Source organism: Panthera tigris, chromosome B2 (genome assembly GCF_018350195.1).
Source record: "Panthera tigris isolate Pti1 chromosome B2, P.tigris_Pti1_mat1.1, whole genome shotgun sequence".
NCBI lineage: Eukaryota > Metazoa > Chordata > Mammalia > Carnivora > Felidae > Panthera > Panthera tigris.
The window spans coordinates 77,164,691-77,236,779 of NC_056664.1; the positions used below are offsets into that span (position 1 = coordinate 77,164,691).

Below are 72,089 nucleotides of genomic sequence, written 5' to 3' on the forward strand. Positions count from 1 at the left end.
TTTTCAAAATGTTTAATTTACACCTAAACAGGCTTTTTAGATTCGACTTCCAACAGTGCAAATAGAAATGAGCTAAATGATACCACAAATAAAGCAATCACACAAAACCAAAAATTAAGACGTTGTACAAGACTAATGGCATGAACCTTCAACAGAGAGAGTGGCAGCACAATAAATAGTATTAAATATTTAAAGCCATTTAAGACACATAAAAACCAGATGCAAAATGTGACCTTAGATTGAATCTGATTTTGACAAATCATTTTCAAGGGAATTTAGGGAAGAACAAATGGGGAAATATGAATATGGAATGGGTATCAGATGTTACTAACAGTTCACTGTTAATTTTACTAAATGTAATGGTATTATTTTAGCTGTGTAAGATGACAATCTTATTTTTTAGAGAAGCACACAGAAATATACAGGGGTAGAAGTTTATATTGTTGGTAATTTGTCTTTAAAAAAAAAAACCTTTCAGCTTAGAAAGTGTGAATTGTATGTGTCTATCACAATACAATCTACAATGTAGATTAAATTTAATCTACACTATAGTGGTGTTCAGTTGCCCAATTAATTGGGAATATGCTTTCCAGAGGTGGTCAGCTATGAAAATGAAATGGCCACACACCAGAAGTAGCTGAGGCAAATACTTTATTTTTTAAATCTCCATTTAACAATATAGCTTTTGTCAATTAGTATCATAGATGTTAGAAACAATTTTTTGTTGGTGAAATTAGTGGTGTTAGGGATATGTTGGTTTGGCTAAAATTATTGTAGAGGCACTCTCTGCCTTTATATGAACATGATACGAATAGCAATTTCAATAATCTAAACTCTTAGAAATGATACATTATACTTGTTCCCAAAATGCTACTGGGCTAGAAAGAAGGAAATTTCTCTACTTTTCATGCTCCATTAATTCACTTTTGAAGAACTATGCTTTTCTGAAATTCATAGATTTCACAAATTTTGATATTATATTGATAGAGAATTATCTTTATAATGAAGTTTAATTTCTTAACTGTAGATAAGTTCATCATATGTCTTGAAATAAATTTTGATGCTTTAAAATCTGTCCTCTGTTAGGCTGACATTTATTTCAAACAGTAAAGATTTTCATCACATGAAGCCTAATATCTTACAGGAACTAAATAGCTGAGTGGTTAATTATTTGTAATTATTTCTTTTCTTTAGGTTTATGTTTCTTTGTTATTTAAATCTCAGCTGATTTAAATTTATATGCTTATAAATTATTTTGTGAAATGTAATATTTTTCCAAAGAAAAGTCTTTCATTAAGTTTTTCCTTCTCATTATTTGAAAACAAATACGAACTTGCATGAAATAACTGTTTCTACTTGACTGCTTTCTCTATAGACTTTTTATGAAATGAAAAATTAACTTGATAACACCTAATGATTATTAATAATAATATAACTATAACAGAAATACCTTGACAATTGTTTTCTTCCATGCCTACATGAAAAGATGATTTACTTAAGCATATAATTGTTCCCTCTTAATTGGAACCATTTATGTCTAAAGATTTAGAAATTAATTGGAATGCTAAATTGATAGGATTCAATCCAGGAAAATAGTTCCTAACTTACCTTTAATAGACTTTGTATGTACAGGAGTTTTAAACCCTTTGAAGCTTGATTAAAAAAAAAACGCTGGCACTCTCCAAAAAAACATGCACATACACTCAAAACTTTGCATCCAAAATCAAAGGACTCAGACATTATCTGAAACTCATTCATGTAACTGAATAACTGAGGGTAATATTCCATAGAGTAGAGGAGTATAGAAAAGCAAATCTGATACAACTATTCCTCATATCCAGTACTATGTGAATGCCAGTAATAATCCTCTAGGAACATAAACAAATATATTTCCTTTTTTCTTCTTCCCATTTATGGGTTTAATAGAGATTAATAGAAACTAGCAGGTATAAAGACCTTATAAGATCATCTATTCCTACCTCTTTATTTTATCCAGGTAAATTAGACCTATAAGTAATTTTCTCAGGATGGTACCATTTGTTAATGGCAAAGTATGGCTTATCAACTCTGGTCTGTGAATCTTGGATCTTTGAAGTTCACAGACAAGAGTTTATAGGCCATGCTTTCTCCCCAGAAAAAGGAAGACCATATTCCCAAGGCCTGGTCCTGTGATGCTTCCTCTCTAACATTAGTGTTTGTGACTCTAGAATCACAACATTGTAAGTGTTAGAAATATTTGAAGTATATATCTATGATTTTATAAATTTCATGGAAACGTCCAACTGGAGGATTGCATATTTGAGGGCTAAGATTAGTAGTATCAAAATTTATCTTGCCACTGTAGAAATTAGCACCAGAATTAAATGGCTGGAACTTCTGGCAATGGAGTGAGGGTGTCTGCTTGCTAAACAAATCTAGTTCTGAGAGGCTGCACCATTGATATTTATAACCTTAATGAATTTACTATGACCCAGGCATGAAACTTCAAACTTGCAGGCTTGTAAACTGAATCTGTCAACATTCTTAGGGTAATACTGTTTCTCAGGGGCTGCCACAGATTAACCAAGTTTTCCAAGACTGAAACAAAGAACTAAAGAGCCAATTTGTTAAATTGATTCACCTTGAGGGCAAATCTACAAGAAAGTCAGATCCTGATCAGAAAGTTATTTCTGAACTTTGAGTCCAAATAAGGGAAGTTAGATGAACTCAGGGCAGCAGGCTAAGCGGCTCAAATTACCTATCTCATAGTAGGGATTTTGTTGCCTTTGGAAAACAGAATACTTAAATTTTATTCTCTCTCTAGAAGCTTTGCAATTTAAGTCTTAGGACTTTATTCCTTACTTTAGGTAAATTCCAAGCAAATTGGGGTCTTTCTCTTTGACACTGTGCTTAAAATTCAGCACAAAGGTAGATGTATAATCTGCCAACAGCAAGTTCTCCCAAACCCAGATTCTGGAGTGTTAATTCCACATCTTTATCCTTACCTCCACTCAACCCACCAGTGAGGGGCAGAAAACAAAAAGTGACTAACTGGAAGTAAGACTCAATTTGATTTCTAAGTGTCAAGAAGGTTGGGACTTTTAAAATTAATTTACTATTTTTTTTCTGAAAATGTCTTCATGCCTATACTATTTTTATGTATACTTTATTATGTCTACTTTACCATAAATATATAGATTATAGAGATTTATATAGGTCATTGAGTCAATTACTTCACCTTACAGATGATGAGAAGAAGATCTAATAAATTTCAGTGACTTGTCCAAAGACAAGGGGGTCCTGATCCTGGACTGGGAACCACATGAGCTTCATTACCTTGTTTTGTCTCTAAGACTCTGTCTATCTTTCTACTCTACACAGAGGGTCAAGCAGATGTCCTAGAAAGCTCTAATGCATGAGGATTTGGAGTTGTCCCAGGCCCACATACTTGGCCCCAACTCTCCAGGAGGAAGTCTGATAAGAAGATTGCTTTTATTGTTCAGCATGGTTCTTATTTTGGAGGGTCACGCAAGAATAGGCATCAAAATGGCCCTAGCATGATGATTTGGGTAACTCTCACTCACAGTAGACATAGGATGAGTTCAAAGTTGTGATCCATAAATTGTCTACTGCTGACCTTTTGGACTGAGCCATGTTTGTGGACTTATATTTTGACTATTACTTGTTCATTTTCCAACCACAGTGCTACCTCCTGTCTATAATACTGAAGGGTGGTAAGGGTAGCTGCAAGCATTCTTTACACCGTGCACCTCCTGCCATTGGCACCCAAGGCAGTCACTTCATCCCTTCTAGAGGCTGTATGCCATTAGTCAGTGAGTCCTTGGGGTAACTACTCCTATATTCTTTGAGGGCTTTCAAAACCATTGCTCTGCAAAGCCTATAGACCTTTCCAACTAATGTTCTTTTTAGCCACCAGTCAATATAGTGATGGCATTCTGAGACCAACATTGCAAATGAGATTGCTCTTCTCACTCTGTCCTTACCTATTCGCCCTACTGGTAGTGTTTGGAAGGTAGCAGTATGATCAGACACTGAAATATATCATAGTCCAGACATTTAGTTATTACAGCCTAAATAGTTCAAGAGACCAAAGAGTTGGAAGATGTGTTCTGTATTTGCACAATAAAATTCCAGATTGAAAAATTTACCATGAACTGGAACAAATTATTGTTCATTTTTTCTTGAAGTGGGAAGATATGAAATGAGTGAGGAATGGAAGATTTGATAATAAAGAACAAGATGTTTCCTGGATCTGAACGGAAAAATAAGGGACTTAGACACCATGAAGAATATTTATGTGCACTGACTGGACAATAAATAAACATCTAAGTACCTCTTATGTATTCATTTTTCTAAATATTTATTTATAAGTCACTGTACATTACATGTACTAATGAATTTTATAATAAATTTTATATCAAATGGCTTGTATAGCCAGAGGTCTCACAAAATGTATTTCTCCAGGGTCTCACACAATTTAGGGACAGACCTGCCTGGGATTCCTCTGTCTTAGCTAAAGGCTTTCAATTTTATGAAATATTACCTTTGATCTCACATCTTCCGGACTTCAGTTATAGCACTGATTATAACTTGCCATGGATAACACTTGGGTGTTTATAAGGTGGTATTTCAACAAGATGGAAAAATCTTTGTACACATAAACCATAGTTTATTTCACCTCTACAATCCCCAAGCACCAGTGTTTTTCACAAAGTCAAGACTGAGTGGAGACTTCTGCTCCCAGGAAGATGGAGCAGACATCTTTTCCCTATTACTGTCAGTGAGTACAAATAGAAACCCTAGGTATGTGTACAAAATAAACATAAGAACACTCTGAAAGGTGGAGAGAAGAAGGCAGATTGGCTAGGGACCTCAGGATCTTAGGAGTTACATGGTGATGAGTTCCCTGGGGTTTTCTTTTTGCCTCATATTATCCCAGACATGAAGCCAGAGAAGCTGGTAACCCAGAAATGCAGATCAAAAATCCCTAATAAAATGTTGTTCTCTCCAGCCCAAGGACCAGGCAAAGGGCAGCTTACCTACAGAGAAATCTTTTAAAGAATAACAACCTACTCTAGCTAAACACCACTGAATAAACTGTGGCTCCATCCCCACTCACACCAATAAAAGCCAAATGGGAAGCCTAGACTTCCACCTCTGCAAGACTATAACAGAGCTCCCAACATCCCCACCAGTGTGACGTCAGAGAAGTTCAAAAGAGATCCAGAACCTCCACAGCCTGCCTCTCAACAAAAACAAGATACCCTCATTTCCGCTGTGGTTGTATCAGAGGAGACCAAGCTGAGAATCAGGGCTTTCATACTGGCACACAGTAATAAAACCACACCTACTGCACTGTCAGTGGAGACCACGTGGGTATCTGAAACTCCCAAACCAACTCAGCAGTAAGGATGTACTTCTACTTCCATCTAGCAGCAATAAAGTAGCACCCCGTTTTCTCCCACCAGAGTAGTATCAGAAATTCGCAGTTTTGAAACAGGAGACTTCTTTAAGATCCAGACACTCACAATATTATATCCCAATAGTCCAGGTTTCAGTAAAAAAACAATCATAATTTCAAGAGCCAGGAAGATTTCAAACTGAATTAAAAAGGCAATTAGTAGATGTCAACACCAAATGACAGAGGTCTTAGAATTATCTGATAAAGATTTTATAGCAGCCATGATAAAATGCTCCAATGAGCAATTATAAATATGTGAAACAAATGAAAAAATAGAAAGCTTCAGTGAGGATCAAGAAAATTTCAATAAAAAAGAGAAGACAGCTACAAATCAATTATATTTCAGTATAGCTGGGGGGAAATAAAGAGGAGATATAAAGAAGAATCAAGTGAAAAATTTAAAACTCAAAAATAAAATAACTGAAATGAAAAGTACAGTGGAAGTACTCAAGAGCAAGTGTGCTCTGGAGAGCATAGAGGAAAGAATCAACGAACTGGAAATTGGAACAACAGAAATTACTTAATCAGAACAACAGAGGACAAAGAGACTGAAAAACAAAATGAATAAAGCCTCAGGCACCTATGGGACTATAATAGATCTAATATTTGTGTCTTTGGAGATCCAGAAATGGGGGGAAAAGAGAGTGGACTGAAAAATATACTTAAAGAAATAATTGCTGAAAACTTCTGAAAATTTGGTAACAGATACAAATATATAGATTCAAGAAGCTGAGAAAGTACCACACAGGATAAACTCAAAGAAACCAAATCCTACAAAATATATAATTAAATTTCTGAAAACCAAAGACAAAGAAAAAGTCTTGACAGCCAGAGGAAAACACCTTACCTTTAGGTAAAAAACAATTTGAGTAACAGCAGATTTCTTATCAGTGACCATGAAGACCAAAAGGAAGTGGTTCAATATTTTTCATATACTAAAAGAAAAGAGGTTATCTCAGAATCCTATAGACAGCAAAGTATTCCATGGGAATGAAGGAGAAATCAAGACATTCTCAAATAAGGGAAGGAGAATTTGTTATAAGCATCAACACAAAAGAATGGTAAAAGGGAGTTCTATATATAGAAAAGAAAAAAAAATAAGGAACCTTGGAAGATCAGGAAGAAAGAAAAATCAAGTAGCAAAAATACAGGTAAGTGAAATAGGCTTTTTAAAACTTTTCTTGAATTTTTAAAAATATGCTTTATAATTGAAACAAAATATAACACTATCTGATATAGTTTTCAGCGGGGAAGTCCTACACAGGTTTTGTTAGATTTGCCCAAATGGAGGGTTCCGGAAGATGGCGGCGTAGGAGGACGCGGGGCTCACAGCGCGTCCTGCCAATCACTTAGATTCCACCTACACCTGCCTAAAGAACCCAGAAAACCGCCAGAGGATTAGCAGAAGGGAGTCTCCGGAGTCAAGCGCAGACGAGAGGCCCACGGAAGAGGGTAGGAAGGGCGGCGAGGCGGTGCGCGCTCCACGGACTGGCGGGAGGGAGCCGGGGCGGAGGGGCGGCTCGCCGGCCAAGCAGAGCCCCCGAGTCTGGCTGGCAAAAGCGGAGGGGCCGGACGGACTGTTCCGACAGCAAGCGCGACTTAGCGTCTGGGAGGTCATAAGTTAACAGCTCTGCGCGGAAAGCAGGAAGGCTGGAGGACAAAGGGAGGGAGAGCTGCTGAGCCCCCGGATGGCAGAGCTCAGCTTGGCGGGGAACAAAGGCGCCAGCGCCATCTCCCCCGCCCATCCCCCAGCCAAAATCCCAAAGGGAACCAGTTCCTGCCAGGGAACTTGCTCGCTCCGCGCAAACACCCAACTCTGTGCTTCTGCGGAGCCAAACCTCCGGCAGCGGATCTGACTCCCTCCCGCTGCCACAGGGCTCCTCCTGAAGTGGATCACCTAAGGAGAAGCGAGCTAAGCCTGCCCCTCCAGCCCCCGTGCACCTTGCCTACCCACCCCAGCTAATACGCCAGATCCCCAGCAACACAAGCCTGGCAGTGTGCAAGTAGCCCAGACGGGACACGCCACCCCACAGTGAATCCCGCCCCTAGGAGAGGGGAAGAGAAGGCACACACCAGTCTGACTGTGGCCCCAGCAGTGGGCTGGGGGCAGACATCGGGTCGGACTGCGGCCCCGCCCACTAACTCCAGTTATACACCACAGCACAGGGGAAGTGCACTGCAGGTCCTCACCACGCCAGGGACTCTCCAAAATGACCAAATGGAAGAATTCCCCTCAGAAGAATCTCCAGGAAATAACAACAGCTAATGAACTGATCAAAAAGGATTTAAATAATATAACAGAAAGTGAATTTAGAATAATAGTCATAAAATTAATCGCTGGGCTTGAAAACAGTATACAGGACAGCAGAGAATCTCTTGCCACAAAGATCGAGGGACTAAGGAACAGTCACGAGGAGTTGAAAAACGCTTTAAACGAAATGCAAAACAAAATGGAAACCACGATGGCTCGGCTTGAAGAGGCAGAGGAGAGAATAGGTGAACTAGAAGATAAAGTTATGGAGAAAGAGGAAGCTGAAAGAAAGAGAGATAAAAAAATCCAGGAGTATGAGGGGAAAATTAGAGAACTAAGCGATACACTAAAAAAAAATAATATACGCATAATTGGTATCCCAGAGGAGGAAGAGAGAGGGAAAGGTGCTGAAGGGGTACTTGAACAAATTATAGCTGAGAACTTCCCTGAACTGGGGAAGGAAAAAGGCATTGAAATCCAAGAGGCACAGAGAACTCCCTTCAGACGTAACTTGAATCGATCTTCTGCACGACATATCATAGTGAAACTGGCAAAATACAAGGATAAAGAGAGAATTCTGAAAGCAGCAAGGGATAAACGTGCCCTCACATATAAAGGGAGACCTATAAGACTCGGGACTGATCTCTCCTTTGAAACTTGGCAGGCCAGAAAGGCTTGGCACGATATCTACAGTGTGCTAAACAGAAAAAATATGCAGCCGAGAATCCTTTATCCAGCAAGTCTGTCATTTAGAATAGAAGGAGAGATAAAGGTCTTCCCAAACAAACAAAAACTGAAGGAATTTGTCACCACGAAACCAGCCCTACAAGAGATCCTAAGGGGGATCCTGTGAGACAAAGTACCAGAGACATCACTACAAACATAAAACATACAGACATCACAATGACTCTAAACCCATATCTTTCTATAATAACACTGAATGTAAATGGATTAAATGCGCCAACTAAAAGACATAGGGTATCAGAATGGATAAAAAAACAAGACCCATCTATTTGCTGTCTACAAGAGACTCATTTTAGATCTGAGGACACCTTTAGATTGAGAGTGAGGGGATGGAGAACTATTTATCATGCTCCTGGAAGCCAAAAGAAAGCTGGAGTAGCCATACTTATATCAGACAAACTAGACTTTAAATTAAAGGCTGTAACAAGAGATGAAGAAGGGCATTATATAATAATCACAGGGTCTATCCACCAGGAAGAGCTATTATAAATGTCTATGCGCCAAATACCCGAGCCCCCAGATATATAAAACAATTACTCATAAACATAAGCAACCTTATTGATAAGAATGTGGTCATTGCAGGGGACTTTAACACCCCACTTACAGAAATGGATAGATCATCTAGACACACAGTCAATAAAGAAACAAGGGCCCTGAATGATACATTGGATCAGATGGACTTGACAGATATATTTAGAACTCTGCACCCCAAAGCAACAGAATATACTTTCTTCTCGAGTGCACATGGAACATTCTCCAAGATAGATCATATACTGGGTCACAAAACAGCCCTTCATAAGTTTACAAGAATTGAAATTATACCATGCATACTTTCAGACCACAATGCTATGAAGCTTGAAATCAACCACAGGAAAAAGTCTGGAAAACCTCCAAAAGCATGGAGGTTAAAGAACACCCTACTAACGAATGAGTGGGTCAACCAGGCAATTAGAGAAGAAATTAAAAAGTATATGGAAACAAACGAAAATGAAAATACAACAATCCAAGCACTTTGGGATGCAGCGAAGGCAGTCCTGAGAGGAAAATACATTGCAATCCAGGCCTATCTCAAGAAACAAGAAAAATCCCAAATACAAAATCTAACAGCACACCTAAAGGAAATAGAAGCAGAACAGCAAAGGCAGCCTAAACCCAGCAGAAGAAGAGAAATAATAAAGATCAGAGCAGAAATAAACAATATAGAATCTAAAAAAACTGTAGAGCAGATCAACGAAACCAAGAGTTGGTTTTTTGAAAAAAATAAACAAAATTGACAAACCTCTAGCCAGGCTTCTCAAAAAGAAAAGGGAGATGACCCAAATAGATAAAATCATGAATGAAAATGGAATGATTACAACCAATCCCTCAGAGATACAAACAATTATCAGGGAATACTATGAAAAATTATATGCCAGCAAATTGGACAACCTGGAAGAAATGGACAAATTCCTAAACACCCACACTCTTCCAAAACTCAATCAGGAGGAAATAGAAAGCTTGAACAGACCCATAACCAGCGAAGAAATTGAATCGGTTATCAAAAATCTCCCAACAAATAAGAGTCCAGGACCAGATGGCTTCCCAGGGGAGTTCTACCAGACATTTAAAGCAGAGATAATACCTATCCTTCTCAAGCTATTCCAAGAAATAGAAAGGGAAGGAAAACTTCCAGACTCATTCTATGAAGCCAGTATTACTTTGATTCCTAAACCAGACAGAGACCCAGTAAAAAAAGAGAACTACAGGCCAATATCCCTGATGAATATGGATGCAAAAATTCTCAATAAGATACTAGCAAATCGAATTCAACAGCATATAAAAAGAATTATTCACCATGATCAAGTGGGATTCATTCCTGGGATGCAGGGCTGGTTCAACATTCGCAAATCGATCAACGTGATACATCACATTAACAAAAAAAAAGAGAAGAACCATATGATCCTGTCAATCGATGCAGAAAAGGCCTTTGACAAAATCCAGCACCCTTTCTTAATAAAAACCCTTGAGAAAGTCGGGATAGAAGGAACATACTTAAAGATCATAAAGGCCATTTATGAAAAGCCCACAGCTAACATCATTCTCAACGGGGAAAAACTGAGAGCTTTTTCCCTGAGATCAGGAACACGACAGGGATGCCCACTGTCACAGCTGTTGTTTAATATAGTGCTGGAAGTTCTAGCATCAGCAATCAGACAACAAAAGGAAATCAAAGGCATCAAAATTGGCAAAGATGAAGTCAAGCTTTCGCTTTTTGCAGATGACATGATATTATACATGGAAAATCCGATAGACTCCACCAAAAGTCTGCTAGAACTGATACATGAATTCAGCAAAGTTGCAGGATACAAAATCAATGTGCAGAAATCAGTTGCATTCTTATACACTAACAATGAAGCAACAGAAAGACAAATGAAGAAACTGATCCCATTCACAATTGCACCAAGAAGCATAAAATACCTAGGAATAAATCTAACCAAAGATGTAAAAGATCTGTATGCTGAAAACTATAGAAAGCTTATGAAGGTAATTGAAGAAGATATAAAGAAATGGAAAGACATTCCCTGCTCATGGATTGGAAGAATAAATATTGTCAAAATGTCAATACTACCCAAAGCTATCTACACATTCAATGCAATCCCAATCAAAATTGCACCAGCATTCTTCTCGAAACTAGAACAAGCAATCCTAAAATTCATATGGAACCACAAAAGGCCCCGAATAGCCAAAGTAATTTTGAAGAACAAGACCAAAGCAGGAGGCATCACAATCCCAGACTTTAGCCTCTACTACAAAGCTGTCATCATCAAGACAGCATGGTATTGGCATAAAAACAGACACATAGACCAATGGAATAGAATAGAAACCCCAGAACTAGACCCACAAACGTATGGCCAACTCATCTTTGACAAAGCAGGAAAGAACATCCAATGGAAAAAAGACAGTCTCTTTAACAAATGGTGCTGGGAGAACTGGACAGCAACATGCAGAAGGTTGAAACTAGACCACTTTCTCACACCATTCACAAAAATAAACTCAAAATGGATAAAGGACCTGAATGTGAGACAGGAAACCATCAAAACCTTAGAGGAGAAAGCAGGAAAAGACCTCTCTGACCTCAGCCGTAGCAATCTCTTACTCGGCACATCCCCAAAGGCAAGGGAATTAAAAGCAAAAGTGAATTACTGGGACCTTATGAAGATAAAAAGCTTCTGCACAGCAAAGGAAACAACCAACAAAACTAAAAGGCAACCAACGGAATGGGAAAAGATATTTGCAAATGACACATCGGACAAAGGGCTAGTATCCAAAATCTATAAAGAGCTCACCAAACTCCACACCCGAAAAACAAATAACCCAGTGAAGAAATGGGCAGAAAACATGAATAGACACTTCTCTAAAGAAGACATCCGGATGGCCAACAGGCACATGAAAAGATGTTCAACGTCGCTCCTCATCAGGGAAATACAAATCAAAACCACACTCAGATACCACCTCACGCCAGTCAGAGTGGCCAAAATGAAGAAATCAGGAGACTATAGATGCTGGAGAGGATGTGGAGAAACAGGAACCCTCTTGCACTGTTGGTGGGAATGCAAATTGGTGCAGCCGCTCTGGAAAGCAGTGTGGAGGTTCCTCAGAAAATTAAAAATAGACCTACCCTATGACCCAGCAATAGCACTGCTAGGAATTTATCCAAGGGATACAGGAGTACTGATGCATAGGGGCACCTGTACCCCAATGTTTATAGCGGCACTCTCAACAATAGCCAAATTATGGAAAGAGCCTAAATGTCCATCAACTGATGAATGGATAAAGAAATTGTGGTTTATATACACAATGGAATACTACGTGGCAACGAGAAAAAATGAAATATGGCCTTTTGTAGCAACATGGATGGAACTGGAGAGTGTGATGCTAAGTGAAATAAGCCATACAGAGAAAGACAGATACCATATGTTTTCACTCTTATGTGGATCCTGAGAAACATAACAGAAACCCATGGGGGAGGGAAAAAAAAAAAAAAAAAAAAAAAGAGGTTAGAGTGGGAGAGAGCCAAAGCATAAGAGACTGTTAAAAACTGAGAACAAACTGAGGGTTGATGGGGGGTGGGAGGGAGGGCAGGGTGGGTGGTGGGTATTGAGGAGGGCACCTTTTGGGATGAGCACTGGGTGTTGTATGGAAACCAATTTGACAGTAAATTTCATATATTAAAAAAAAAAAAAAAATTCAAAAAAAAAAAAAAAAAAAAAAAAAAGATTTGCCCAAATGTTTCTTTTCTTACCTCTTGAGCAAATGTAAATGGTATTATATCTTCAATTTCAGTGATTATGTTTTCACTACTAGTATGTAGAAATGCTATTGATTTTTGCATATTGAGCCATATCCTACACCCTTCCTGAACTCACTTATTACTTATTAGCTCTAGGAGATTTTTTGTAAATTCCTTGGAGTTTTCTATGTAGACAGGCATATAGTCTTCAAATAGGAACAACTTTATTTCCTCCTTCATAATTTGTATGTCTTTTATTTCCTTTTCTTGTCTTTACTGTCTTAGGTTGATAGAGGACACAAATACCAATATCAGAAAGGAAAGCAAAGTCATCACTACTGATATCATTAAAAAACATTGAGAGGAAAAAAAATACATTAAGAAGATAATAAAGGAATACTGTGAACAACTGTATGTCCACAAATTTGATAACTCAGATGAAATGGCCTAATTGCTTAAGATATAAACTACCAAAATTACACAAGGAGAAATGGACAATCTGAATATGCCTATATCTAATAAAGAAAATGAATCAATAATCACTTTCCCAAAAATTAAGCACCAGGTTCTTTGATTTCATTGGTAAATTCTATAAAACATTTAAAGAGTAAGTGACATAAATTCTCTATAGTTTCCTACAGAAAATAGAAGCAAAGGTAACACTTCTGAACTCAATCTATGGAGCCAGTATTATCCCAACACCAAAACTTGTTAAATGTTACAAAAAAGCAAAGTACAGACCATTGTCTCTCATGAACAAGGATGGAAAATTTTCAAAATTGTAGCTAATGTAATCTAAAACACATAAAAAGAATTATACAGCACAATGAAGTGGTGTTTATTCCAAATATGCAAGCAAGTCTAGTTCAATATTTAAAAAATCAATTCATTTATTGCACCCCATCAAGAAGCTAAAAAAGCAAAATCATATGATCAAATAAATTGATGCAGAAAAGTATATGGTAAAATGCCACACTCATTCATGATTTTTAAAAAATGGCTGGAGAGGTGCGCCTGGGTGGCTCAGTCTGTTAAGCATCCAACTTCGGTTCAGGTCATGATCTCGCGGTTCGTCCATTCAAGCCCGCATCAGGCTCTGTGCTGACAGCTCAGAGCCTGGAGCCTGCTTTGAATTCTGTGTCTCCCTCTCTCTCTACTTCGTGCTCTGTCTCTCTCTCTTTCTCTCTTTCTCTCTCTAAAAAATAAATAAACAAAAAATTTTTTAAAAACTTAGGAAGGAGGAGATGGAATCCTTTAACTTTATAAAGAACATTCATAAAACCTATAGCTATACTACTTAATGGTATGAAATTGGACTCTTTCTTCCTGAGAGCATTAACAGGGCAAGGATGGCCCCTCTCACCTCTCCTATCCTACATCATACTGAAAGTCCTAGCTCAACATAATAAGACAAGAATGAAAAAATAGTATGTGTATATATATATACATATATATATGTATATATACACTTATATATATATATATGTATACATATATACACTTATATATATATACACTTATATATATATATATGTATACATATATATGTATATATATATACACATATAAATACTTATATGAAGAAATAAAAGTGCAGTTTTATTGACAGTTGAAGCAAAATATAATATTGTCTGATGTAGTATAAACTGTCAAAACTATTTGTAGTTCTTTATCTGCAGATGACATGTTTGTCTATATAGAAAATCAGATGAACCCTCCCCCTCTAAAAACAAAATGAAACTCTTAGAACTAATAAGTAATTATTTCAAGGTCACAGGGTACAAGGATAATATACAAAAATCAATTAATTTCTAATATACATCACAAAATTGAAATTTGAAATTAACAAGCCCATAAAACTGAAAAAGTGGGGAAAAGGAAACAATCCAATTAGACGTGAGCAAAAGATGAGAGAGCCATTTCATCAAAGACACAAAGATAACAAGCATGTAAAAAGATGTTCAATATCACTAACTATTAGGGAACTGTAAATTAAAACCACAATGAGATACTTCTACCTATCTATTAGAATGGTTAAAATAAAAAAATAGTGACTTTAGGGGTGCCTGGGTGGCTTAGTAGGTTGGGCATCGGACTTCGGCTCAGGTCATGATCTCACAGCTTGTGGGTTCGAGCCTCACATTGGGCTCTGTGCTGATGGCTCTGAGCCTGGAGCCTGCTTCAGATTCTGTCTCTGTCTCTCTCTCTCTCTGCCCTTCCCCTGCTCTCTCTCTCTCTCTCTCTCTCTCTCTCAAATATAAATAAACATTAAAAAATTTTAAAAAAACATAGTGACTTCAGTGCTAGTGAGGATGTGAAGAAATTGTATCATTCATACATTTCTGGTGGAAAGATAAAATGATACAGCTACTCTGGGAAATGGTTTGGCAATCTCTTTAAAAACTAAACATGCAACTATCCTATGCACCAGCAATTGCACTTCTGGGCATTTGTCCCAGAGAAATGAAGACTTATGTTCATGCAAAAATCTATGTACAAATGTTTATAGTAGGTTTATTTATAACAGCCAAAAACTGAAATAATTTAGATATTCTTCAATGGCTGAATGATTAAACAAATTATTTACAATAATACCATAGAATTCTACTTGGCAGTCAAAAGTAATGAACTATTGATATGTGCAATCACTCAGTGGAATCTCTAGAAAATTATGTTGACTGGGAGAAGCCAGTCCCAAAAGGTCACATCCTGTGTCATTCCATTTATGTAACATTCATGAGAAGATAAGACTATAGCAATGGAAAACAGATTAGTGTTTACTAGAAATAAGGAGGGAAGTGATTGTGGCTATAAAAGAGTGACATGAGGGATCTTGGTGGTGATGTAAATGTTTCTATCTTGATTGTATCAATGTCAATATCCTGGTTGTTAAATTGTACTATGGTTTTTCAAGATATTAGTATTGGTGGAATCTTGGTAAGGGTACACAGGACGTCTATTATTTTTTTACAACCACATTTGAATCTAAAATTGTTGCAGGGAGTATGCCAGAGTCGCAAAAGATAAGTCCACAAAGTGCAGTTAAGTGAAGGTCCTCATACTCTAGTCAGAATGAGGCCCCGACTCCAGAATGAAGCTTCTTTTTATCAGGATAATTGCTAAAGACTAAGTGCATAAAGTCAGCTAAGCAAGCGTGTGAATCAATCTAATGGTTTAGCTTTTCAAGGTTCAATTTCAAGTTAATTGGTCTCTATAACACTAGGAAGGGTCAGGTGTGAAGGAGGATCCAGCCCTGGACAATGTTAATGGCTCTGGGCGTTCCTTATGAGCCGCAGCCGTGTTCAGCTATGTAAACATGTCCTAAGGCTTTGCACCTTCTCCAGCCCTTCCCTTTTGAAGTCTTTTCCTTTGATGCTTCTCTCCAGCATCTCCCACATACAATTATCTCAAAATTAAAAGTTTAATTAAAACTTCAATGAAAGCTTATTCATTCAAACAAATTAAATCTAAAGAAAGAACTTACCTTTATTTTCCTTAGGCCACACACACGCACATACTCATGCACACATAATAAAATGAAAGTATGTTACAATTCATTTCCAACCAATTTATATCACCTGAGGAAATTCATTATATCTCATATGAACAACATCTGCTTAAAACTCTAACTCTGTACATCCAGGACCTAGGAAATAAGAAGAATTCAGATAACGGCTTAAAGATAAATTCAATAGACCCTATCTCTTCTTTCTATTCCTGTTCCTGATTTTTATCTTTGTAAACCTTTGTAAACTGTAAGTATGTTTGCTGTAAGATGAGACTTTTGACATTTTCCTTGTCTGATAATACACACAATAGTAAGAGAACATAGAATGCCCAAGAAGATAAATACACGTGGACTTAAAAGTGCTCTGGCCTAGAAAGATTACATTGACAATAATAAATGAATAAAACTGATTTCAATACATCAATGACATTTAGAAAGTTAATCAATCATGAAAAGTTTAACCTAGGAATACTGAAATTAAAAACTTTCATTTCTGGTCCTCCCATAAAAAAATAAAATAAATTTAAGATTGAGTGGCTTATTCTCATCACATATTCAATTCTAACCACTCTTCTATTTTTTTTCTCTTAAAATTATAAAATAAAATGCACTGATTTAACTTTGAGGCAGAATATAAATTTGAGACAGGAAAAAAATGCAAAATTCTGCAAAGTAATTTCATTAATTCACTCAATATTTAATGTGCACCTATTATGTTATAGGCATTTAAGATACACAGTGAACAAAACAGACTGCAGTCACTTCCCTCCATCCCTGCTCTCATGGAACTTAAATTCTAGCAGTAATCATTCTAGGGTAATTGTCCCTAATGTACACATAAATATGTGTAAGATTTTACACACACACACACACACCCACACACACATATATGAAGTATAATTAACATACAATGTTATATCAATTTTAGGTGTACAACACAAGAACAATTTTTATATTATTGATAGTTCTGTAATCATAGCAAGGCTGAATTGCTGTTGCTTTGGAAACCATAATTTCCCTAAGTCCTTTCTATTCTTGTTCACAATAGCTCAAAACTGCAAACATTCACGGACAGGTGAATGAATAAACAAGCTGTGCTATATTTATACAAAGAACTATCATCTAGATATGAAAAGAGAATGAAATGCTGAAGAGGCAACAAAAAGGATGAATTTCAAAAACATTATTCTGGGCAACAGATGCAACACACATCACATAATTCCATCACATGAAACGCTAGAAATGATGGGAAGTGCCTGCGTGGCTCAGTCAGTTAAGCGGCTCTTTATTTCAGCTCCAGGTCAGGATCTCATGGTTCCTAGGTTCAAGCCCCAAGTCAGGCTCCACTCCGACAGTGAGGAGCCTTCTTGGGATACGCTGTCTCTCCCTCTCTCTCTACCCCTCCCCACTCACACACACTCTCTGTATCCCTTTCTCAAAATAAATCAATAAACTTAAAATAAAAAAGAAACTCTAGAAAAGAATGATAAATCTACTCTATAATGACATAAAGCAGATCAGTGATTGCTCAGGGTACAACTTAAGGGAAATTGACAGGAGAAAGGGATGAAAGAAACAGTTTATATCTTGATTATGGTGTTGGCTACTTGGGGTATAAATTTGTCAGAACTCATCAAAATGTACTTAAAATGAATGCATTTTATAATATATAAATAAAGTAGATTACAGAATAAAAGAGAAATTAACAGACTATTATTAGAATTAAGAGAATAAATGGGAAATGCACATAATCATGAAATTAGATGCAGAAAAAGCATTTGACAAAATCAAAACTCACTCATGAGTTAAAAAAAAAATCTCCTACCAAATAGAAATAGAAATCTGTCTCAAAAACAAAGACACAAGAAAATCTCCTTCAATAAAGGTTGGAAGTTCCTGGGGCGCATGGGTGGTTTGGTGGGTTGAGCCTCCGACTTCAGCTCAGGTCATGATCTCACGGTTGGTGGATTCTGGCCCGCATCAGGCTCTGTGCTGACAGCTCAGAGCCTGGAGCCTGCCTCGGATTCTGTGTCTCCTTCTCTCTCTGCCCCTCCCTCACTTGTGCTCTCTGTCTCTTTCTCAGAAATAAACAAACATTAAAAAATAATAATAAATTTTAAAAAATTATGTTTTTATTTTTATTTTTATTTTTTACGATAATTTATTGTTAAACTGGTTTCCATACAACACCCAGTGTTCATCCCAACAGGTGTCCTCCTCAATGCCCATCACCCACTTTCCCCTCTCCCCCACCCCCATCAACCCTCAGTTTGTTCTCAGAATTTAAGAGTGTCTTATGGTTTGCCTCCTTCCCTCTCTGTAACTTTTTCCCCCTCCCCTTCCCCCCTGGTCTTCTGTTAAGTTTCTCAGGATCCACATATGAGCGAAAACTATAGAAAGTTTATGAAGGAAATTGAGGAAGATACAAGAAATGGAAAAACATTCCGTGCTCATGGATTGGAAGAATAAATATTGTTAAAATGTCAATACTACCCAAAGCAATCTACACATTCAATGCAATCCCAATTGAAACTGCACCAGCATTCTTCCCAAAGCTAGAACAAGCAATCCTAAAATTTGTATGGAACCACAAAAGACCCCAAATAGCCAAAGTAATATTGAAGAAGAAAACCAAAGCAAGAGGCATCACAATCCCAGACTTTAGCCTCTACTACAAAGCTGTAATCATCAAGACAGTATGGTATTGGCACAAAAACAGACACATAGACCAATGGAATAGAATAGAGACTCCAGAATTGGACCCACAAATGTATGGCCAACTAATCTTGGACAAAGCAGGAAAGAGTATCCAATGGAAAAAAGACAGTCTCTTTAATAAATGGTGCTAGGAAAACTGGACAGCAACATCAGAAGAATGAAACTAGACCACTTTCTTACGCCATTCACAAAAATAAACTCGAAATGGATGAAGGACCTGAATGTGAGACAGGAAACCATCAAAACCCTAGAGGAGAAAGGGGAAAAAAAACCTCTCTGACCTCAGCTGCAGCAATTTCTTACTTGACACATCTCCAAAGGCAAGGGAATTAAAAGCAAAAATGAACTACTGGGACCTCAAGATAAAAAGCTTCTGCACTGCAAAGGAAACAATCAACAAAACTAAAAGGCAACCAATGGAATGGGAAAAGATATTTGCAAATGACATCTCTGATAAAGGGCTAGTAAAATCTATAAAGAACTCACCAAACTCCACACCTGAAAAAGAAATAATCCAGTGAAGAAATGAGCAGAAGACATGAATAGACTCTTCTCTAAAGAAGACATCCAGACGGCCAAAAGACACATGAAAAGATGCTCAACGTCGCTCCTCATCAGGGAAATACAAATCAAAACCACACTGAGATACCACCTCACGCCGGTCAGAGTGGCTAAAATGAACAAATCAGGAGACTATAGATGCTGGAGAGGATGTGGAGAATCAGGAACACTCTTGCACTGTTGGTGGGAATGCAAACTGGTGCAGCCACTCTGGAAAACAGCGTGAAGGTTCCTCAAAAAATTAAAAATAGATCTACCCTATGACCCAGCAATAGCACTGCTAGAAATTTACCCAAGAGATATAGGAGTGTTGATGCATAGGGGCACTTGTACCCCAATGTTTATAGCAGCACTTTCAATAATAGCCAAATTATGGAAAGAGCCTAAATGTCCATCAACTGATGAATGGACAAAGGAGATGTGGTTTATATATACAATGGAATACTACTTGGCAATGAGAAAGAATGAAATACGGCCTTTTGTAGCAACGTGGATGGAACTAGAGGGTATTATGCTAAGTGAAATAAGTCAGTCAGAGAAAGACAGATACCATATGTTTTCACTCATATGTGGATCCTGAGAAACTTACAAACATTTTTTTAAAAACAGATTGGAAGTTCCCTTCCTGAGTTTGAGTATGAGATAATGTCCATTACCATTACTTCTTCTCAGTATTATACTGGAAGTTGTAGCCAATACAATAAGGCTAAACAAAGAAATAAAATTAATAAGTATTTAAAAATAATAAAACTATCATTATGCACATGTAACTTTATTGCTTATACTGAACATTCAAAAGAATCTATAGATAAGTGAAACTTAGCAATATCTTTGGGACAATGTATAAAAATTGTTTGCCTATATGTTTAGAACAAATATTTGGAAATGAAATTTTGAAAAATATACATTTACAAATGTTTTGTGCTAGTCTCAATCTATCAATAACCAATATTGTGGCTGGACCAGACTATGACTGCAAGATGTCCTTTGGCAATAAACATCAGGAAACTTTGAGAGGAAAAAAGGTTTGTTAGTCACAGGTGCTGAAACATGTATGGCACACGTGAGGCCACACAGCAAGGTTTGGGGGCTGCAGTGGGGGGAGGGGGAGTGTGAGCACATGGGCCTAGGGTTCTGCTTTTATTGGGGTTGAGGGTGGGGACCTAGGGTTTCATGAGCTCACTCCTTACTGGTGAATTTAAAACATAAGAGCATGAATTTAAGCTCAGGAAGAGAAAAAAAGTGGCCTAAATGGTAGATTATCCTGAAATCAACCAAAGATCTTTAAAACAAAAGGATTAGGGACTGGCTCTTTATTTACTCCTGTGTAGAATAATGTGTTTATATGATATACCCATCTTTGAAGTGGATGCCTCCACAATCAAAGCTTAAGTCAGGCACTAGTGTTACAAAAAAGAAAAGCCTTCTTTGGAAAAATGTCTATTCATGTCTTCTGCCCACTGTTAATTGAATTATTAATTTGGGGGCATATGGAGTTTTATAAATTATAGATTTTAGATACTAACCCTTTATCAGATATGTCATTTGCAAATATCTTCTCCCATTCCATAGGCTGCATTTTTGTCTTGTTGTTTCCTTTTCTATGCAGAAGCTTTTTTATTTTGATGTAGTCCCAATAATTTATTTTTTCTTTTGTTTGCCTTGCCACAGGAGACATATCTAGAAAGCAGTTTCTACAGCTGATGTCAAAGAAGTTACTGCCTGTATTTCCTTCTAGGATATTTATGGTTTCAGGTCTCACATTTAGGTCTTTAATCCATTTTGAATTTATTTTTGTGTATGGTGTAAGAAAGTGGTCCATTTTCATTCTTTTGTATGTTGCTGTCCAGTTTTCCCAACACCATTTGTTGAAGAGACTTTTTCCCATTGGATATTCTTTCCTACTTTGCCAAAGATTAATTAACCATACAATTGTGGGTTCATTTCTGAGTTTTCTATTCTATCCCATTGATCCATGTATCTATTTTTGTGCCAGTACCATACTGTTTTGATTATTACAGCTTTGTAATATAACTTGAAGTCTGGAATTGTGATGCCTCCAGCTCTGCTTTTCTTTTTCAAGGTTTCTTTGGCTATTCAGGGTCTTTTGTGGTTCCATACATATTTAGGATTGTTTTTTCTAGCTCTGAAAATGCTGGGGGTATTTTGATAGCAATTGCATTAAATGTGTACATTGCTTTGGATAGTAGAGACATTTTAACAATATTTGTTTTTTCCAACCCATGAGCATGGAATGTCTTTCCATTTCTTTGTGTCGTCTTCAATTTCTTTCATTAGTGTTTTATAGTTTTCAGAGTATAGGTCTTTCATGTCTTTGGTTAGATTTATTCCTAAGTATCTTATTGTTTTTGGTGCAATTGTAAATGGGATTGATTCCTTAATTTCTTTTCCTGCTGCTTCATTATTATTATATAAAAAGGTACAGATTTCTGTGTGTTGATTTTGTATCCTGCCACTGTACTGAATTCGTTTATCAGTTTCAGCAGTATTTTGGTGGAATCTTTCTGGTTTTCTATATACGGTATCATGTCATGTCACAGTTTTACTTCTTCCTTGCTGATCTGGATGCCTGTTACTTCTTTATATTGTCTTATTGTTGAGGCCAGGACTTCCAGTACTATGTAAATAGCAGTAGTGAGAGTGGGCATCCCTGTATTGTCCTTGACCATACAGAAAAAGCTCTCAGTTTTTCTCCATTTAGGATGATATTAGCTGTCAGTTTTTCACATATGGTCTTTATTATATTGAGGTTTGTTCCCTCCAAACCTACTTTGTTGAGGGTTTATATGGATGTTGTACTTTATCAAATGCTTTCTCTGCATCTATTGAAATGATCAAATAGGTTAAATAGGTCATCAGGATTAAGGAGGGCACTTGTTGTGATGAGCATTGGATGTTGTATATAAGTGTTGAATCACTATATTGTACTGAAACTAATAATACAGTGTACGTTAAGTAACTGAAATTTAAATAAAAATTTAAAAAAATAAATAAAGCCAACTGTCAAGACTTACACCATAATAAGCATCAAAAAATTAAATGCCTAGGTTTAAACCTAATGAAAGATGTGCAAGATATCTACAAAGGAAACCAAAAAATACTATGAAACAAAATTAAGACCTAAATAAAAAGAATGATATATCATGTTCAGAAATTAGATAACTGTTGTAAAAATATCAGTTCTCACAATTTGATCCATAGAAACAGTCTAAATAAAAGTGAAAGCAGCAATTTTTGGCTTTTGGTGTTTTAAGAAATTTGGCAAGTGAATTATAAAATTAAATAGAATTTCAATGTGCCAAGATTAGGTAAAGCATCTTGAAGCATATTGGAAGACTTACACTATCAGATACCAAGGCTTATAATAAAATTAAAGTAATTAAAACTAAGTGAAATTTGAGTAAGAATTGAGGAATATTACAAAATAGAGATTCAAGTAAAAAAATTCATGTGTATACAGTTTACAACATAGGTGGCCAGTACATTGCAGTTGAGAAGGATGTCCTGATAAATAGTACTGGATCAACTAGATAACATGGAAAAAAAAAGGATTATCCAATGATTCTGCATGCCATACATAAAAATAAATTGCAGATGGATTATAGACTTAAATGTAAAAGGTAAAGCATTTCCTAAATGAAGTTCCTAAATCTTAATATAGGATATCTTTATTGCCTTGAGTTGATATAGATTTCTTAAATAGGACACAACAGGGACTAAATTTATTTTTTACTTTATTTTTTCCAGCTTTATTGAGATGTAATTTATATGTAACATTATGTAAGTTTAAAGTGTACAATGTGATTTGATACATGTATATACCAAGAAATGATTACCACAATAAGGTTAACACATCTATCACCTCCCATCATTAGAATTTTGTTGTTGTGTATGTGGTGAGAATATTTAAGATTTCTCTCTTAGCAACTTTCAAGTATATATTACAGTACTATTAATCATAGACACCAAACTGTGTATTAGGTATTCAAGCTTATTCATCTTGTAACTGGAAGTTCATACCTTTTGATCAACATCTAATTTCCTCCATCCTCTAACCCCTGGCAACCATCATTCTATTCTCTGTTTCTATGAATTTGGCTTTTTTAAGATCCCACATATAAGTGAGATCATACAGTATCTGTTTTTCTCTGTCCGATTTATTTCACTTAGCATAATGACCTCAAACTCCATCCATATTGTTGCAAATGACAGGATTTCCTTCCTCTTTTACGCTTAAATAATACTTCATTGTGTGTGTGTGCATATCATATATACCTATATATCATAATTTTTAATCCAGTAAGCCATCAATGGATACTTAGGTTGTTCTCATGTCTAATTATTGTGAATAATACTGCAAAAACATGAGGGTACAGATCTCTTTCAGACAGTGATTTCATTTTCTTCAGATATATACTTAGAATTGGGATTGCTGTAGTAGATCATATGGTAGTTATATTTTTAATTTTTTTAAGGAACCTCCATACTGTTTTCCATAGTGGCTGCACCAATTTACATTCCCACCAACAGTGCACAGGGTTCCCTTTCTTTAACACACTCACCAATACATGTTATTTCTTGTCTTTATGATAATAGTCATCCTAATGGGTGTGAGGTGATATCTCGTTGTTTTGATTTGCATTTCCCTAATGATTAGTGATATTGAGCATCTTTTCATGTACCTGTTGACCATTTGCATATCTTCTTTGGGGGAAAAAAAAGTCCTCTGCCCATTTTTAAATCCAATTGGTTTGTTGTTGTTTTAGCTTTTGAGTTGTATGAGTTACTTATACATTTTAAATATTAACACCTTATCAGATAAATGGTTTGCAAATATTTTTGCTTTTGTTGATTGTGCTTTTGGTATTATACCCAAAAAATTATTCCCAAAACCAATAGGCAGCTTTTCTCGTATATTTTTTTTTCTAGGAGTTTTATGGTTTCAGGTCCTTAGTCCATTTTGAGTTAATTTTTGTAAGTAGTGTAAGATAAAGGCCCAATTTCATTCTTTTGCATGTGAACATATAATTTTCCCAGCAGCTTTTATTGAAAAGATTCTATTTTCCTCAGCAAGTATTCTCAGCTAAACTTGTTAAATATTAATTGACTGTATATGCAAGTATTTATTTCTGGGGTCTCAATTCTGTTCCATCAGTTTACATGTCTGTTTTTAGGCCAATACCATAGTGTTTTAAATACTGTAGCTCTGTAGTCTAGTTTGAAATCAGGAAGTGTGATGCTTTCAGCTTTGTTCTTTCTCAGGATTGCTGTGGCTACTTGGGGTCTTTTGTAGTTCCATATTGGGTTTTAGGGGGTTTTTTTAGGTTTTTTTTTCTATTTTTGTGAAAATGCCATCGAAATTTTGATAGGGATTGCATTGAATCTGTAGACTGCTTTGGGTAAAGTGGATATTTTAACAATATCAGTTCCCTTGATCCATGAACATGGAATATCTTTCCATTTATTTGTGTCTTCAATTTCTTTCATCAAAATATTATAGTTTTCAGAATACAAATCTTTTACTTAACAGGTTAAATTTAGTCCTAATATTATATTATTTTTGAAGTTATAGTAAATGGCATAATTTTCTTTATTCCTCTTTCATATATTTCATTGTTATTGTATGGAAACAAAGCTGATTTATATATGTTGGTCTTGTATCCTACCACTTTACTTAATTCATTTATTATTAGTTCTAATAGTTTGTTGATAAAATCTTTAGGATTTTCTATATATAAGATTATGTTAAAACAATTTTACTTCTTCCTTTCCATTTGGATTCCTTTTTATTTTTTTCTTGCCTAATTGCTGTGGCTAGAACTTCCAGTATAATGCTGTACAGGAATGATGATCTTGTCTCAGATATTAGGTAAAAGCTTTCAGATTTCATCATTGAGTATATTGTTAGCAGTGGGTTTGTCATATATGGCCTTTATTATGTTGCAGCATATTCCCTCTACACAGCAATTGTTGAGAGTCTTTATCACTAAACACTGTTTAATTTTGTCAAATGTTTTTTTCTGCATCTACTGAGAGTTATATTTTCACCCTTCATTTTATTAATGTGGTGTATCACACTTACTTATTTGCCTATGCTGAACCATATTTGCATCCCAGGGATAAATTTCACTTGATCATGGTGTATGATCCTTTTAAATGTGCTTTTGAATTTGGTTTGGTAGTGTTTTGTTCAGAATTTTTGCATTTATATTCATCAGGGACATTGGCCTGTATTTTCTCATAGTGTCCTTATCAGGCTTCAATGCTAAGATAATTCTAGCCTCATAAATAAGTTTGGGTGTTTTCCCTCCTCTTCTAATTTTTGGAAGAGTTTGAGAAGAACTGGCCTTAATTCCTCTTTAAATGTTTGGTAGAACTCACCAGTGAAGACATCTGGTCTCATACTTTTCTTTGTTTGGAAGTTTCTGATTATTGATTCAATCTACATCGCCTTTATTTATCTTTTCAGATTGTCTTATCTTCATGATTCAATCTTGATAGTTTGCATTTCACCTGGGTCTTATCCATTTCCTCAAGGTTATCCAATTATTTGGTGTATAAATATTCACAGTAACCTCTTAAAATCCTTGATATTTCTGTGTTATCAATTATGTCTCCTCTTTCATTTTTAAATTTATGTATTTGAGTCCTCTCTCTTTTTTTTCTTGGTTAGCCTCACTAAGGGTTTCTCAATTTCATTTACTTTTTTAAAAGCCAACTATTGATTTTTTTTCTATTATGTTTCTAGTCTCTATTGCACTTATTTCTGTTCTGATCTTTGATATTTCCTTCCTTCCACCAACTTTGGACTTAGTTTGTTCTTTTTTTTCTAATTCCTTTAGTTGTAAAATTAGATTGTTTACTTGAAATCTTTGTTTCTTCTTAATGTGGGCATCCATTATTATAAATGTCCTTCTTAGAACTGCTTTTGCTGAATCCTGTAAGTTTTGATATGTTGTTTTTTCTCATTTTTGTCTGCCTCAAAACACTTTCTGGTTTCCCTTTTGATTTCTTCTTTGACTCCTGCTTGTTCAGGATTGTGTTGTTTAAATTCCACATATTTGTAAAATTTGTAAATGTTTCGGTTTTCTTCCTGTTATCAGTGTCCAGTTTCATACCATTGTGGTCAGAAAAGATGCCTCTTATGATTTCAATCTCCTTATATTTGTATAGGCCACAAAGCAAGCCCTATCCTGGAAAATATTCTGTATGCACTTAAGAAGAATGTGTATTCTGGTACTACTGGATGGAATGTTCTGTGTATCTCTTAAGTCCATTTGGTCTATAGCATTATTCAGAACTACTGTTTCCCTTCTCAATTTTCTCCCCGGATGATCTATTCAGTGTTGAAAGCTGGGTATTGAAGTCCTTTATTACTATTATTATTATTATTATTATATTTCTCTTTCTTCAGTTCCATTAATATTTGCCTTAAGTATTAAGTGCTCCTATGTTGGGTGCACATACATTTACTTTAAAAGATAAAATGTTTTGGGGCGCCTGGGTGGCTCAGTCGGTTAAGTGTCCGACTTCGGCTCAGGTCACGATCTCATGGTATGTGAGTTCGAGCCCCGCGTTGGGCTCTGTGCTAACTGCTCAGAGCCTGGAGCCTGTTTCAGATTCTGTGTCTCTCTCTCTCTCTCTGACCCTCCCCCGTTCATGCTCTGTCTCTCTCTGTCTCAAAAATAAATAAACGTTAAAAAAAAATTAAAAAAAAAAAAAAGATAAAATGTTTTGCCTTAGTGTAAGATGGGTGTAGCTCCTGCCAGGTTCCTGGGAGGGGTCATGCTTGGTCACTGGATAGGCTCGTGGGTTGACAGAGCTGGCCATGGACTATGGCTAAGAGGGCTGGAACTGAACTCCAAGGTTGTTTCAGGCTTTACAGCCAAGATTGATCTGCAGCCTGCTCTTGAGGCATGAATGAACATGTCTCCTACCAGTTCCCTGGGCAGGCTGAACTGCATCCCAACCATGACTGTTGAGGCTGGAGCTAAGAATAGGGCTGTTTCAAGATACCCTGTGTGGCAGAAGTGTCTCCCACTGAGTCCCTGTACTGGCAGGACTCTGTGGACCATTGCTGGGACAGTCTAGAGCCCAGTTACAGGGTTGTTTCAGAATCTACAGTCTGACAGAGTTTGGTTTGCTTGCCTGAGTGGCTCCCTGACCATGGCCAAGAGGAGCTGGAGCTGGTTTGGGGGCCACTTCAGAGTACACAGCCAGAACTGAAGTCTTTTTGGTCATTACCTAACCCATGAATGGGCAGGACTCCTCCTAGGTCTTTTGGTGTATGGTTGCTGGTGATGGTACTAAGACTAAATGGAGGGTAGCTTAGCCCTCAGGGATACAGAGCTGTTTTCAAGTCTTTAGCTGGGACCACAGTTACTAAGTCAGTCACCTAGGTGCAAGCTCGCCTTCTTAGAAGGGCTCTCTTCAGTATTGGACTGCATCAGGGTTTCACAATCAAAAGCATCAAATGATCATTGAGGGGAGCTAAGGGAAAGGTACATAAGAACTCACTGTACTATTTTTACAACTTATTGTGAGACTAAAATCATTTCAAAATAAAATGTTTACTTAAAAAGTCAACATTAGTATTATGTAAGAATTCATTGACTATTTGAAATTTACAATAAAAATGTTGTATACCATTTTTTTTAAATTGTATGCTATGCATTCTCTTTTATCAGTTAAGTCTATAATAAGCTTATATAAGCATATATGAGCATCAGGGCCAAGAGTAGGCACAAAACTTAAAGGAGGCACTCACTCTTAGGGTCGTTCAAGTGTCTCATGCTAGTCCCTGCACTGATACGCTTACAGATCTCACATTTCACCCCTACCCCTGCATTGGAAGACCACTTGTTAAATATTTACTAACACACCACTACCTTCAAATAAATACTAGTTTCATTTGCTACATGAACAAAGGCCCTGCCATGAAAGTGTCTTTAAAAAGTTTCCTCACTTGTAAGTATATCAGCTTGTCTCTTTTATTTTTTTTTAATCGAATTCTATTCTATGAGAACTTTTAAGGGCTGGAATATGGGGTGCTTGATCACAGTGAACTTTAGACTGGACATCTAGCTAAGTGGAAGGGTGAATTATGTCATTTCAAATGGAGAGACAAAAACAACTTTAAAAGAAATGAGAGATGTCAGAAAGTCCGGCAGGTTCTGGAGCAAAATTCTCTGGTGTGGAGGGTGGGGGGGAGGGACAACAATCACAAATTGGAGAGACTGAATCAAGCTAGGTAACACATCTATGGTATGTCATAGGAGGATAAAGCAAGACTATGAAGTCAGTTCAGAAAGAAAAAGGGGAATCACTGGGTTCTATTCACGAAACCAATACTACACTGTATGTTAACTAAATTGAATTTAAATAAATAAATTTTGTACTCTTAAATGACAAAATGAAAGGAAAAGAAATGAAAAAGAAAAAAAGGAATTCAAGAAGGAAAAGTATAAATGTAAGCCTTGGTTCATTTGGGAAAGAGAATCAAGGAACATCTCGTGGATTCTACATAATTGAAAAGGAAAAGGAAACACTGCATTGGGAATAATAATCTTTCTCACTGAAGAAAGGTAAATGCAGTTTTCCATTCTTTACTTGTGAATAAGAAATTTGCCTAGTCTTTACTTTCCTACAATCATTATTTACGTTATGACTGATCACTCTTCTTAATCAAATCGTATACAATCAAATTCTATGTAAATAGAACTTACATGTAGAATAGAATTTTATGTAAATATTCACATACAGTGTGCTTCCTGGCACTATTCATCTCATGATAAATCAAAAAATATTTTGAGGTTTTAATTATAATTGTGAATATAATCAAATTTATTTCTCACCTGCATTCATCCCTTCTCTTGGGATTACATCTCTCAGCCTTGAGTCTCCTCCAGACACAACCAAAAGAAAAACCCTGTGATTGAATGAGCTTTCATGGGTGCTTTTTTGATCATAAAAATCCAAATTTAAAGGGTATATAATTAATTGAATATGCTTTTGTTGTTGTTACAAAGTAATGACAAATGCATAATTTAGGAAATCATGTTTGAAAAAATTCTGGGTATTTTTCTTTTCCTACTTAATGCTAGGAGTAGATTAGTGCTTCAGGGACTGACATCAGTAGTGGTTTCTGACATTCCTCTATTTTATTCTCAATTGAGACTGAGTGTCTAAAAGGTTTCTTTAAACAAATGGGGTGTTGGTTGTTATGTTTCACTTTTCCCTGGCGGCTACTCAGCATCTGGTGAGCCCTCCCAATGGTGTCGGCAAGGCTCATCCTTCTCAGAGTGACTGGAAATGTACAGCCTGTTACTAAGTAACAGAATATAAAGACTGCCAGCAAATGAAGAACTTCCTTTGTTTCCCATCCTGCTTCCATTGCCAAATGAATGTGTTGCACTAACATCTAATAGCACTTACCAGCTGCTAGGTTCTGTTCTTTCCAGTTACGATTACTTGGACTTCCCAGTTTCCGTATTGTTCTGCCATTTTCACAATGGGGGCCCCAGAGACGTTGCAAAAGAATCTCAGAACCATTGCCTCTGAAGCTTCATTAAAGAAAAGTACTCATATCTGCCATAGTACCCATACTGCAACATCTTGGCAAATTAACTTCTCACCCAAAGTCTTTCTCCCCGGTAAATTTCAGAGCCCTTTCAAATGCTTTTGTTTTCTTTACTTCCCATCCAGTCTTTGGACGAAGGTACATTTAACTTTACACAAATAATTAGTTCCTTAATAGTGATGTAGAAATCAATTTTTTAAATTAAAATATATGTTAAGTCTACTAGGGACAATTATTTCATAAAAGAACTCCATTAGAGTTATTTGATAAATCAACTCTTTTGTGTATCAAATGTTCATCCCTACCTTATCTATGTGAAAAGCAAAATGGTCATATGTCACATGTCCTTGACTATTAAGTGCTCTTGCGGGATATGTTCTTACTACAATCTTCCATGTCAGAACATTGAATTGAATGCTGACCAGAGTCACTATTGATTTCCATTGTTTGGAAATCCTTTTTGTTTTTTTCTTTTTCTTTTTGTTCTAAGTGAAAGTCCTGGGTTCTTTTTCTGGAGACGCGTGATGGGGAGCAGGGTTGACATGAGGCAAACACACTAGAGGACTACTGTCCATTGTGATTGTCCAGTGCCTTGCTCTACTTGTCACTAAATTTTTTGCTATCATCCCTTTTCACAGCACTGTTTTTGTTTCCTTTCAACAAGACATATAAGGCATTAGTGTCTTGGATTAATCATCTAGTAAATTGCTTCCCAAACGATAGTCCAAGATATGCTAGTCATTTGAAATTTTCCTTCAATATGTATGTGGTACAGACCAATAGTTTACCCATACTTTCTGTGCATACTATTTCTTCTTACTAACCACCAATGTATCACACAATTATTATCTATATTAATATTGAGATAATTGAATCACATTTAAAAATATAGATTTCCCTCAAAGTATTAAAAATATTCTTTAAAAACAGATGAGATGGTGTGATATGAAATGTATGTGAATTCAAAACATCAAAAGTCATAAATTATTTTAAGTTTTTTCTTGGAAGTGTGTTTTGTCCTTTTTTTTTCCAGCAGGAGACAGCATTCACAGTAAAAACAAAATGCCTGTTTTTAACACTATTATTACATCACCAATTATTTTTTTAAAGGATGGTTCTCTGGTCAAACAAGTGTAAAGACTTCTGCTTTTTACATTCTATCTTTTGAAGATTCACTGGGCCCTGAAGATTCTATGAAATTTTACAACATATTAATGGATTTAAATTTAACTGAGTAATTTCTAAATCTGCATTTTCATGGGATATTTTGCCTGGGGTAGGTCTAATAACAAAGCTTTGAGAAATGCAGAACAAATACTTGCTGCCTATCATTTGTGAACTCCGAAGATGGGTTAACAATTAAAACCTGGCACATAAAATATCAAACATTCTATATAGTACCCAAAAAATTGTGATATTATTTTTTTAATGTTTATTTTTGAGAGAGAGAGAGAGAGGGAATGCACACTAGTCGGGGAGGGGCAGAGAGAGGGAGCCGGAGGATCCGGAGTGGGCTTTGTGCTGACAGCAGAGACCCTGACCTGGGGCTCGAACTCAGGAGCCATGAGATCATGACCTGAGCAGAAGTCAGACATTTAACGAATTGAGTCATCCAGGCGCCCCAACAATTGCAACATTATTAAATAAAAGAACTCCAACAGACAGGGAGTCCTTTTATTTGTTAGATGTTGTAAACCTACTACTAATGGAAAAAATTAAGCTGGCATTTTAATAGCTCTGATATGATTTTCATGACCTGAAGACTCAAGAACACACAGTCTTCTCTATTCTACCTCCAACAAATAGAATTAAAAGCCACTACAGGCTTTGACTCTCCTGATAATATACCTATGTATCAAGGGCTGTCCATACAGAATATCAAAGATAAAAATGAATACAGACAAAATGGTCTTTGCTTTGAGATTAAGTTTACTTTGGCATGCTAAATCTAGTGCCACTTCTATAAATTAGGATTTTCCTAATGAGACCTTCAATCCATGTTGACTGACATATTTCTTTTCTTTTCCAGACCCTTGCAATAAAATTAAGGTACAGTTTCCATATATGACAATAAACCAAGTGCTATAGTTAATGCATACAGGGTATCCCATAATATATTCCTATTAACAGAGTCAAAGCTAAGGAAAGATCAATTAAAAACAATTCTCTGTTATTCCTAGAAGTTTGCTCCATAAAGTGATGGCAAGTAAAAACAATGGAAAATTATACAACAGACATACTTGCCTGTTCTTCTTGGAGATGATGATGGTCTCCAAAGGTCCATGTCTATGACACATCAAGAAGAAACTGGGATAAAGAGATCTTTCATGCACAGCAGATCTGAAACTCTGGAATACTTGAAAAATCTAGGAAAACCTTAACTTTTCCCAAGGGGAATGGAAGTCTCTAATTTTGCCTAATTATTTTTACCTGCTATTACCCTATCCTGGCATTATATTTAATTACATTTATTTTATAGTTTGGAACACTGGTTAGATCTAACTTAATTCCTTTATGTTGATTTAGTTACATTTTTTTGTGCTATTCTCTAGTGCTATTAGACACTAATAGTTTATGCTCTGTATTTTTACTAAGATAATGCACCCAATTAATTCTTTCAACAAATATTTGTTGTACACCCCCTATGTGTCACACATGACTCTGGGAACGTTGGGCATACCTGTTAATAAAGCAACGACCCCTGATCTCTGGTTCTTATATTCTAGTAGGGAGAGACGAACAATAAACAATAAACTGAAGTAAAAGTCAAGGAAAAATGAGTAGAGTAAGACAAGTAGGGTTGGGAGTGCAAGGTGATCCTTGAAACAGGTAAGAAAATTAACCAAGCAGACACGAGGAAAAGGAAGCTTCTGGGCAGAGGAAAAAGCTGCTACTCAGGCTCTCAGGAGAGCAGAGGCCAGTCTGGAACACAGCCTGGGGTGAGTCATAGGAGAAAGGGTCTGAGGGAACGCTGGGGGCAGTGAGACCTGGGAGGGCATGTGAGCCATGGAGGGGACATCAGCTCTGACTTGAGTGAGATGGGGAGCCTTTTGTAGGATTTGAGCAGAGGGGTACCTTGATATAATACACATTTTAAAGGGATCATACCACCTAGAGTAAAGAGAGTAGACTCTGGGGGCTCAGGGAGACAAACAGGAAACCCATTAACAGGCAAGTGCCATAATCAAGGCAACATATTGTTAATAGCTTGGGTGTGGGTAGTAAGTAACATGAAGGGGCTAAGAATGGGTGACAGAAATCCAAAAAGAGGACTCAAAATGACTCCAAAGCTAGTGGTATAAGAAATGGTCATCAATTCAGATGGAAAAACTGTGGGTGGAACAGGTTTATGGGGAAAAGATTAGGAGCTCTGTTTTGAACGCATCAAGTTTAAGATGTCTTTTAGACATCCAAGCGGATATGTAAGTAGGAAGCTGGCTATATGTGTCTAGAGTTTTGGAGAAAGGAGGTAGTAATTCCTTTTTATTTCTGATAAAATTTTCTACTCAAAAGTAATAAAACATCCATTCACCCAGGAAATCAGCACATTTCCAATGTGGACACTGAAGAGGGTGAATTTTGATGGAAGCCTTGAAAACAGATTCTCTGATTCTGGATCTTAACTGAAAACATATCCCAAAATATAATTTGACTTGATTTTGATTTGATTCTCTTACCTTAACATTCTAGGCAATGAGTAAGTGAAACTTCTCTAGATGGCAGTGGCTTTCTGCATAAATACCACTATTCATTCATTCATTCATTCATTCATTCACTTATTCATTCATGATATAAACATTTATTTGACCCTTACAACATGTAAGGCTCCTATTCTCCCCCCTTATCTTATTTGAACAGCAAAACTAGCCAAATGGTCAGGAGAAAAAAGAATTTGAAGGAAACACCTTGTGGAGCTAAAGTTGGCAGGACAGCCTGGCAAATAAATCCCTGCTTTTGAGAAGAATTGCACTGAGGGTATTCTGATGTGAAGGCCACATTTCAGATAACATAGTGGCAGCAAACAAAAGCACTATCTGGGCCCATGTGAATTTCTGCTGCCACAGAAGATTGTTGAAGAAGTATTTTATATGTATTACATGCATTTTAAGCCTTAGGGTTCTTTGAAAACTAAAAATTGTCCTCACATATTCAGGGTTTAAAAAAATTTGGAGAAAACAGAAGAAGAAATCAGGAAACTAACCTTAAAAAATTATGTCCCAGTATTTTAAAATTTGCCTTTTATTTTAAATTCCATGAAACATGGTCTTAGAAGGGTGAGGGACCCTCACAGATAGAACACAGTAGATAACAGATAGTAGTAGAAGTCCATTAAAAATAGAAATTCAATTCCACAATGTGTGTTTAGTGTCTCTCATGTGCAAGGACTAGTTGGAAATATGAAGAGTAATGAGAAACAGTCCTTCTCTCTAGCATTCATAGCAAAATAGGATAGAGAACTTCACACATACACACTAATGGCACTAATACTAGGCAGACTGTGTTAAGTAGGGAAAGGAGAGGTTAGTTATGAGAGTAGTATGATTATGCCTCTTAGGCCTCTTAAGGACTTCTGCTAGGTTTTTAATAAAATATTACTACTACTACTACTACTGACTATAAATCAGGATGAAGTGGAATTTTTTTGTTAATTTTTTCAAAGTTTATTTATTTATTTTGAGAGAAACAAAGAGACCATGAGCAGGGGAGGAGCAGAGAGACAGAGAGAGAATCCAAAGCAGGATCTGCTGGTCAGCGCAGAGCTCAACATGGGGCTCGAACTCATGAAACCGAGATCATGACCTGAGCTGAAATCAAGAGTCAGATACTCAACCCACTGAGCCACCCAGGCGCCCCTGGAGTGGAATTTCTATGCAGAGAGAACTTGAGCATATATCTTGAGGTAAGAATGAAAGACATGTAGGAGACAGTTAGGGTCCAGCGTTAGCAGAGCATCAAAAAGGTAGGGGCTAAGTTAAATGTACATATTCAAACATGTATAAATAATATAACGCAAGTGAAAACACCTACACCTAGGGGTTCCTCGGTGGCTCAGTCAGTTGAGCAACTGACTTCGGCTCAGGTCATGATCTCATGGTTTGTGGGTTCAAGCCCCGCAACAGGCTCTGTGTTGACAGCTCAGAGCCTGGAGCCTGCTTCACATTCTGTGTCTCCCTCTCTCTCTGCCCCTCCCCACTCATGCTCTGTCTCTCTCTGTCTCAGAAATAAATAAACATTAAAAAAAAAAAAAGAAAAGAAAAAAAACACCTACACCTAGTGCTCAGCAGAAAAGCTCAGTAAGTTCATTGAATGTTAGCTTGCAATTGAATATAATTCAGAAAGTGTGATAACTAAGAATGGGATAAAAATTATTTGGGAGAAGTAAAACTTAGTAATTATGGATGGACACAGCTAGTACAGACTTTTCAGGCTGAATCCAATTAGAGATATTTTTAGAGCTTTTGAAATAAGTCTCAAAAGTTTTACTGAGGCACACTTCATAAACAGTTGTGTACATATGTAAAGTGTAAAGTTTGGTAAGTTTTGACATATGAATACAATCATGAAACTAATTCCACAAGCAAGATAATGAATATATCTTTCATCCCCCCAAATCTTCTCATGTCTCTTGGTTATCCCTTCCTCCTCTTTCTCCTCCTCCCAATTCCCAGGCAACCAATGATTTGCTCTGTCAACTGTAAAGTATTTTGCATTTCCTAAAATTTTACCTAAATGGCATTCTAAAGATATTCTCTTTTTTGTCTACATCCTTTCACTCAACATAAATACTTAAGAGTCAACCACAGTATAGTCCGTATCAGTTCATTTCTTGTTATTAATGAGTACTATTTCGTCATGTGAGTATACCACAATTTGTTTCCAGTCATCTGGTGATGAACATTTGGGCTGTTTCCGGTTGGGGGCTGCTACAAATAAAGCTACTATGAACATTCATGTACAGTCTTTGTAAGAACATACGCTTTCACTTCTCTTGGGTAACTATCTAGGCAAGGAATAGCTGGATCACATGGTAGTATACATTTAACTTTTTAAGAAACTGCCAATTTTTTTTTCCCAAAGCAGTTGTATCATTTTACATTCCCACCAGCAGTATGTGAGAGCTCCAGTTCCTTACATCCTTTTAGAGGAACTAATGTTTGGTATAATCCATCTTTTAAAAGTTTATTATCTCACCCAAACAACCACACACAAATGGCTCTTCTTCACAGATAGGCTAAGTTCCATAGACAGTGTTTTTGATGAATTTAGAAAATAGCAAAATATCTACATTATTCAGAAAAATAGATTAATGCCATGGAAAATAGCTAAAAGAATTAAGGGAGTGACTTCCTGAAAGTAGGATAAAAGGTGGGGAAAAAAGGGGAGAGGGTACCACTGGTATTTATAACATTTTAAAGACTATTGACTTTTTAAAACATACCATGGATTATTTTAATAGAATATTAAAAGACTGAAATAAATAAGTCAAAGTAGTCTTAGAGATCTTTTCACAAATGCATATAAGGACCCTGGTACCTATTTTTAATTAAAATTTACTATAACATAAAATTCTTATTGGTTACTTTGTATTTTCAATACACACTGTGTATTAATCATCATAACTAATATATTTTGTAGTGCTAAAATAAGAAGAAGCATCATTGCAGATAACCTGGAGATGATAAAGTGTTCAAGAATCTCTGTTTACCCTGAGCAGAGTTTACACTCAAACAATGTATAAACATTATGACGACAGGTAGTTTTTATAGTTATTAGCCACACTTCATTAAATGCTTAGCTTCTGGGAAGTACTGGAATAGATCAAATTGAAATAACTGACAAAATTTAGAATCACTTATAATTAAAGACACACAACTTTAATTCATGTGTATTAAGGTTGTGGAGTCTCATTTTTGCTACTGTGATTACTCTGGTTACAAAACAGATGAGGTCTGGAGAGATGCATGGTCTTTGGCATCAGAACCTGGGTTTAAATCCCGACATCATGATTTACCTGCTATATGCCAATATATGTAAGGCAACATTACAAAGTCTCATTTACTTCGTTTCTAAAAATAGCATTAAAACAACTACTTCTTAAGACTGCTTTGTGCTCGCTTCGGCAGCACATATACTAAGACTGCTTTGAGGAGTACCTGATGTAAATTCCAAGCATAGTGCCTGGCACATAAGTGATCAATAAAGTTCAACTACTATTATTACCTGGGATTCATTATTGTAAAATATCCCAAGAGCAATTCTCCCTTGCCTTCCAATGGTTTTTGGTTGCCCTAAAATCTGTCTTCTAAGCAACAGGATCACAAGTTTTCCATAACAGTTTTATTCACCTCATGTAGCAGTGACTGGAGTCTGCCCTCAATCTATATATATAAAATTTAGGACACTCACCTCATATCATTCCTTTTGCCCAAATGCTAACTTCCCTCCAGAATCTTCATACTTTGTTTGCTCTCCAGTGCCTTCATGTGATTGGTCTTTGAATTTTTCCCAGAGATTACAGTTATCAGTTGGAGGGTCAATCTCATAGAAGCTTACACAGCCATACCAGAAGCTCACACACCACTAATTTTACTTAAGTTCTACTTTTCAAAGGATTTGGGCAGGATTAGTGGTAAGGGGAGCAAAAATATCTGGACCACTCCCACTTTTTCCCAGAGAATGGAACTCTTATCTGATGGGTTCAGATTCCAGAACACTGATCAGATGAGAGTTACTTGTGGGCAAGGTAGCTATTTGTTCAACAGTCATCCTAACCCTAAACTGAGTTGATGCTAAATTCCACAAGTAGGAAAATGAAATCACTGTGCTTTCTTTCTCTTCTCTTTTTATCAGGAGTACTTAGACACTTTCATTGTTTCATCTTTAGGGACCTAGCTGAAACTATGTTTAAGATCTGGGTTTAAGTAGAGGAAAGGACCTCAGACCTAAGCCACATTCAGGAATCCTAAAGGTACCACGTTATAGTTGTGGAAATAAGAGTCCTTGATAATTGTTTTTAAGTGTTAAGTTTCCTTTTACAATTTTCACTTGAGAAATTCACAGAAAAAAAGGTATTTAGACAGCAGAATTTAGACATTCTTGGTTCCTACCTCAAAATCATTTACTAGGTCCCCCAAAACTTTCATTAAGGCCCTAAGTAATGACACCAAAGAGCAGGACAAAAAGTGAAGGTGGGGGAAGGAAAGCAAAGAGGAATATAGCAAAGAAAATTTTGTTGGAGGAGTCTGTAATTTCTTAGAAACTAACCAGAATGTTTAAAATCTTTAAATCTTATATAATCAAATCACAGCCAAGTTCCCACAATATTTGCAATATACCAGGGCTATAACCCAGAAATGCTCAGTCCAGCCCAGTAAGTTTTAACAATATCATATGTGGACAAGCAATATATAAATCTAGACTCCCCTACATCAAAGAACTTTGTTGCTGTGAAAATATTATAAGCCACATCATTAAACTTCAAGTCCCCTGGAAAATCTTTGGATTTTTGTTCCAATAAAAGTTCTCCTATTTTAGGGGTGCCTGGGTGGCCCAGTCAGTTTAAGAGCCAACTCCTGATTTCAGCTCAGGTCATGATCTCACTGTCTGTGAGATCCAGCCCCCCATCAGGCTCTGCACTTTTAGTGCAGAGGCTGCTTGGGTTTCTCTCTCCCTCTCTTTCTGCCCCTCCCCCTCAAAGTAAATAAATAAACTTAAAAAAATACTTCTCCTATTTAAATTCTGAGAAATTTCTTGCAACAATAAAGTTCCTTATGCAGTTTGGTAGCTTAGAATCCTACTGAGATATAATATCATTTATACTGTTCTATTGGCATTCCAGCCCTGGTTGATATATCTCCTATCTTCATCACAGCTTCCTATGCTCTCATTAATAGATGAATTGTGTCTTAGCACATATTTTCTTTTATATTAGAAATCTTGCAGATAGTCAAATGTTGACATTTTATGATAAACATTTCCTCGAATATTTTACAGTTTAAAAAAAACCCATACTTCATCATATAAGCAATATTTGTTAAATTATAACAAAGGATATTTTCTGTGCCAACTGTTAGGACTTACAATGAATATACCTCTGGTTATCTGAAAATAAGTCTGCTTTTATGCTAATTTATCATAATAAAAACCCTTTTATCTAAATAAAAATGGCTGATAGTTATAGAGTAATAACTTATTCTTTGATTAAGTCTGGAAATGTTGAAAAGCTATTCAACAACATGGCTTTATTTAAGAATGAATCAGTTCTATAAACACTTCACAAATTACTATATCACCAAAAGATGCCCCCCACTTTAAAAATGCTAAGTAGGGCATGGTTTTATGAGCAGCCTAAACACCATAGCATCACACTGCTTAGCTCACAGCTATGAGTTACAGAAAGTATGTTCTGGCCCTTCCACAACTTCTTAAATCTTCTACATTCTCTATTCCTCACTTAAAAACCCACATTTGTTTTCCCACTGAAATACTCATACCTTACACAGTCAACATCATAAATAATCATCTATATTAAACTATAATAATTTTTTTTCAGTTTTCTTTGTCTCTTTTTCTGCATCTAATTTATCTAAGAATTCTCTTTCCATACTCTCTTGTACTCAGCAAAACAAGCCAGCAAGCTGGAGTTCTTTGCATGTGAACCTATGCCTGATACATCATTTATAACTAGTAAAACTTTTTAAAGAAAGCAAATGTGTCACAATGAGTGAGGTAATTATTTTTTTATGCAGTTGACTTTTCAGTTAGCTGTGGTGTCTTTGTTTTGTCAGGATGTAATCATCTACTATTCACACAGAAATGCAAAGTCATATTAAGTGCAAAGTGTAGATGTCTTAAGTGGACTCTGAAAATGGCAGTGTGGGAATCACTGAAGCTGGGTGATGAGTTCATGGTGGCTCATTATCATATTCTCTCTAATTGTATGTTTAAAAGTTCCTACATTAAAAATTAAACATAAAAAATAGAGGAGCGCGTGGGTGGCTCAGTCAGTTAAGTGCCTGAATTTGGCTCAGGTCATGATGTTATGGTCTGTAAATTGGAGCCCTGCGTCAGGCTCTGTGCTGACAGCTCAGAGCCTGGAGCCTGCTTTGGATTCTGTGCCTTCCTCTCTCTCTGTTCCTCCCCCACTTTCACTCCGTCTCTCTCTCAAAAATGAACATTAATAAAAATTTTTTAAATAGAAGGTTCTGGAGTACAGCAAGTCACTCTGGACTCTACCATTTCAATGGGACCTATGAACAAATGATTCCATAAAATGTACATAGTTAGAATTGCTAAACTATTTGGATTAACTTCCTACTTACAGATATCTATGGTCTGGAACTGTGGAAACTAGAAAATCAAGTAATTAGCAGAACCAGATTCCCTTTCCAACCATACTAATTGTTGAGAACAGACCCCTCATCATCCTTATCATCCTTCTGTCTGTGCCACTTGCCCTTCATTGGACATTTAGCTACTACAGAGGTGATGTGCACATTGTCACTTCTAATGCTAACTGTTGTGTCATCAACTTTGATCCTCCCAGACTCATGAAAAATGTTTAACTGCTACTTAAAGAAACTTGAATGACATTCTATTTAATTATGGAGGTTCTGAGCCTTAGTTCCCTGGTCTAGAATCCTCATCACCTAAGAATTCCAGATTTATGAAGAAAGCCTGCTAAAATTTCTAAAATTAAAATTTTATGATTACTAAATAGTAAATTGTGGAACTTTATTTATTTATTTTTAATGTTTATTTATTTTTGACAAGGAGACAGAGTGTTAGCAGGGGAGGGGCAGAGAGAGAGGGAGACACAAAATCTGGAGCAGGCTCCAGGCTCTGAGCTGTCAGCACAGAGTTCATCACAGGGCTCGAACTCACAATTGGTGAGATCATGACCTGAGCTGAAGTGGGACGCTTAACCGACTGCACTATCCAGGCACCCCTTAAATTGTAGAACTTTAAAAACAACCATTTATCTCTTTAAAGACCTGAAGAGATTCCTTGGTATTTCTTAGCATGTTTCTATTTATTGGACATATTGCATTAACAGGAAATTCTCTCCCTTATTCCTTAGCTACATACTACAATTTAGTTTTATAGGTCCTTAACTTGATCATTTCCATGGGGAATTATTTACTCCATTATTTAGTTCAGTACTGAAAAAATGTCAGGCATTCTTTTAAGTGGTGAAGGTGTAATATTAAACAAAATAAACAAGTAGTTCTAAGGGAGCTTATATTTAGTAGGGAAACAAACAATAAAAAGAAAATAAGTAGTATGCCAGATGCTGACAAGTGCTCTGGAAATAAATAAGGTTGTAAAAGAGCAATAGGGATGCTGGGAAGCAGAGCTGATGTTTTATAAAGGGTGGCCAAGAAATACTTCACTGGCAAGTTGATATTTGACTTCACAGAGCTTTGACATGAGAAATAAACAATAAAAATATTTGAAGGAGGAAAGTTACAGACAAAAGAAACAGCAAAGGCTTTAAAGCAACAGCATACTTGGTGAGTTCAAGGAACAATAGGAAGTAGGACCAGGTAACCTCCAGCTACTGTTCTTTTGTTTTTGTTTTTTTTCTTCCAGCTACTGTTTTAAGAATGGACTACAAAGGGGCAAGGTTAGAAGCAGAGACCAGTAAGAAGACTAATGCACAATCCAGGCAAGAGAGCAAGACCAAATCCACCATAAGAGTAATAGTGGTAGAAACAAAGAGTTATGATTAAACTCCATATATATATATATTTATATTTAAATATATCCATATATATATATCCATATCCATATATATATATATATATATAACTTTTTTTAATGTTTATTTATTTTTGAAGGAAAGAGAAACAGGGCGTGAGTGGGGGAGGGGCAGGGAGAGAGGGAGACACAGAATCTGAAGCAGGTTCCAGGTTCTGAGTTGTCAGCACAGAACCCAACACGGGGCTCGAATCTACAAGCTGTGAGATCATGACCTGAGCTGAAGTCAAGATGCTTAACCAACTGAGTCACCCAGGCACCACATAAACTCCAGATATATTTTTAAGATAAGGTCAACAGAATTTATGAATATATCCTATATAAGGCATAAGAAATGTCAAGAATAAGTCTAAGGTTTCTGACCTGGGCATCTAGAAGAAAATAATTGCCATTTGCTAAGAAAGGGAACACTGGAGTGGGCAAAGCAGTATGTAGGCCTCGGTTGGTTGTTCCTTACTCCATTTTTCCTCAGATTGCCTGAAGTTCACGAGCACGGTATAAGAGCCATGAGAGAGTAAGGTTTATCACTACCCATCAACAAACACAAGAATGGTTTTCCAAGAACACTACCTTTCTACTCTCTCTACTCTATATTTCTCTCCCAAAACAAAAAAATAAAAAACACGAGTTTGGAAATTCAGCATATCACTTCTGAAAAGCTGTGGACTTCAAATACTAAAAATATCCAGGGGCTCTTTTCTTCCCCATGTCAAGTAAATACAAATTCTGTCATCTCTCCTTTCCCTGTCCTGTTTGCCATTCTCATTGTTCTTTCAGAATTCCAGGTGTGCTCTTTAGAGAAACATTAAGGTCCAAGGATAGATGTGTCTCCTTCAAGATACAGGTTTGTTCCAAGTGACCATGTGGGCCCTATCACCTTTCCTGAGCTTGTTTTGTAGGCAGGGATTCTCAAAGTAGTTGCCCATAACCAGAAATCAGAAATCAGAATTTCAGGCCCTATTATCAACAGGATGACTCTCCCCATGACTGATAGCTAGAGAGGGAACTTATTTTTCCAACAGAAGTCATAAATACTAAGCCATTTTACCAGTCATCACCACATTGCTATTTTTATTTGAAATAAACTCAGTGATTTGCCTCTAAGCTACTGTTTTTCAATCTTCAATCCCAATATGTGTTTATCTTATTTGTTCTCCTACATCTGTCTTGAAAGACCTTGAATCATCCTGACTGGGCCTCTATGAGAGCTATGCCATTCCCTGTCCTAAACAGTCAGGATGCGGGAGTGAGCCCACTGGGGCTACTGCGGTCAGTCCACTTGACTGTGAACTTTGACTCTACAGCAAAACAGTGAGTACAAAACGGTTTTCAAAGGGTTATAATGTACAACTCATCATGCCAGATAATACATAGGATAAAATGTAGAAAAAGGCTTACCCTCTTGAAGGCACGAAAAACCTCACAATTTTTTCTGCAGGCATACTAATCATTTTAAGTCAGAAAATATTTAGTGTTTTAAGATAGAAGGTAAGATCTATGAGAGCTGAGAGGCTGCAAACTGCCTACAGCTGTCAGAGAAAAGAACACCTCATGGAAGCCAAAGTCAAAGTCCCTTCTCAAGGTCCAGATGAATATATTGCAGGTACTACCTGAGTTCAGGGCAGAAGCTGGATGGAAAGGTTCAGAAGCCAGTCAAACAGAAGGAGAATTTCTCAGCAAGAATGAGGTTCCTGAGGAGCCAGGTTATGCATGGGTAGCCTAGGGAAAAAGTGTGTGTCAAATAATAGGTGTGGTGGTGGGAAGTCAAACAGGATGAGGCCATGGGTCAAGAAGACAAATCAAATCTGGGCTGACCTGGTCGATGGAAGGTAAGTATAGCAGGAAGGCAGAAATCTTGCCTGGCAGGATAACTACCTCTTCTGGAATTTCTCCCTGGACTCCTCCTCCCTCAGTTTCCTCACTCCCAAGCAGAATTGATGTCTACCTTGGCACCACCCCATACTCTGCACACTTACTGCAAGTATCCAAGTTGTACATATGTTTATGTGCCCAACATCTGGGAAGTTTCTCACACACAATGAAAGTTCAGACAATACTTGTGGAAGTGAGCTGAAGGGTGGGCCCAAGGAAGAAAAGAATGAAATCTTGCCATTTGCAACAACATGGATGGAACTAGAGTGCATTATGCTAAATGAAATAAGTCAGTCAGAGAAAGACAAATATATAATTTCATTCATACATGGAATTTAGGAAACAAAACAGATGAACATAGGAGAAGGGAAGCAAAATAAGATAAAAACAGAGAGTGAGACAAACCATAAGAGACCCTTAAATACAGAAAACAAACTGAGGGTTGCTGGAGTGGTGTTGGGTGGGAAGATTGGCTATATGGGTGATGTGCATTAAGGGGGGCACTTGTTGGGATAAGCACTGGGTGTTATTTTCAAGTGATGAATTACTGGGTTCTACTCCTGAAATCAGTATTCACTATATGCTAACTAACTTGGATTTAAATAAAAAAAGAAAGGTCTGGAATAGAGGCAGACCCTGAAAGAGCTGCCAGCCAGAGGCCATCAGCTGACCACACTCCCTAGAGCAGGGCAGCAAATCTTTCCTAGAAGGGTGAACTTGATGGCACATACCCATTTCTACCACAGTTAATTCTTTGTCCCATTTACCTCCACTTCTCTCTATATATTCAGAAAGAAGCTCCTCCAGAATTTTTATGGACCTCTTTTCCTTGGAGAATCTTCGAAGAAGGATTAACCATAAGCCCCACTGTTGTAGCTGGTCTCAGGGCCACAATTCACACATTATCTCCCGCCTTCATTATCCATTCTGGGTTCTTTTTACCCTCCAGAGCCACCCTTGCTGGCCTTGCTGGCTTACTAGGTGGTGTGACCCAGACCCTGAGAGATCTCCATGATTACTTATTCTAGGTTTGCCAAAACTTATATTCACAGTTGGCAAAAGGAAGCCAAGAGGTACCCATGTGGATCACTCTGGATTCTTCCATGTTCTTCCATGTCCCTTATTTCCTTCTAATGATTGGTGTCAATTACCCCTGCCAAGACAGTGACTTTTCTTGCCTGCCAGTCTCTGGACACAAGGAACACAAAGTGCCCTAGACGTATTTACAGATTAATCAGTGAGCTGCTTCCCAGGATCCCTGACTAAAGTCCCACTATTGGAAATCAGGCTTTTATTCCTGAACAGCCCAGAGATGTAGATTCGAATGGAAAGCATAAAGTCCTTCAATGAATCATGGGGAGTAACAATAAGTGCAGTCGCTACTGCTTCTACTTCCTGATCATGGAATCCTGTGCAACACAAAGGAATGGTGCCAGGCAAAGGTCTCTGCTGGTCTCTGTTGCTTATTGGATATTTGGAGGCAACAGTACCTAAATCAGTAAGTTTGAGTCTAAGCTATCGGGCCCAATGTAACCTCCCTCTCTGCTTCCGTGGTCACTTTTTTCATTTGCCTATTGTGATAACACTGGGCTGGTCAATGATGGAGGTTGGCTGGTACCCACTGTCCAAATTGTCTGTATACTTTTCAGCCTAGTGACTCTTCAGTAGATGTTCTCTGGTCAGAACATGTGATACCAAAATATTTACACTTCATGTCCTCTCCCATATGTCCTTTCACATTTCTTTAATCCAGAATCCTTGTCACCAAACTTATCTTTTCATTCCAAGCCACACCATTTGCCATGTCCATGAGTCCATATACTTTCTAATTCAAGCTATTCCTCTTTCCACAAATAGTAGGTGACCAGGACCAGGTACACCATCTTGCCTGTTGGGAACAATTTCCTTTAACCCTGTCTTTCAAGCCTACCTCTGAGTGGACATCAGTGTAGCTGCTTTCCATTTTTAGCTACAGCCCATATACCAAGCTGATTCATCCATAAACCAAGCTCAAACTTTTCCCTGCTCCTTCAGGTGTTTGATTGGAATTCCCAATACAATCATAGGTGTGATTTGGAAACAGGGTGATGATGCAATAGAGGTGGATGCTTGGGCGCCCAGGCAATCTGCTCCCACAGTTGGCTTATGCCTATTGATTCCAGTTGCACCACTTCCATCTTAAAAAGGATTGTTTTGGTACTCACCTGGCCTTACGACTCATGTATCATCCCACAGCTCCTGGCTCTCCAGTTAGCAGATTCTAGATCTGAAAACTGGCTCGGGTCTGGAAACTAGAAATGAGATTGTGTCTTTTTATAATCAATTTAGGGCAATCATCCATGATTTTTTTCTCCTCATACAGACTGAATGATAGTCTTACTGGCTGCCCATCTGGAAACACTGTGTGCTATTAATTATCTCCATACTTCTCTGCAGGTCAGGCCTCCTTGGCTGCCATTCCATTCTTGCCAACTGTGATGATAATGGAAACCCCCTGGTGTCTGGCAGTTAAGTGTCACAACCTGGGCTTTATTGTTGCAGGCTTCTGTCATCTCCACTTTTAGATGAATGTATGCCACATTCAGAAACAACCTCATCGACTGTCAGCCCTGGCCTATAAAGGATAACTACCATTGAGATTCTAAGTGATGCTGGTGCTACTCTCACTAGTGCACTTTTATGGCCTTGGTAAATGGTGTGTCCTCCAGGCTTTCTTGTGAAACCCACTCATCCATGCATATCCAAATCCTGAAGCCTTTAATTCCCTTTCTCCACTATTTCTTATAGCAATTCTGCATTTCAACATTGTTTAGTTGTAACCTATGATTTTTTTCCCATGCTTCTAGAACCCATCCTAATAATAAATTTGCAAAATGTCAAATTCTGTATCTTTGGAAAATGTTCACTTATCAGATCTTATCTTCTGGTCTTCTCGATCAAACACCCTCAGCATCCAAGCTCATACACATATACCTGGCTCCTGCAAGAACATACTGACTAGCTCTTGCAGCTCCTTTGGGGAATACTGTCTCTTCTCTGCTTCAGCCCAGCATAGCTCTTGCTGGATTGGGCTGAGAATCGGCTCTAGTTCTAGGAGTAGTTGACCAAATGAGAGGAGGAGAAGATCCTGAGATGAGCACCTGTTGCCTTGTGAGGGACAGGTCTCTTCATTGTCTTCTAGCATGGCATCATGTTGGTTTTTAATAGGGAGGTGTGGGTTCCCTGAAGTGACCCTCACCAGATGGTTCAAGGAGTCTGAGAAATCAAAATATTTGGGAGTATCCACTCATTGTCTTCACCCTCCATGGCAGGGTCTCTATTTTCCCAGTCAGGCTCTAACCTTGGCTTAACAATCTGCCTTGGTAGAAGGTTAAGAATTTTTTTTTTGATGCAGCCACTCTGACTATTAAGTTCTAGTGTTGGTCCTCAGCTTGCTTCACCCTCTCATTCAGTACATGCAAGCATCTTTTCATTCAATCAGAGTACCTCCAATTTCACATTTGGCTTATAGATGTATGCTGCTTACTCTCAATTATTCTTGTAGTAAAGATAATAATACCTACTGTGTTTTTATTCTATAGCTATCATTTTATTCCATACTTGTATTTATTTTATACTTATATATACTTATTCTAAGATAGCCAAAGTGAGGAAAATTAATTAATAGACAACTTTAAGATCTTGAAGTAAGAAGGATTCCTGGGTGGCTAGTCAGTTGAGCATCAGACTCTTAATTTAGGGTCAGGTCATGATCTCTTGGTTCCTGAGTTCAAGCCCCACATTGGGCTGTGCACTGACAGTGCAGAGCCTGCTTGGGATTCTCTCTCTCTCCCTCTCTCTCTGGCCCTCCCCTGCTTGTGTTCTCTCTCTTTCAAAATAAATAAATAAACTTAAAAAAATTTTTTTTAATATTTTTAAAAGATATTGAAAGAGGAATTTCTGTTTTTGTCTTGAAGTACTTAAAAGTTTCTGAGAAGGAAAAATATAGAATAAAAGCAAAATGTGCAAAAGATGATTCCTGAATCTCTGTGTCTGTCAAGACTAAAGAAGATCTTGGAAATTGGGTAGGAAGACTTCATTGCAGTGGATTTATCACAAGATAATCAGAACCTGAACACAACACAGCTGACTACCTCCTTTCTTCCAAGCACTGTGCTCCCTTGGCGGCCACACTGCATGCTCTTGGTTTTGCTTCTCCTTTGCTGCTCTTCAATCTCCTAAAGTCACTCCTTCTTAAGTGAATCTTTAAAACTTCCCCACCTTAGGGCTCTATTCTTATGCCTTAAGTTGACATTCTGTTCCTGGATAGTCTTATTCATCCTCTTGACTGTGATCTTCTTCTATGTGCTAGTGACTCCCAAATCAGTATCTCCAGCCCAGATGACACCCTCTGAAGTCCAGAGTCACATAACACAATTTCCTACTGGATGTCTCCATCCATGAGTGACACAAATTCATGTCCAACTAGTAAAGCTGCTTTTTGGTGGTTTCTACCTCAGTAAATGGGATTATCATGCAATCACCAGGGAGTTGTTTTTGACCACTCCCCACCATACTCTATTCATTACTAATTAATCCCCAAGTCCTGATGATCTTCCCACTATAATCTCTCAAATATGTCTACTTCTTTTTACTGCTTCATCACCTTTATTTCTCACAGTTTCCTACCTGATCTCCCTGCTTTCATTCTTGATCCCTCCAAACTATTATTCACATGGGAGCCAGAATAACCATTTAAAATATGAAATTGATTCAGGTCAGTTTCTACCCAAAGACTTCCATGATTTCCCATTACTCTTAAGATAAAATCCTGAATCATTGAGATATTTCATTTCATGCCATGCTTCTCTTGGCTCTTTTCATACCAGCCATATGCTGTGTTTTTTATTCCTTGAACATGCCCTGCTTGTTCATGTCAGGACATTCAAACATGCCATTACCAGTGTTTGAAACCTTCCTTTTCCCTATCCCTAGCCTAGCTAATTCCTATGTCCTTCATATTTCAACATAAACTATTTCATCCTTAAGGAGGCTCTCTGTAAGGGTGATTCTCATTTCTTCTTCCTCCTCTCCAGTACTTTTTATGTTCTTTCCTACCCTGCTCTATGTGTCAGAAAGCTAAGACATACCAACTGCCTCTCTGGGGCTTCTTTGCCCTCTAGTTCTGGCTAGGATGGCCAGTGGAAGCACTTGTAGGAGAGCCAAAGGAAAGAAGAGAAAGAGTTCAGGGTATTTCTTCCCTTGTTCCTTTCCTGCTCTGGCCCTGGGGTTCTAGGATCAACTGTGTCCTATTCTCAATGGTGCTATTATCTCTATGGTACATACCTCACCAGATGAGGTATATAATGGCTTCCCCATGACTGCTAGTCCCTAAGTGACTCGACCTCCACTGCTGGTTTGCACAAGTCTGTTGACACTTCTGTAAATTGCCTTATTCTTTGAGTAGAATTCTGCTCAGACCCTGACTGGTACACTATTCCTGAGTCATTGTTTTATGCTCCCAAGCCCTCTTTATTCTGAGATAACACTCTCAAACCAGGTAGAAAAGAATTTGTTAATAGCTTACTTTTTACACTTGATTATAAGTCCCAAGTAGACAGAGTCAGTATCTGTCTTTTCACTGTTGTATCCCAGCATCTAGTACACTGCCTAGCTGTATCATTAAATATCCATTTATTGAACAAAAGAATGACATGGCACAATGATTTTGGAAATGAAGGGGACATGTAGGACATGAAGTGGTACATCAAAGAAAACTGGTAAGTTTTCAGCAAAACCTTTTCATCCATTATAGCACACATGAAGTACTCACACGAAATACTGTGTGTGAACACACTATAAATGATAAAGCGCTATTTTATGTTATTTGAATACTTTTTAATGTTGCAATTAACTCCTCAGATTCTTTATGTTCAGCTTCTTTCTTTTTGCTGTAAGTTGCCCCCTGGGTTGGAGACAGCTGAGTTGGATGGATGACAGTAGAGCACATGGAAAAGAGAACTTACCAGACACTTGTCCTCTCTACAGAGCTGTAAAATGTCCTCAAATTCCAGCAGTGTTAAGATTTTCTGGGGCCAAAAAGAAAAAAAGCCATACAAGATACATACTTCTTAAGGAAATTGAATTTTCAGAGGAGAGTGGGAAAAGTTTTTTAAAAATTGGTGAATATTTCAAATGAAATATTTATTTCCATTAATTAAAATTTAAAAACCTCTAGTTTAAGTATTGTACATAATTACCTTCAAGGAAAAATACCAACCCATAACAAAAATAAAGTTCTGAGACTCATGAATGAAAAAATATTAAGCCATCAATATTTAAGGAACTGACTTCTTAGGTATGTTGGATCCCATGCCAGAAGAATCCTTCTATAGGTCACACTGGTACCTCCTGGTCTATAGAAAGTCAAGTTTAGAAAGGCAGTACTTAATACTGTGAGAGAATGGATGTCAAATTCTTTCAGTTTTTTGGCAAGTTTTTGTCAGGTTTCTTAGAAAAATACAGAGAGACTATGGGGATCATTAGAATTAGGAAATGCTAATATACAATCAGTGTTCCTTCACAAGAATACCCTTGTGGGGATACCCTATCTGTTGCATTTTGCCAGATCTTCCCTGAGCTGAATAGGAAAAACAGGAAAGCATGCAGGCACTCCAGTCTCCCACAGCTCTAACCATCTGCTGGCCCACTTGTTTTTTAACATACCACTAAGCTTCACACTGTTATTGGTCCCACATATCCCCAGCCATCCTCCAGGAAACCCAAAGGACCCATCTCACATGCACTGTCACCTGTTTCCTCAAGCCAGAATCCCACTCTACCTAGAATAGGTAGGATTCTCGGGTACCCTCAATCTATACACCATCTCTATGTGACTTCAGTGAATATTGTTGCTACAAGAACTATGGTCTCACATGACTGAGCTGCAAGAAACCTATCAGACCTAGCTCAAGCCTTCTGTTTTGCAGCTGGGAAAGTCAGACCCACAGGAGCAAAATGATTTGCTTGTCCCTCAGAGTGAGAGAATGATAGGCAAATAGTGTTAGTTCTCCAGCTTGCCAGCAAGTCACTGAGTTTCCAAGCAAGTCAGTATATGGTCTGCAACTGGTAGCCTCCAATGTGGAAAGGGCCTATAACTTTGCCACATGTTTAGAATAATCCATAAAACACATTCCCTTGATCTAATAGATGAAGTTTACTTTCTGCCTTTTCTTCCTCAATCTCTCTCTTTCCTCTCTCTTTTTTTTCCTCTCTCTCTTCACACCACTTCCTTCCTCTTTTCTCCATTTCTCCTCTTACTTTATCCAGAGGTAAAAAATCTATACACTGAAAACTATAGAAAGCTTATGAAAGAAATTGAAGAAGACACAAAAAAACGGAAAAAGATTCCATGCTGCTGGATAGGAAGAACAAATATTGTTAAAATGTTGATACTACCCAAAGCAATCTACATATTCAATGCAATCCCTATCAAAATAACACCAGCATTCTTTACAGAGCTAGAACAAATAATCCTAAAATTTGTATGGAACGAGAAAAGACCCAGAATAGCCAAAGCAATCTTGAAAAAGAAAACCAAAGTAGGAGGCATCACAATCCCAGACTTCAAGCTATACTACAAAGCTGTAATCATCAAGACAGTATGGTACTGGCACAAGAAAAAGACACTCAGATCAGTGGAACCGAATAGAGAACCCAGAAATAGACCCAAAAACATATGGCCAACTCATCTTTGACAAAGCAGGAAAGACTATCCAATGGAACAAAGACAGTCTCTTCAGCAAGTGGTGCTGGGAAAACTGGACAGCGACATGCAGAAAAATGAACCTGGACCATTTTCTTACACCATACACAAAAATAAATTCAAAATGGATGAAAAACCTAAATGTAAGATAGGAAGCCATCAAAATCCTCGAGGAGAAAGCAGGCAAAAACCTCTCTGATCAAGCCCGTGGCAACTTCTTACTGAATACGTCTCTGGAGGCAAGGGAAACAAAAGCAAAAATGAACTACTGGGACCTCATCCTAATAAAACCTTCTGCACAGCAAAGGAAACAATCAGCAAAACTAAAAGGCAACTGACAGAATGGGAGAAGATATTTGCAAATGACATATCAGTTAAAGGGTTAGTATCCAAAATCCATAAAGAACTTATCAAACTCAGCACCCAAAAAACAAATAATCCAGTGAAGAAATGGGCAAAAGACATGAATAGACACTTCTCCAAGGAAGACATCCAGATGGCCAACCAACACATGAAAAAATGCTCAACATCACTCATCCTCAGGGAAATACAAATCAAAACCACAATGAGATACCACCTCACGCCTGTCAGAATGGCTAACATTAACAACTCAGGCAACAACAGACATTGGTGAGGATGCGGAGAAAGAGGATCTCTTTTGCCCTGTTGGTGGCAATGCAAGTTGGTGCAGCCACTCTAGAAAAACAGTATGGAGGTTCCTCAAAAAACTAAAAATAGAACTATCCTACTACCCAGCAATTGCATTACTAGGCATTTATCCACGGGATACAGGCGTGCTGTTTCGAAGGGACACATGCACCCCCATGTTTATAGCAGCACTATCAACAATAGCCAAAGTTTGGAAAGAGCCCAAATGTCCATCAATGGATGAATGGATAAAGAAGAAGTGGTATATAAATACAATGGAGTATTACTCGGCAATCAAAAAGAATGAAATCTTGCCATTTGCAAGATGGATGGAACTGGAGGATATTATGCTAAGTGAAATTAGTCAGAGAAAGACACAAATCATATGACTTCACTCATATGAGGACTTTAAGAGACAAAACAGATGAACATAAGGGAAAGGAAACAAAAATAATACAAAAACAGGGAGGGGGACAAAACAGAAGAGACTCATAAATATGGAGAACAAACTGAGGGTTACTGGAGGGGTTGTGGGAGGGGGGATGGGCTAAATGGGTAAGGGGCATTAAGGAATCTACTCCTGAAATCATTGTTTCACTATATACTAATTTGGATGTAAATTTAAAAAAAATAAAAAATAAAATTAAAAAGAAAGAAAGAAAGAAAGAAAGAAAGAAAGGAAGAAAGAAAGAAAAAAGGCCAAAAAAAAGCAGAATAGGTTCATTGAAGGCACATTAGTTTAAGCATCCAACTCTTGATTTCAGCTCATGTCACGATCTCATGGTGGTGAGACCAAGCCCTGTGTTAGACTCCACACTGAGCCTGGACCCTGCTTAAGATTCTCTCTCTCCCTCTGCTCCTCTTCCATTTGTCCATGCACATGCATGCACAATTTCTCCTCTCTCTCTCTCTCTCAGAAAAAAGATTGGTTCATTGAAAACAATTTGGAAAATGCAAAAAAACCCACAAAATGTAATCTATAATCTCACCACATGGAGAGAAAACAGTTGGTATACTTTCTTCTAGACATTCTTCTATATGAATCTGGATTTATATGTGTGTTGTGTCACCTTGAATCTCAGCTGAGCACTTTGGAGTCAGTAGGCCCTGGATACCAACAAAGAGATCTGAAGTAAAGAAAACCAATAGAACTCTCTGTAAGTACATATAAGACAGTGCCAGGGCCTCCTGGGCACAGGAGGTGAGACTGAATTGTGCAAATAGAGGCAATCACAACCACTCATAAGGCCTCATTTGCATTCATAGGCTACACTAGTGAAGCTTAGAGAAATTCAGCCCACAAACACATTACAAAATCAACATCATACACTATATACAGTTTTGTATCCTGCACTTTTAATTTTTATCAAGTGGTATTTCACATCACCAAAATACTTTAAAAACATATAGTGGCTGTTCAACCATACCATTTGATATGAGCAATCACACAAAGACCAGGATGACCAGAAATGGGTTTCAGGCATTGACACTTTCACTTGAGCCTCTGAGTGAAGGCTCCAGAGTGACAGAGGAATACTTTTTCTCTTCTTAAACGAAGTTGGCCTATAAATATTAGATGGTATGTTTGCCTTTATAAGCAAAAATTGATTCATAAAGGAGCTTAGGAGGATCATACAATTATTTCTCTGTATTGTCCAATGCTTTCATGGGGCTTACATCAATATTCCCTGATGGTCTTTGATGATGCATTTTAGTATCTGCAATGTTGTTGGTCCAAATTTCTTTGCCCTTTATCCCTACAGAATATGCTGGTCTTGTTAAATAAATGTTATCTTAGCACTTGAAAAAAAATGAAATTTCTGATCTTTAAAAATGCTTATCTAGATTATTCTCATTGTTGGGGAGCCTGGGTGGCTCATTTTGGTTAAGCATCCGATTTCAGCTCAGGTCATCAACTCATTGTTGGTGAGTTTGAGCCCTGCATCAGGCTCTGTGCCACCAAAAGAGCCTGGAGCCTGCTTTGGATTCTGTGTCCCTCTCTCTCTGTCCCTCCCCTTCTCGTGCTCTGTCTCTTTCTCTGTCAAAAATAAACATCAAAAATTTTTTTAAATAAATAAATTATTCTCATTGTTTCCTCACTCAAGTTTCTTATTACCAACTATTTGTATGATGTGTAGATAAATTGCTTTTACTTTAAACCCTATTCAAAAGGTAGAAAGAAGAGCCAACTAAAAAATATAAAATGAAAACAGGAAAGCGTGAATCTTAGGGTAGCATCTGTGCACCTATGTGTTGCTCTGTGACCGTGCCATTGCTGAACTCACAAATCACACACCTTGCAGCTTGCTCTTGCCACTCTGCCTCCCCCAAAACTTCTCCTATTCTGTTTTAATACTTTCTTTTTTAGAACAGTTTTAGGTTCACAGCAAAATTGAACAGAAAGTTCAGATTTTTCCCATATACCCCTTACCTCCACACATGCATAGCCCCCCCCCATTATCAACGTCCCCCACCAGAGAGGTAGGTGCATTTGTAGCAATCAATGAACCTACACTGACATATCATAATCACTAAATCCATAGTTTTAGGTTAGGGTTCACTTGGTGCTCTGAATTCTGTGGGTTTGCACAAATATACAATGACATTTATCCACCATTATGTATCATGCAGAATAGTTTTACTGCCCTAAAAATCCTCTATGATTTGCCTATTCATCTCTCCCTTCATCCTAACCCCTGGAAAACACTAATCTTTTTACTGTCTCCATAGTTGTGCCTTTTCCAGAAGGTCATATAGTTTAAATCATATAGCATGTAGCTTTTTCAGACTGGATTCTTTCACTTAGTAATATGCATTTAAGGTTTCTCCATGTCTTTTCATGGCTTGATACGTCATTTCTTTTTTTTCTTGCATGATTTTACTTAAATTCAAGTTAGTCAACATACAGTGTAGTATTGGGTTTCAGGAGTAGAATTTAGTGATAGCTCATTTCTTTTTAGCACTGCATAACATACCACTGTCTGGATGCACCCAACATTTTTTTAATTTTAATTCCAGTATGGTTAACATACAGTGTTATATTAGTTTCAGGTATACAATATAATAATTCAACAATTCTATACATTACTTAATGCTCATCACAGTAAGGTACTCTTAATATCTTTCACTTATTTCACCCATCCCCACACCCACCTCCCCTCTGGTAACCAGCAGTTATCCATAGTTGAAAATGTTTTTTGGTTTGTCTCTTTTCTCTTTGTTCGTTTGTTTTTTTCTTAAATTCCACATGTGAGTGAGATTATAGGGTGTTTGACTTTCTCTGACTGCTTAATTCTCTTAGAATTGTATTCTCTAGATCCACCTATGTTGTTGCAAATGGCGAAGTTTCATTCTTTTTTATGGCTGAATGATAATCCATTCTATATATACCACATCTTCTTTATCCATTTATCTATTCATGGACATTTGGGCTGCTTCTATATTTTGTCTATTGTAAATAATGCTGCAATAAACACAGGTGTGCATATATCTTTTTGAATTACGTTTTCATAAACTTTGGGTAAATACCCAGCAGTGTAATTACTAGATCATAGGGTAATTCTATTTTTCATTTTTTAATTAATTTTTCTTTATTCTCAAGTTAGTTAACACACAATGTAGTCTTGGCTTCAGGAGTAGAACCCAGTGATTCATCACTTACATATAACACCCAGTGCTCCTCCCAACAAGTGCCCTCCTTAATGCCCATCACCCATTTAACCCACTCCCTGACCCCACCACCCCATCAACCCTTAGTTTGTTTTCTGTATTTAAGAGTCTCTTGTGGTTTGCCTCCCTCTTTGTTTTTATCTTATTTTTTCCTTCCCTTCCCCTGTGATCATCTGTTAAGTTTCTCAAATTCCACACGTGAGTGAAATCATATAATGCCTGTCTTTCTCTGACTGACTTATTTCGCTTGGCACAAGCCAAGTTTCAACCATGTTGTTGCAAATGGCAAGATTTCATTCTTTCTCATAGCCAAGTAGTATTCCATTGTATATATAAAACCACATCTTCTTAATCCATTCATCAGTTGATGGACATTGGGCTTTTTCCATAATTTGGCTATTGTTGATAGCACTGCTATAAACAGTGCATGTGCTCCTTTGAATTTGCATTTTTGTATCCTTTGGATAAATACTCAGTAGTGCAATTGCTGGGTTGTAGGGTAGCTCTATTTTTAATTTTTTGAGGAACATCCACACTGTTTTCCACAGTGGCTGCACCAGCTTGCATTACCACCAACAGTGCGCGAGGGTTTCCTTTTCTCCACATCCTCACCAACATGTGTTGTTTCTTGTGTTTTTTATTTTAGCCATTCTAACAGATGTAAAGTAACATCTCATTGTGCTTTTGATTTGCATTTCCCTGATAATGAGTGATGTTGAGCATGTTTTCATGTATCTGTTGGTCATCAGTACGTCTTCTTTAGAGAAATATCTGTTCATCTCTTCTCCCCGTTTTTAATTGGATTATATGGTTTTCTGGTGTTGAGTTTTATGAATTATTTATATGCTTTGGATATTATCCCTTAATCAGATATGTCATTTGCAACTATTTTCTCCCATTCAGTAGATTGTCTTCTAGTTTTGTTTTTTGTTTACTTTTCTGTGCATAAGTTTTTATTTTGATGTAGTTCCAATAGTTTATTTTTGCTTTTGTTTCCCTTGCCTCAAGAAACAGATCTAGAAAAAATGTCGCTATTGCCAATGTCAAAGAAATTATTGCCTGATGTCTCCTAGCATTTTTCTGGTTTTAGGTATCACATTTAGGTCTCTAATCCAATTTGAGTTTATTTTTGTATACGGTGTAAGAAAATGGTCCATTTTCATTTTTTGCATGTAGCTGTTCAGTTTTCCCAACACCATTTATTAAAGAGACTGTCTTTTTCCCATTACATATTCTTGCCTCTTTGGTCGAAAATTAATTGACCACATAATCGTGTGTTTATTTCTGGGCTCTCTATTCTGTTGCCTTGATTTACATGTCCATTTTTGTGCTAGTACCATACTATTTTGATGACTACAGCTTTGTGGTATATCTTGGAATCTGGGATTGTGATTCTTCCACTTTTGTTCTTTTTGAAGACTGCTTTGGTTATTTGGGGTCTTTTGTGGTTCCATACAAATTTTAGGATTATTTGTGCTGGTTCTATGAGAAACGATGTTGGTATTTTGATAGAGATTGTATTAAATATGTAGATTGCTTTTGGATTATAGACATTTTAATAATATTTGTTCTTCCAATCTATGACCATGGAATATCCTTCCATTTGTTTGTGTCATCTTCAATTTCTTTCATCAATGTTTTATAGTTTTCAGAGTACAAGTCTTTCTCCTCCTTGGTTAAGTTTATTCCTAGGTATTTTATTATTTTTGGTACAGTTGTAAATGGGATTGCTTTTCTTTTTTATTATTGACTTACTTTGAGAGAGAGAGAGAGTGCGAGTAGGGAAGGACCAGAGAGACAGGAAGACAGAGGATCTAAAGTGGGCTCTGTGCTGACAGCAGCAAGCCCAAGGGAGGGCTTGAACTCACGAACTGTGAGTGAGATCATGACCTGAGCCTAAGTCAGACACTTAACCGACTGAGCCACCCAGGCACTCCAGGACTGCTTTATTAATTCCTCTTTCTGCTGCTTCATTAGTATATAGAAATGTAACAGATTTCCATATGTTGATTTTGTACCCTGCAACCTTACTGAATTCATTTATCAGCTTTAGGGTTTTCTGTATATAGTATCATGTCATCTGCAAATAGTAAAAGCTTTACTTCTTCCAAACCAATTTTGATCCCTTTTATTTCTTTTTCTTGTCTGAGGGGTGTGCCTAGGACTTCCACTACAATGTTGAATAAAAGTGGTGAGATTGGACATCCTTGTCTTGTTCTTGATCTTAGGGGGAAAGCTCTCAGTTTTTCACCATTGAGTGTGATGTTAGCTGTGGGCTTTTCATAGATGGCCTTTGTTATGCTGAGGTATGTTCCCTCTAAACCTACTTTGTGGAGGATTTTTTATCATGAATGGATGTTGTATTTTGTCAAACGCTTTTTCTGCCTCTTTTTAAATATTCATATGGTTTTTATCCTTTCTCTTATTGATGTGATGTATCACATTGATTGATTTACAAATTTGAACCACCCTTGAATCCCAGAAATAAATCCCACTTGATCATGGTGAATTATTTTTTTAATGTATTCTAGGATTTGGTTCGCTAATATTTTGCTGAGGATTTTTGCATCTATGTTCATCAGAGATATCGGCCTATAGTTCTCTTTTTTGTAGTCCCAGTTTTGATACCAAGGTAATGCTGGCTTCATAGAATGAATTTGGAATTATTTTCTCTTTTATTTTTTGAATCATTTGAGAATAGATATTAACTCTTCTTTAAATATGTGGTATAATTTATCTGTGAAGCGATCTGGTCCCGGACTTTTGTTTGTTGAGAGTTTTTTCATTACTAATTCAATTTCATTGCTGGTAATTAGGCTGTTCTAATTTTCTATTTCTTCCTGATTCAGGTTTGTGGGGTTATATGCTTCTAGGAATTTATCCATTTCTTCTTGGCTGTCATATTTCTTGGCATACAACTTTTCATATTTGTCATGATATTCTCTTACAATCTTTTGTATTTCTGTGGTGTCGGCTGTTATTTATCTTCTATCATTTATTTTGTTTGAGTCCTCTCTCTCCTTTTCTTCAAAATCAATTTTGATGATCTTTTCAAAGAGCCAGTACTTAGTTCATTGATCTGTTCTTTTTTTTTTTTTTTTTTTTTTTAGTTTCTATTTCATTTACTTTTTCTCTAATCTTTATTATTTCTTTCTTTCTACTGATCTGGGTTTCTGTTTGTTCTTCTTTCTACCTCCTTTAAGTGTAAGGTTAGATTATTTAAGAATTTTTTTCTTGCTTCTTGAGGTAAACCTATATTGCTATAAACTTCCTTCTTAGAACTGCTTTTGCTGCATTGGAGTGTTTAGTCCATTCACTTTTAAAGTAATTATTAATAGGTATGTACTTATTGCCACTTGTTGCTTGTTTTATGGTTGTTTTGTAGTTCTTCTCTGTTCTTTTCTTTCCGTTCTCTCTACTCTCATGGTTTGCTGGCTTTCATTAGTGGTATGCTTGGATTCCTTGTTTTTTTATTTTCTGCATATCTATTACTGTTTTCTGATTTGTGATTATCATTAAGTTTATATATAAAACTTCTGCGTATAGTACTCTATATTAAGTTGATGGTCACTTAAGACTGAACTCATTCTTTACTCCTCTCCCCTCCATGTTTTAGGTGTGTGGTGTAACACTTTACATCCTCCTATTTTACAAATCCTTTGACTGATTTTTATAGATATACTTAATTTTGATGCTTTTGTGCTTCTTACTTTTCTTACTCTTACTTATGGTCTTTCCTTTCCATGCAAATAATTCCCTTTAATATTTCTTGTAGGGCTGGTTTAGTGGTCATGAATTCCCTTAACTTTTGTTGATCTGACTGTAGAGCAGTAAGACTGGGAAATTACTTTTATAAATGTTTATTAATTTATTTTGAGAGAGAGAGCAAGAGAGATCGAGCATGCAAGCAAGGGAATGGCACAGAGAGGGAGAGAGAGAATCCCAAGCAGGTTCCACACTGAGCTTAGAGCCTTATGCGGGTCACAATCCCACAACTATGATATTATGACCTGAGCCAAGATCAAGAGTCAGGTGCCCAACTGACTGAGACATCCAGTCGTTCCTGTCTGGGAAACTCTGTATCGCATTTTCTATTCTGAATGGTAGTCTTGTTGGATAGAGTGTTCTTGGCTTTAGATTTTTCTCTTTGAGCACTTCTGGCTTGTAATGTTTCCGCTGAAAAATCAGCTGATAGATTTATAAGGTTTTCCTTATATGTAACTATACTTTTGCCATTTTAATTACTATGTATCTTGGATTGATTTTGTCAGGGGCTTTCTGTGCCTCCTGGATCTGGATTTCTGTTTTCTTCCCCAGATTCAGGAAGTTTTCAGCTATTCTTATGTCAAGTAATTTTTTTCTCTTTCTCTATCTCTTCTGGGATCCCTATAATGCAAATACTATTATACTTTATGATGTTGCTGAGTTTCCTAAGATTATTTTCACTTTAGTACCTTTTTTTTGTCTCTCCTGTTCAGTTTGATTGCTTTATATTACTCTGTCCTCCAGGTCACTGATCTGTTATTCTGTTTCCTCTAGTCTATTATTTATTCCATCTAGTATATTTTTAATTTAAATTATTGACTTCTTTATCTCTGTTTATTTTTTTATGTTTTCTTTTTGTTAATTGTCTCACTGAGGTCCTCCACTCTTTTCTCAAGTCCAGTGAGTATCTTTATGATCATTACTTTAAATTCTCAGTCAGGTATATGAGTTATCTTCATTTCATTTAGCTCTCTTGCTGTGATTTTGTCCCATTATTTCATTTGGGACATATTACTCTGTTTCTTCATTTTACTCAACTCTCTATGTCTGGTTCTATGTATTATAAGACTGAGATATGTCTGCTGCTCTTGAAAGCAGTGGCCTTACGAAGAGGAGGTCCTGTAGTGCCCTGTAGTTCAATGTCCCCTGTTCACCAGAACCTGGCGCTTCAAAGTATCTCCTATGTGTGTTGTGTGTGCCTTACTACTGTGGCTGAGCCACTTTTGCCTTCAGTCAAGTCATCGGAAATGGCTCTCTTTACCTTGTGGGCAGAGTTTTGTCCCTGTGTCACTAGTGGGCCAGTCTGGGACTGCCTTGGACTTGACTTGAGTTAGACCAGGAATTTGCCAGAGATGCAGTAGCACTGAACTGTAGAGCACTTTCCCTGCACTGTCCCCTGAGAAGCTTTCATTGGTGAGTGGGGCCTGTAGTCAGACCAGCTGTCAGGCCCCAGCCCACTGCTAGGGCTGCAGTCAGACTGTTATGTGTGTTTATCTTCCCTTCTTTCCAAGTCAGACATCACTTTGGAGTGGTTCTGACCTCTGCCAGGGCTGCCTACACACTGCCAAGCTTGTGGCATCACTTTGAATGGGCTTCAGTCAAGGGCATGTTCGAGTGGGCAGGTTGGCAAGAGAACACGGAGGCAGGATGTGCAGTGTGACCAAAATGTGTGCAGGTCTGTTGTGGGAGGCTACCTGGAGTGAAGGCTTGGCTAGAAGAGGCATATCCACAAGAGAACATAGGTATGGGGCACATTGTTACCAAGCTGGTTGAAGAGTGAACATGCTGAGTTCCTGCAGGTGTCTGTGTATCTAGGCTGGGAAGTGAGGGAGGGAAATACCAACTGCCAACAATTTTGTTCTTGGAGAAGTCTCCCAAAGATTCCTTCCCCTCCAGAAAATGCTCTGAGATTAGTAAAAAATAAAAATCTCCTTCCCATATACCCAGGCATTTTTCAAACTGCTGCTTCTATGCTGTATCTCCATGGGGCTGTTTGTTATGCTGTCTTTTAAGGGGAGGGACTCAGTTTCCTATTACCCTCTCAGCTCTCCCAGAGCTGAGCCTGATGGTTTTTAAAGTTCCAAGTGTTAAGCCCAGCTGATTGTTAGATCTCTTGAAATTATGCTTCTCTGGTGTTCAAAGCCAAATGTTATGGAGACTTGTCTTCCCCATGTGGTTTCCTCATTCCTGGGGTGCCTGACATGAGGTCTGTTTCTTTCCCATCCCCACACTTGCAATGTCCCTCCTTTCTGTGGACAGTGCCTCAGGTCTGTTTAGCTCCTAGCTGCATCTCTGCCCTTCTTACCCTCTTCGGTGTGGCCTCTTTTCTATATTTAGCATGGAGAGTCTGGTTTTCCAATCTTCGGGTCATTTTCTGAGTTATTTACACAAATGTGGGTATCATCTAGTTGTATCCATGGAACAAAGTGAAGTTAGAGTCCTCCTACTCCACATCTTCGCTGGAAGTAGATGGACCACAATTTATTTAACGTATTTTAATGATTCACCTACTGAAGGACATCTTGGTTGCTTCCAAGTTTTGATAATTGTGAGTAAAGCACTTATGTGAAGGTTTTTGTGTAGACATAGTTTTCAGTTTTTCAAGGTAGATATCAAGGAACTCAGTTGCTGGATCATATAGTAAGAGTATGTTTAGTTTTGGAATAAAATGCCAAACCATCCTCCAAAGTGGTTGTATCATTTTGCATTCTCTCCAGCAGTGAACAAGAGTTCCTAATGCTTCACATCCTTGCCAAAATTTGATTTTTTTAGTGTTCTTGGATTTTGATCATTCTAATAGGTGTGCAGTGCTCCTAGTTTTGTTTTGTTTTGTCTTTTGTTTTTGTTTGCTATTTGTTGAATTAACTGTTGATAAATTAAAATATGTCCACAAATGGGCATTAGTCTAGAGCTCCTTTGCCAACCATGTGTATTAACCACACAAGCGAACACTGCCCAACAGGATCCCATTAAATATCTTTATTAATAATCTTCACTGATGGCTTAATGTCAACATTTATGTTGTGACTGTTATTAAATTTGTGGGATGTGTCAGAATCTAAACTTAGAAACCATAAAAACGTTTTTAAAATATTGTGAGAAAAATATAATATTGTGAGATAAAACCTATTATACAATCTTAGAAGAATGAGTAGATTGATAAAATATCCAATATCAACACATTTAGTAAGTGCTTAGAGATGTCAGGAAAATAAAAGGATAGGATCAATAAGAAACAAACAAACAACAACAACAACAACAACCAAGTACTGACTTTCCTGTACCCAAGCCCTAAGATTACCTGAATATAAAGCCTGGCTATGTTGTCTGGGAAGCACACATAATTCATACGTAGAGTGGAATATTGTATTAGAATCAGTGTTAGAGGTCATATCTGTGCAACCACTGAGCCTACCTAGCTTTTTCTGTCTCAAATATCCCCAGAGAGGTCTCTTGCCTACCCCTTCCTGTGCTGAATTTAGCTTTCCTATTTAGTTTATACCTTAGGCACATCCTGTGCTAGACAGTCTAGCACACACTGCTCCCCACCAAAAACACAAGCCCCTCATGTGAGCCCATATTTCACGTGGAGGAAGACAACATGAGCACAGGAAGTCATCCAAATTGATGTGAAGGAAGAACATTCTGCAATTAGATGAGTTACTTGGGACAATGGTATCACTGAAATAACAGAAAAAGCTAAGTATAAAGGAGACTTGGGAAGAAATACCATGTGTTATAGGAGAAAGAGCCAATGAATGGGATATTAGAGGTGTCAACATCTAAGACAGGAATGAACCAATGTTTGGCAATGACACAACATCCAGACAAAAGATGAACAGTGACTGGTCAAAAGACCCAACTGTGGTACATGAGTCAGAAAGGATCAGTAATGGCAGCAGAGTAAGTTGTGGCCTTTGAAAGACAGTTCCGATTCAGTTAAGTGTGAAAATATTGGAGAATGTCTAATTTGAAGCTAATTCTCTTCAATCAAGAGGACTTGCCCAACAAACTGAAGGAGCAAACCCCTTTTTGTGCCTTCTGGATCCTTTCCCGAAACTACATTTTGCAATTATTAATCATGGTAAGTACTAAGGTAACCTGTGGAAAATTCAAACAGGATCAAACCTCTGCAGGTTCCAGCAAGAAGGAAGTGTTGGTAGCTTGTTGTGATAGGCAGAATTCTAAAGCTGTCCCCCAAGATCCCTCCTCTTGGCTTTTCAGTCAAATGCTAATCCAGTACTGTTGCGGGAGGATTTTTCAGGTGGAATTAAGGTTACTAGTCAGTTTACCTTAAAATAAAAAGATTATCTTTGATTATCTAAGTGGGTCTAATATAATATGTGAACCCTTACAGCCAAAGAGATGAAAAGGGCTTGACCCAATGTTACTGGATTTGTAGATGGAGGTAGAGGCCACAAGCCAAGGAATATGGGCAGCTTCTAGAATCCGAGACTGAACTTTGACCAACAGGATAGGGACTTCAGTTGTACAACAACAAGGAACTGAATTCCATCAACAATCTGAATGAGCCTGGGAGGGAATGCATACTCTCAACCTCCAGAGAAGAACACAGCTCTGCCAACACTATGCATTCAGCCTTGTAAAACCAGGAGCAGAGAAAGTATCTGAGCCAACTCAGATTTCTGACCTACACAACTGTGAGAGTGTAAGTTTTTATTGTTTTCAAGCAATTAAGTTTGTAGTAATTTGTTACAGCAGCAATAGAAAATTAATACATCTGACTTGTCTACACTGACAGAAAATTAAAGTTTATGGTTATTTCTTGATTATAAAAGAAATATGTTTCATAGAAAATTCAGAAAAGATGAAAGAGTGAACACCAGATTCTTCACAGCAATAAGTTGAGATCCATTAACACCATTTTGGAGTTAACTTTTAAATCAATCCCCACTGGTCTGCACCACATGCCCAAGTTCTAACTGGTAAAGACAAAGGGATTAAATAAGAAACAAGTTAGAATTTTTATTTCATAACTACCAAAATATAAAGGTCTTTGGTAAATTTGGATTCCAAAGTTCATCTCCAAAACCAAAGTTAAATGAAAGCATCTTAGCTCTCTGTTGGAATTTGAGTCTTGAGAATTTCATAGCTCTGAAGTGGCCACCTGATCAGGTGAGGATACATGGAGAATGAGAAGATCCCCTCCTTGGAGAGGTTCTTTTCTGGATGGTTGCCTAATGGAGACTAGGAGGCTAAGAGTCACTGTGGCTGAGCACAAGGAGATTCAAAAGAGAGAGAGAGAGGGAGGGAGGGAGGGAAGGAGGGAGATGGGGTGGGAATGGGGGTGGGTAGGAGAGAGATTCCTATCACAACACATGTGCTGAGGAAACTGATGGTATGCCTAGCCCAGGGGTCTACTACCTTCTCTTTTCCCGCAGAAGGAATATAAAAAAACATCCACTGATACCTGAGCTTGTACTTTTGGGTTTCAAAGCCCTTCCACACACTCAAGTGTATTAGTCAGAATTCTCCAGAGAAATACAAAATCCTTCATACATATACATGAAGAGATTTATTGGCTTATGCAGTTGTGAGGGCTGGCAGGTCCAAAAGGCCGGAAATTGAGGAGATTATTATATTCTTGAGGCAGAATTCCTTCACCTTCAAAAAATCTGTTTTGCTTTTAGGGCCATCAACTGATTGGATCAGGCCCACCCATTCTGTTAAGTGTAATCTCCAACTCATCTACATCTGACTGTAGATGCTAACTAACCACATCTACAAAATCCTTCACAGCAGCATCTATTCTAGTGTTTGACCAAACTATTGAATGCCAGAGCCTAGCCAAGTTTACACATAAAATTTTCACCACACTTATCAACCACCCTCAAAAAAATCTCTTCTAAATGCATTCAATACTAAAAAATCCAGTTCTATTTCATATGTGCACATAAATTATTTGGCTATTTATTTACAACTGTGGAACTAAATAAGATAACTTCTTAGTGATTTTGCCTATATATGATATTGACAGGCTGACAACTTATTCCAGCAACTGATTTTGCCTTTATGGCACTTGGATGGTCCTGTTAAAAAATATTAATTTTCCTGTTCATATGTCAAAGTCCAGCTTAGACATTACCCTAGAAAAAGAGTTTTCCTGGATCTTCCGGATGCAATTATTCTCCTTGTTTCCTATGCCAACCTCTATCATTTTATTGAGGCTTTGTTGATATTAAAGTCATCGGGATATGTGTTTGTTCTGACACTGGATTATAAGGTAACACATATGATGAAGGCTTAACATGAGCTGAGCAAGAGTGCCTGTACCACATAGTAAGCAGATAGTTAATAAGCATGTACTCTTTCCTTACTTCTGGAAGGAAGCAGTGTCTAATTTACCTTTGAAGAATTCTATGACACCAGCAGTGCCATGCATGTGCTCAGAAGCACCTGTCAAAATGGATTGTGTTTAATTCAAAATCATCAGATTCCAAATGAACTAAAAGTCACATCATGTCTTAGGTATATGAACACAGGCTCAACTTTTTATAGATTATATTTTTAACGTAAACTAAAAATGTCATATTTAATTGAGTACTTGACCGACTGCAATAATGGCCATTGCACTGACCACAGTGGTATTAGTACCTTACTTAAATTCATCGATGCACCACATGTGTTTATCATACTCCCTTCACCCTCCCAAAACATCATTTGATTCGTAAAAATTATAGCTATTCTGGGGGCGCCTGGGTGGCTCAGTCGGTTGGGCGTCCGACCTCAGCTCAGGTCATGATCTCACAGTTTGTGGGCTCGAGCCCCGCATCGGGCTCTGTGCTGACAGCTCAGAGCCTGGGGCCTGCTTCGGATTCTGTGTCTCCTTCTCTCTCTGCCCCTCCCCCACTTGTGCTCTGTCTCTCTCTGTCTCTCAAAAATAAATAAATGTAAAAAAAATTTTTTTTATTTATAGCTATTCAGCGCTTCTTCAACAAGAACAGACTAGCATACATAACTCTCTCTTAATGTCACATATATCAGATCCCATACTGCAATTATTTGCAAACAAAAATATTTTTTCCACTTTTACATACTGAAATGTAGAAAAAAATCCTGCTGCTAACAAATAAAATGTAATTTCTTTCTATATTTAAAATTTTCTTTTTCTAACCTGTTCCTGTTAGAGTCCTTGTTTTGCCTTCTTCTATGAGGGTAACCCTTTTCTATGTCTTGGTAGCCTCAGCGGCTCTCCTGCCTCCCAGACCTACATCTTCAACTACCCACAGTGTACTCCTCCTTGAACATCCATCTGTCTCCATCTGTGAAACCCTTCATCTTCTCAGAGAGAAAGTGTCCCCAAGTTACTAATGTCATCACTAACCACTAATGCTATCACTCTTCTCTGGGTTACCCAGACTCGTTCAGCCTTAACAACCCAGGCATCACCTTCTGTTCTTTCCTCTCACTGACATCATCAGTGTTCATCACATCTATTCCATTATTTATTTCCAGTTTCTCTCAGTTCTATCTTCCTTTTTTCATACCACCTTGCATATACTGGATTCTTAGTCACTCCACACATTAGCTATTGTAACAGTACCTAAACTATTCCTAAGACAGCAATTTCATCACATTGTTCTTGTCCCAAAACTTCAATGACTTCTAAATGCCAAGATAAAGTCTTTATGTATTTCCTCTTTTCAAATTCCACTAGAACTTGGTATAAACCTGTGTTTCTCCTAATAATCTCCTTCTTTATTCTACACATTCCCTTTCTATCCTTGTACATTCAGCTCAAATTTCTTCTTCCTCCTAAAGCCTTCTTTTGCCTACCCAGCTGGAAAAGGCTTCTTTCACAAAATTTAGTGTTTATTCCACTCATTTAGCAATAATTATTTATTATCTTATCTGCTGTGGTTCAGGCTGTTACTGTTAATTTAAATTTCTTCCTGTGTATCTTGTTTCTCCAATTGGAATGCAAATGCTAAGTCTGAGGAACAGCAGGGAAGTGGAGATTTAAATTTCCCTGTATCCTTTACATACTTAGCCTGGTATTTGGCACATAAGTAGACATTAAATAAATAAATACTGTTCTCTTTTTCATTATCCTCTTTATTGCTATTAAATATGCTGGTATCAGAAACTAAAATATCCTCAATATTTGGCTGGGTTTGAGTAACAAAGTAATAGAGGAGGAAACAAGCTAATCCATTTTCTCCCTTATGTACTGTCTGCTGTTTTTGAACCAAAGAATTTTGCTCATATTATGAATGTGAGTGTGAAAGCAGACCCAGACATTGCATCACAAATTTCTCATTAACCATCTCTAAGAAGCACAGCATGCTGATGACGTCTTATTCATCAGAAGTATTTCCTGGAGAAAAAAATCTGCACCATTTATGTACCCCTGTCTTTTATTTTGGAACATGGAATGTTGGCCTTTGCACATTTGCAGGAATTTGTCATGACAAATGATGCCAATCACCAGCTTTATTAATGTCATAAATGGAATGAGATAGCTCCTCACAAAGCAAAGAACAATGGTCAAAACTGTCCTCTGCTCATTACAGCCCCTTTTGAAAAATTTACCACACAATTATCCATTTGTGCTCCATTCCTCTAGGTGATGGGGATGGTGTGGGCTTTAGTTCTACTAATCACTTCCAGCTGATGCTCTCAGTCTCCCGGAGTTGTCACACACCATGTTTGGCAGTGTATCAGAGCAGTAGGAAGGGAAAGATCACAAAATCTGAGTTGGAAAGACTATCCAGGTCTGAGTTGTGATTTGTTATGGGCTGAATTGTGTCCCTTACCCTCCAAATTCATATATTCAAACCATAACTCAGTAACGCCAAACTCCAAAAGTGACTATATTTGGAGATAGCATCTTTAAAGACATTCTTAAGTTTAAAATGTGGTCTTTGGGTGGACTCTATTCCAGTACAACTGGTGTTTTTATAAGAAGAGGAGATTAGGGCATAGACATTTGAAGGGAGAAGACTACCTGAATCCACAGGAAGATGGTCATCTACAAGGCAAGGAGGGAGGTCTCAGAGGAAACCAACCCTGCTGATACCTCAATCTCAGTCTTCTCGTCTCCAGAACTATGAGACGATAAATTCCTATTTAAGCTAGCTAATCTGCATTATTTTGTTATGGGGGCCCAGGAAACTAATACATGATCCAAAGGAAAAACATAGACAAGCAACTAAAGCTTTATATTGGTTTGTTTGCTTTGAATCTATAGAAGGGCATTATGAAATTCTTATTAACAATACAAATTTCCTTCATGTCTGAAACCTCAGTGAGTCTTGGAGTCCTTCCAGGAAAGTTAGAATGTAGGACTATGGAAGGAAAAAGGAATTGCGACCAGTGCTCTGGCTTTCATTGCCTTTCAGGGTCCTCAAACTCTATCATCCCAAACGCACACCAAAAAGACTTTGTTTTTATTTTTTTTCTTTTTCCACTGCACATGTAAGGATCGCATCAGTGATTCTCTTCTTTTAACTCCTGAGCACCATAGCCCAATCATAGTAAGAAAGAAATAAACCTTGTTAACTCAAACCATCATTCTGTTAGCAAAGCTGACTCACAGTTTTACCTAATGTAACAGAATCTTGTCTCCAGTAATACACAGGGTCCAAATGTCTATATGGAGTGATTCCCAAGGGTTCCAATTTATGGGTTTTTTGACAATAAGAATTTATTGAAATGATCTTATTAATGTGAAGTGATGTGAGTGCATGTGTTTATAATATTGTACTTTTCTTTCTTTTTAGTTTTTGTTCAAAATAATTTTAGATGACTAAGCCTACCCTCCCTAGTTAAAAATGTATATGGATTACTTTACACACATTGTTCTATCCAGGGCTCTGATACCTTCTTTGCTCCCTCCTTGCTAAATATTCGGAGATAAATTCCAAACAGTGTCCAGGGTACACAGTCTGCCCTAGAATGAAGCCTCTTCACTGTATTCCTCACTGCCTGAGTTGGAAGGTTTTGCATTCCTGATTCCTGATTGTGAACAATCCCTACTGTGTTCGTTTATTTTCTTAATTAACCCCAGCCATGATTCTGTAATGTCGTAACTCTTTTTCTATAAGTTGCACACCCTGTTCCTGAGTCTCTTTAGCAGTTGCATTCTCTTTGCAAAATCAGGGTTTATTGGTTGTTTTGTTTGTTTGTTTGTTTGTTTTTATTGCACTGTGATGATACAGGACAAGATTTAAAGCCTATTTGGTAAGTAAAGTCTCTTCTATTTTCAAGTCAAACTAAAAACAGATTCCCACTTGCACAATGCCTTATGCTTCCTGTGTAATACCATTAAATATCCCCAGCCAGCAGTAGCTTGGAACTTTGCTTCATGCCCAATATCTTCTAGATTACATATAACGTATGTACAGGATATAAAAGAATTTTTATTTAAAAAAAAAGAAAATCAGTTTATGTTATTAGATAATATGCATTCAGCACTTTCCCTTCTCTGAAATTAATAGTAATTTTATTAATGGCATGTTAATATAAATTTATTAGTACTATTTGAAATAACATTAACTTGGTTATAAGAATGTGATTTCAAAAAAGAATGTGATAACAAAGGGCTCAATTTAATTTTCAATGGGCATTGTAATAGAAAACTGGAAAATTAAGTTTAGGTTAAGATGTCAATAAAGAAAGAAAATGGAAGTCTGTAATTATGTGGAAGTTTAAATATGTGGAAACTTATCAAAAGATGGGACTATTATAAAAAGGAACGTCAGGGCACCTGGGTGGTTCAGTTGTTTCAGCGGCCAAACACTTGGTTTTGGCTCAGGTCATGATTTCACAGTTCATGAGTTCAAGCCCTGCATTGGGCTCTCTGCACTGATAGTGTGGAGACTGTTCAGGATTCTCCCTCTCTCTCTCTCTCAAAATAAATATATAAACTTAAAAAAAATGGAACTTCAGGGGCACCTGGGTGGCTCAGTTGGTTAAGCAGCTGACTTCGGCTCAGGTCATGATCTCGCGGTCCGTGAGTTCAAGCCCCATGTCGGGCTCTGTGTTGACCGCTCAGAGCCTGGAGCCTGTTTCAGATTCTGTGTCTCCCTCTCTCTCTGACCCTCCCCCGTTCTCTGTCTCTCTCTGTCTCAAAAATAAATAAACGTTAAAAAAATTTTTTAAAAAAATGGAACTTCAGAAAGGTTATATATCAAATGGCATTCTTCCACAGAGAAGTGTGCTGAATTCTACCAATACAGCAAGTCAGTGACAGGCAGGCTATGTCCTGAACCTCACTGTACTATAGGGTAAACAATATGATATTAGGTCATCTACCAAGACCAAAGGTTTTGGTGCTAAAGATCATCAAAACTTTTATACAAAAAGAAAAAAAATGTGAACATTGAACACAAAGGTGGTTCTTTGACACTACCATCAAAACTGTCCCATATCTCTGACCCATCACAGGTGATCTCCCCAGTTAACTCACCTATGATTGTGATAAACCAACTCCATAAATGCATGAAGGTGCCTGTGAGTGGGTATATTTGTCTAGGAGCAAAAATTGTGATTAATAAAACTGTTATGGGGGAAATGGAGAGTTACTAATCAATGGGCATAAAGCTTCAGTTATGCAGGATGAATAAGTTCTAGAGATCTGCTGTACAGCATTGTACCTATAATCAACAGCAATGTGTTGTACACTTAGAATTTTATTAAGAGGGTAGATTTAATGCTAGGTGTTCTTAGCACAGTAAAATAGAATTTCAGAAATAATATTAAACCTGTTGAAAACATAATTTTTTTGTCTTTGGAGGAAATTCTTAAACTTTCTTCCTTAATATCTTAAACTGCAAAGGTATCAGTTGTTATATTAGGCAATTTCCCATATTATCTTAATTTCCGAACTTTCCCAATGTCCTCCAATGCTCTCTAATGGGATAGCAGATTTATCACCCTGTAAGCAGAGAAAACATAACTTCTTTTTCTCTATACAACTATATTAATCTTCCTTATATATATCTACCATCAAATAATATAAACATTAAACTTTGTTGAGTGCAATAATTTAAACAGCTCCTTTAGCTATATCCTTTATCACATTAAATATAAATAATTTGGTTAGTCTGTCAGATTCTCCTTCCTCCCCCTGCTCCACAAAAGTGGAGGTAGGTAAAAATAAATATCAGGAAATAAATGTTAGAGTGGCCAGTTGATGACGGGGTCTACATGCCATGCTACAAAACTTGGGCATTATTCTATGGGCAACAGAAATTTATTTGAGAAGTTTTGGGCAGGAGGTTAGTTTATAATTTTGGATTTGACACAGCTAGTTAGCCAATGCAATCTATTCCCATCTTCTTTTCTCCTTGTCCACCTCTCACAGTGGAGGTTGGAAAAAAAAATACATTCACTTGCTTACTCACATTATAGGTAAGAGGGCTATGTGACCCAGTTCTAACCAGTGAATTGTGAAGGGAAATCTGTCAAGATCATTCTGTGAAAGTCCTATCTTCCTAGAAAAAAAAGAGCAGAAGTTCACAAGGCTTTAAAGTAAGACTTACTGCATTGAGTTG

The 72,089-nt window shown here is 37.3% G+C and overlaps 1 long non-coding RNA gene across 1 annotated transcript; it reads right to left on the reverse strand.

Annotated features, from left to right (window-relative positions):
* Window positions 1-45,955: 45,955 nt before the first annotated feature.
* On the reverse strand, window positions 45,956-53,254 carry LOC122238408. Its single transcript, XR_006217322.1, has 3 exons — window positions 53,127-53,254; window positions 49,751-49,813; window positions 45,956-46,036 (listed from the first exon to the last, which is right to left on the reverse strand). It is a non-coding gene; the product is annotated as an uncharacterized LOC122238408 (long non-coding RNA).
* Between the last annotated feature and the right edge of the window lie 18,835 nt (window positions 53,255-72,089).